Source organism: Oncorhynchus gorbuscha, linkage group LG11, assembly GCF_021184085.1.
Source record: "Oncorhynchus gorbuscha isolate QuinsamMale2020 ecotype Even-year linkage group LG11, OgorEven_v1.0, whole genome shotgun sequence".
Lineage (NCBI taxonomy): Eukaryota > Metazoa > Chordata > Actinopteri > Salmoniformes > Salmonidae > Oncorhynchus > Oncorhynchus gorbuscha.
In genome coordinates this window covers 5011753-5083841 of record NC_060183.1, presented here as the reverse complement: position 1 = coordinate 5083841, position 72089 = coordinate 5011753, and the positions used below count along the sequence as shown (strand labels likewise).

At 46.1% G+C, this 72089-nt stretch overlaps 1 protein-coding gene across 1 annotated transcript; it reads left to right on the top strand.

The window, feature by feature from the left end:
• Window positions 1–16953: 16953 nt before the first annotated feature.
• LOC124047518 (isthmin-1-like) lies at window positions 16954–51613 on the top strand. Its single transcript, XM_046367819.1, has 6 exons — window positions 16954–18204; window positions 34413–34637; window positions 38889–39264; window positions 46438–46581; window positions 48338–48427; window positions 50382–51613. Exons 1-6 carry the CDS (start codon window positions 18064–18066, stop codon window positions 50897–50899), a joined length of 1494 nt encoding a protein of 497 aa, XP_046223775.1. The 5' UTR covers window positions 16954–18063; the 3' UTR covers window positions 50900–51613.
• The last annotated feature ends 20476 nt before the right edge of the window (window positions 51614–72089 follow it).

The following is a 72089-nucleotide window of genomic DNA, read 5'->3' as shown; positions in this document are numbered from 1 at the left end:
GTCAGCTCAATAACACCAGCACAGTCCCTGTCAGCTCAATAACACCAGCACAGCCCCTGTCAGCTCAATAACACCAGCACAGTCCCTGTCAGCTCAATAACACCAGTACAGTCCCTGTCAGCTCAATAACACCAGCACAGTCCCTGTCAGCTCAATAACACCAGTACAGTCCCTGTCAGCTCAATAACACCAGCACAGTCCCTGTCAGCTCAATAACACCAGCACAGTCCCTGGCAGCTCAATAACACCAGCACAGTCCCTGTCAGCTCAATAACACCAGTACAGTCCCTGTCAGCTCAATAACACCAGTACAGTCCCTGTCAGCTCAATAACACCAGCACAGTCCCTGTCAGCTCAATAATACCGGCACATCCTGTCAGCTCAATAACACCAGTATAGCCCCAGTCAGCTCAATAACACCAGCACAGTCCCTGTCAGCTCAATAATACCGGCACATCCTGTCAGCTCAATAACACCAGTATAGCCCCAGTCAGCTCAATAACACCAGCACAGTCCCTGTCAGCTCAAAAGTACCAGCACATCCTGTAAGCTCAATAACACCAGTACAGCCCCTGTCAGCTCAATAATACCAGCACATCCTGTCAGCTCAATAACACCAGCACACCCTGTCAGCTCAATAACACCAGTACAGCCAGTCAGCTCAATAACACCAGTACAGTCCCTGTCAGCTCAATAACACCAGTACATCCTGTCAGCTCAATAATACCAGTATAGCCCCTGTCAGCTCAATAACACCAGCACATCCTGTCAGCTCAATAACACCAGCACAGCCCCTGTCAGCTCAATAACACCAGCACAGACCCTGTCAGCTCAATAACACCAGCACAGCCCCTGTCAGCTCAATAACACCAGTACAGTCCCTGTCAGCTCAATAACACCAGCACAGTCCCTGTCAGCTCAATAACACCAGCACCGTCCCTGTCAGCTCAATAACACCAGCACAGTCCCTGTCAGCTCAATAACACCAGCACAGTCCCTGTCAGCTCAATAACACCAGTACAGTCCCTGTCAGCTCAATAACACCAGTACAGTCCCTGTCAGCTCAATAACACCAGCACAACCCCTGTCAGCTCAATAACACTAGTACAGTCCCTGTCAGCTCAATAATACCAGCACATCCTGTCAGCTCAATAACACCAGCACATCCTGTCAGCTCAATAACACCAGCACAGTCCCTGTCAGCTCAATAACACCAGTATAGCCCCTGTCAGCTCAATAACACCAGTATAGCCCCTGTCAGCTCAATAACACCAGTATAGTCCCTGTCAGCTCAATAACACCAGTATAGCCCCTGTCAGCTCAATAACACCAGTATAGCCCCTGTCAGCTCAATAACACCAGTATAGCCCCTGTCAGCTCAATAACACCCTACAGCCAGTCAGCTCAATAACACCAGTATAGCCCCTGTCAGCTCAATAACACCAGTATAGTCCCTGTCAGCTCAATAACACCAGTATAGCCCCTGTCAGCTCAATAACACCAGTATAGCCCCTGTCAGCTCAATAACACCAGTATAGCCCCTGTCAGCTCAATAACACCCTACAGCCAGTCAGCTCAATAACACCAGTATAGCCCCTGTCAGCTCAGTAACACCCGTACAGCCAGTCAGCTCAATAACACCCGTACAGCCAGTCAGCTCAATAACACCAGTATAGCCCCTGTCAGCTCAATAATACCCGTACAGCCAGTCAGCTCAATAACACCAGTGCAGCCCCTGTCAGCTCAATAATACCCTTACAGCCTCTGTCAGCTCAATAAGCTTGAATCAAATGCTGGATACATTCATTCAGGATGAGCAGCTACAACACTGTACTGGCTGGTGTAGTACTGTAGAAATACTGCAATATCACTGCTTTGTAGGTGGCAGCGTAGCCTAGTGGTTAGAGCGTTGGACTAGTAACCGGAAGGTTGCAAGTTCATAACCCCCGAGCTGACAAGGTACAAATCTGTCGTTCTGCCCCTGAACAGGCAGTTAACCCCACTGTTCCTAGGCCGTCATTGAAAATAAGGATGTGTTCTTAACTGACTTGCCTGGTTAAATAAAGGTTAAAAAAATAAAATAATAATTCTAGTATTGTATTACATTTTAAGAGAAACAGGGAAATGTATTTATTTTTATTTATTTTCATTTATTTAACCAGGTAGGCAAGTTGAGAACAAGCTTTCATTTACAATTGTGACCTGGCCAAGATAAAGCAAAGCAGTTCGACAGATACAACGACACAGAGTTACACATGGAGTAAAACAAACATACAGTCAATAATACAGTAGAAACAAGTCTATATACGATGTGAGCAAATGAGGTGACATAAGGGAGGTAAAGGCAAAAAAAGGACATGGTGGCGAAGTAAATACAATATAGCAATTAAAATGCTGGAATGGTAGATATGCAGTGGAATAAAAAAATAATGGGGTGCAAAGGAGCAAAATAAATAAATAAATACAGTAGGGGAAGAGGTAGTTGTGTGGGCTAAATTATAGGTGGGCTATGTACAGGTGCAGTAAACTGTGAGCTGATCTGACAGCTGGTGCTTAAAGTAAGTGAGGTGTCACAATAATGAGTGAAGAGGTGTGGAGTCAGGCGCAGAGAGCAAAAGATGTGGGAAAAACAACACGCTTTAATGTCCCGGAAACATAACATGTACAAAAGTGAAAACACAAATGAACAGAAATATAACCGGACAGCGTGAAACCCAAAATGCAAACAAAATACACTCAACCAACAAAACAGACGAACAAGCCCGCACGAAACAGAAGCGGGCTAAACAGACTATATATAACCCTATCCTAACAACCAAACTAGAAACAGGTGCTACCAATTAGACAAAACTAAACGAACACAGAACAACGGATCGGCGATAGCTAGTAGACCGGCGACGACGACCGCCGAGCGCCACCCGAACAAGAAGGGGAGTCACCTTCGGTAATATTCGTGACAACCCTCCCTACTTTCAAACTTGGAGGAGGTTCGATTTGTAATGTTTTGAAATTGTAAACTTAAGTTTGAAAATCAAATAAAAATATTTGTTTTATTTCTCCAACTTATTTTAGAAGAAATAGGGAATTACATAAGTTCAAGTTCATTCGGAGAGGATGAGGAAGGGATGTGGTCAACAGTCAAGACACATACATATTCATATACATTTACATGAAAGTTATTGGTGTTTGTTGATATTGCATATTAAACCACTAACAATGATAAGCCATGCTTTTGAATGGACCAGAACAGTACAGTAGCCTATTCTTGTTCAAAGACTTGCTACTGTGTAAATCAATCAAGGGTTGACAAGCAGATCATTGGAAATTGGAGACGTGATAATAATTGTCACTGCAATAGCAATATTCTACCGCTAGAGGGGGCTATAACATTATTGTTATTGCTATTGTTAATATTAGTAGAACTACAGAGTTTGAACCTAATTCCTCTTGATCAGAAATGGCATTAAATACTTTGTTTATTTATCTTGGAACAAAACAGTATTCAAGCATCACCAGGCGAGCCAGCACAATAGAGTTCAAGAGAGAGCCAGCACAATAGAGTTGTAGAGAGAGCCAGCACAATAGAGTTCTAGAGAGAGCCAGCACAATAGAGTTCTAGAGAGAGCCAGCACAATAGAGCTCTAGAGAGAGCCAGCACAATAGAGCTCTAGAGAGAGCCAGCACAATAGAGTTCTAGAGAGAGCCAGCACAATAGAGTTCTAGAGAGAGCCAGCACAATCGAGTTCTAGAGAGAGCCAGCACAATAGAGCTCTAGAAAGCCAGCACAATAGAGTTCTAGAGAGAGCCAGCACAATAGAGCTCTAGAGAGAGCCAGCACAATAGAGTTCAAGAGAGAGCCAGCACAATAGAGTTCTAGAGAGAGCCAGCATAATAGAGTTCTAGAGAGAGCCAGCACAATAGAGTTCTAGAGAGAGCCAGCACAATAGAGTTCTAGAGAGAGCCAGCACAATAGAGTTCTAGAGAGAGCCAGCACAATAGAGCTCTAGAGAGAGCCAGCACAATAGAGTTCTAGAGAGAGCCAGCACAATAGAGTTCTAGAGAGAGCCAGCACAATCAAGTTCTAGAGAGAGCCAGCACAATAGAGCTCTAGAAAGCCAGCACAATAGAGTTCTAGAGAGAGCCAGCACAATAGAGCTCTGGTGCACTAGAGTTCAAGAGAGCCAGCACTAGAGTTCTAGAGAGAGCAGCATGTTCTAAAAAGCCAGCACAATAGAGTTCTAGAGAGAGCCAGCACAATAGAGCTCTAGAGAGAGCCAGCACAATGAGTTTATTGCCAGCACAATATAGTTCTAGAGAGAGCCAGCACTCAAGCTCTAGAGTGCCAGCACAATAGAGTTCTAGAGAGAGCCAGCACAATAGAGTTCTAGAGAGAGCCAACACAATAGAGCTCTAGAGAGAGCCAGCACAATAGAGCTCTAGAGAGAGCCAGCACAATAGAGTTCTAGAGAGCCAGCACAATAGAGCTCTAGAGCCAGCACAATAGATTCTCTAGAGAGAGTCAGCACAATAGAGCTCTAGAGAGAGCCAGCACAATAGAGCTCTTAAGCCAGCACAATAGAGTTCTTAAGAGAGCCAGCACAATAGAGTTCTAGAGAGAGCCAGCTTAATAGAGTTCTAGAGAGAGCCAGCACAATAGAGTTCTAGAGAGAGCCAGCACAATAGAGCTCTAGAGAAAGCCAGCACAATAGAGTTCTGAGAGCCAGCACAATATAGTTCTAGAGAGAGCCAGCACAATAGAGCTCTAGAGAGAGCCAGCACAATAGAGTTCTAGAGAGAGAGTTCTAGAGAAAGCCAACACAATAGAGCTCTGCCATCCACAATAGAGCTCTGAAGCCAGCACAATAGAGTTCTAGTTTTATTTCTCTTATTTTAGAAGAAATAGGGAATTACAACTTCAGAGAGCCAGCACAATAGAGCTCTAGAAGAGAAGCACAATAGAGCTCAGGCACAATAGAGCTCTAGAGAGCCACACAATAGAGCTCTGAGAGCCAGCACAATAGAGTTCTAGAGCCAGCACAATAGAGTTCTGAGCCAGCACAATAGAGCTCTGAGAACCAATAGAAACAATAGAGTTCTAGAGAGAGCCAGCACAATAGAGCTCTAGAGAGAGCCCACAATAGAGTTCTAGAGAGCCAGCACAATAGAAAGAGCCAGCACAATAGATTCTAGAGAGAGCCAGCACAATAGAGCTCTAGAGAGCCAGCACAATAGAGCTCTGAGCCAGCACAATAGAAACAGAGAGCCAGCACAATAGAGTTCTAGAGAGAGCCAGCACAATAGAGTTCTAGAGAGAGCCAGCACAATAGAGCTCTAGAGAGAGCCAGCACAATAGAGTTCTAGAGAGAGCCAGCACAATAGAGCTCTAGAGAGAGCCAGCACAATAGAGTTCTAGAGAGCCAGCACAATAGAGCTCTAGAGAGAGCCAGCACAATAGAGCTCTAGAGAGAGCCAGCACAATAGAGTTCTAGAGAGAGCCAGCACAATAGAGTTCTAGAGAGAGCCAGCACAATAGAGCTCGAGAGAGAGCCAGCACAATAGAGTTCTAGAGAGAGCCAGCACAATAGAGTTCTAGAGAGAGCCAGCACAATAGAGTTCTAGAGATAGGTGGTGCTGTGCAAGGGTTGCTGTTTTCTCTGGCAAATGTAAAAATTCTCAATTAACCTACAACATACTTTCCATATGGTTTATTGTCCCTTCTTTGACGAGATCTCAACTCTGTGTCGATAGTTTACCTATTCTTGCTGTGACACAGTGAGGAGGGCAAAGTTGAAGAACATTGACCTAGAGCGCATGATTGTTTTTACTGAAAAGCGCCACAAAGTGCAACAAAGTGCTGCAAAGTCCTACATGTCAATTAGAGCTCACCTGTAAAAGATGATTCTCAATGATGATTCTCGATACTTAGCTACTTACTGTCTTATACCTTAATTATGAAATGTGAAGCGTTATTCTTAACATTATCACTATTACTGGTATAAACATTTAAAAAATGTGTAGATATTGAATTTTATGTGCTGTGTAGAAACAGTATTTAACAGGATGTGTTGTTGATCCACAGGTTGAACCAATAGAAACAGTATTTTATAGGATGTGTTGCTGATCCACAGGTTGAACCAATAGAAACAGTATTTTACAGGGTGTGTTGCTGATCCACAGGTTGAACCAATAGAAACAGTATTTTATAGGATGTGTTGCTGATCCACAGGTTGAACCAATAGAAACAGTATTTAACAGGAGGTGTTGTTGATCCACAGGTTGAACCAATGGAAACAGTATTTTATAGGATGTGTTGCTGATCCACAGGTTGAACCAATAGAAACAGTATTTTATAGGATGTGTTGTTGATCCACAGGTTGAACCAATAGAAACAGTATTTTATAGGATGTGTTGCTGATCCACAGGTTGAACCAATAGAAACAGTATTTTACAGGGGGTGTTGCTGATCCACAGGTTGAACCAATAGAAACAGTATTTTATAGGATGTGTTGCTGATCCACAGGTTGAACCAATAGAAACAGTATTTAACAGGAGGTGTTGTTGATCCACAGGTTGAACCAATAGAAACAGTATTTTATAGGATGTGTTGCTGATCCACAGGTTGAACCAATAGAAACAGTATTTTATAGGATGTGTTGTTGATCCACAGGTTGAACCAATAGAAACAGTATTTTATAGGATGTGTTGTTGATCCACAGGTTGAACCAATAGAAACAGTATTTTATAGGATGTGTTGCTACAGTTGTTTTGTGGTCCATGAGTGAGGGTGTTGATGTACTGATCTCTCTGGTCACCATAGCAACACCCACCTGTAGTACGCGCTCCAGCAGGTGTATCTCTCTGGTCACCCCCAAAACCAATTCTTTCTTTGGCCGCCTCTCCTTCCAGTTCTCTGCTGCCAATGACTGGACCGAACTACAAAAATCTCTGAAACTGGAAACACTTATCTCCCTCACTAGCTTTAAGCACCAACTGTCAGAGCAGCTCACAGATTACTGCACCTGCACATAGCCCATCTATAATTTAGCCTAAACAACTACCTCTCCCCCTACTGTATTTATTTATTTATTCTGCTCCTTTGCACCCCATTATTGTTATGTCTACTTTGCACATTCTTCCATTGCAAATCTACCATTCCAGTGTTTTACTTGCTATATTGTATTTACTTCGCCACCATGGCCTTTTTTTGCCTTTACCTCCCTTCTCACCTCACTTGCTCACATCGTATATAGACTTGTTTCTACTGTATAATTGACTGTATGTTTGTTTTACTCCATGTGTAACTCTGTGTCGTTGTATGTGTCGAAATGTTTTGCTTTATCTTGTCCAAGTCGCAATTGTAAATGAAAGCTTGTTCTCAACTTGCCTACCTGGTTAAATAAATGAAAATAAATACATGTCCCTGTTTCTCTTAAAATGTAATACAATACAACATTGTACTAGAATCTACAAAGCAGTGATATTGCAGTATTTCTACAGTACTACACCAGCCAGTACAGTGTTGTAGCTGCTCATCCTGAATGAATGTACCCAGCATTTGATTCAAGCTTATTGAGCTGACAAAGACTCTACGGGTATTATTGAGCTGACAGGGGCTATACTGGTATTATTGAGCTGACAGGATGTACTGGTGTTATTGAGCTGACTGGCTGTACGGGTATTATTGAGCTGACAGGGGCTATACTGGTATTATTGAGCTGACAGGATGTGCTGGTGTTATTGAGCTGACTGGCTGTACGGGTATTATTGAGCTGACAGGGTGTGCTGGTGTTATTGAGCTGACTGGCTGTACGGGTATTATTGAGCTGACAGGATGTGCTGGTGTTATTGAGCTGACAGGGGCTGTACGGGTATTATTGAGCTGACAGGGGCTATACTGGTATTATTGAGCTGACAGGATGTGCTGGTGTTATTGAGCTGACAGGATGTGCTGGTGTTATTGAGCTGACCGGGGCTGTACTGCTGTTATTGAGCTGACAGGGGCTGTACTGCTGTTATTGAGCTGACAGGGGCTGTACTGCTGTTATTGAGCTGACCGGGGCTGTACTGCTGTTATTGAGCTGACAGGGGCTGTACTGCTGTTATTGAGCTGACAGGATGTGCTGGTGTTATTGAGCTGACAGGGGCTGTACTGGTGTTATTGAGCTGACAGGGACTGTACTGGTGTTATTGAGCTGACAGGGGCTGTACTGGTGTTATTGAGCTGACAGGATGTGCTGGTGTTATTGAGCTGACAGGGGCTGTACTGGTGTTATTGAGCTGACTGGGACTGTACTGGTGTTATTGAGCTGACTGGGGCTGTACTGGTGTTATTGAGCTGACAGGATGTGCTGGTGTTATTGAGCTGACAGGGGCTGTGCTGGTGTTATTGAGCTGACTGGGGCTGTACTGGTGTTATTGAGCTGACAGGATGTGCTGGTGTTATTGAGCTGACAGGGACTGTGCTGGTGTTATTGAGCTGACAGGGGCTGTGCTGCTGTTATTGAGCTGACAGGGACTGTACTGGTGTTATTGAGCTGACAGGGGCTGTGCTGGTGTTATTGAGCCGACAGGGACTGTACTGGTGTTATTGAGCTGACAGGGGCTGTGCTGGTGTTATTGAGCTGACTGGGGCTGTACTGGTGTTATTGAGCTGACAGGATGTGCTGGTGTTATTGAGCTGACAGGGACTGTGCTGGTGTTATTGAGCTGACAGACTGTGCTGCTGTTATTGAGCTGACAGGGGCTGTGCTGGTGTTATTGAGCTGACTGGGGCTGTACTGGTGTTATTGAGCTGACAGGATGTGCTGGTGTTATTGAGCTGACAGGGACTGTACTGGTGTTATTGAGCAGAGACAGGGGCTGTACTGTTGTTATTGAGCAGAGACAGGGGCTGTACTAGTGTTATTGAGCAGAGACAGGGACTGTACTGGTGTTATTGAGCAGAGACAGGGGCTGTGCTAGTGTTATTGAGCAGAGACAGGGGCTGTACTAGTGTTATTGAGCAGAGACAGGGACTGTACTGGTGTTATTGAGCAGAGACAGGGGCTGTACTAGTGTTATTGAGCAGAGACAGGGACTGTACTGGTGTTATTGAGCAGAGACAGGGACTGTACTGGTGTTATTGAGCAGAGACAGGGTAGGGCACTGAGCGAACAGTGTTGTCTGCGAGTAGCAGGTCTCTCATCATTGTTTATGTTAAATACCTGTACAGTACGTCTTTGATAATGTCTCAGACAGCTCTCTCAACACTGCACTGTTTATCTTGAAACCTGTACAGTATGTCTGTGTTGCAGTGTTGAAAGGGTTCGTTTTAATCCCTGTTATCATGTCATAGAGCAACATAATTACGAAGAACTATTCATCTAAAGGGAAAAGAAAGACATGGATCATCATCTAATATCTGAGATAGAACCTGGGGTTCTAGTCAATGTTCCCTCTGAGCTGAGGATATCTGAGATAGAACCTGGGGTTCTAGTCAATGTTCCCTCTGAGCTGAGGATATCTGAGGTAGAACCTGGGGTTCCAGTCAATGTTCCCTCTGAGCTGAGGATATATGAGGTAGAACCTGGGGTTCTAGTCAATGTTCCCTCTGAGCTGAGGATATCTGAGGTAGAACCTGGGGTTCTAGTCAATGTTCCCTCTGAGCTGAGGATATCTGAGATAGAACCTGGGGTTCCAGTCAATGTTCCCTCTGAGCTGAGGATATCTGAGGTAGAACCTGGGGTTCCAGTCAATGTTCCCTCTGAGCTGAGGATATCTGAGGTAGAACCTGGGGTTCCAGTCAATGTTCCCTCTGAGCTGAGGATATTCCGGTCAAAATCTGCCTCTGCAGAGAAGCGCGAGATTGAACTTAACTCAACTTTCTACAGTTTTCCAAATTATTTTTCAATTTCTGCCTAAATTTACGTACCCAAATCTAACTGCCTGTAACTCAGGACCCAAATCTAACTGCCTGTAACTCAGGACCCAAATCTTCAAACTGTCTGTAGCTCAGGACCCAAATCTAACTGCCTGTAACTCAGGACCCAAATCTAACTGCCTGTAACTCAGGACCCAAATCTAACTGCCTGTAACTCAGGACCCAAATCTTCAAACTGCCTGTAGCTCAGGACCCAAATCTAACTGCCTGTAGCTCAGGACCCAAATCTAACTGCCTGTAGCTCAGGACCTGAAGCAAGGATATAAATATTGTTGATACCATTTGAAAGGAAACTTGGATTTGGATAATGTACCACGTTAGATTTGGTCAAATATAATACAAATGTCATCTTGGAAATGCAAGAGAAAGGCCATTCATTGAGATAGGATTCTATGTGTAATTTAGATGTTGTCCAAAAGATGGCAGCCTCCACCACCACCTCCTCATCCTCCACCACCACCTCCTCATCCTCCTCCTCCTCCACCACCACCTCCTCATCCTCCTCCTCCTCCTCCACCACCACCTCCTCATCCTCCTCCTCCTCCACCACCACCTCCTCATCCTCCTCCTCCTCCACCACCACCTCCTCTTCTCCTCCTCCACCACCTCCCCCTCCTCCACCACCACCACCTCCTCTTCTCCTCCTCCACCACCTCCCCCTCCTCCACCACCTCCCCCTCCTCCACCACCACCACCTCCTCATCCTCCTCCTCTTCCACCACCACTTCCTCATCCTCCTCCTCTTCCACCACCACTTCCTCCTCTTCCACCACCACCTCCTCTTCTCCTCCTCTTCCACCACCACCTCCTCCTCCTCCACCACCACCTCCTCATCCTCCTCCTCTTCCACCACCACCTCCTCATCCTCCTCCTCTTCCACCACCACCTCCTCATCCTCCTCCTCTTCCACCACCACCTCCTCATCCTCCTCCTCTTCCACCACCACCTCCTCCTCATCCTCCTACTCTTCTCCTCTTCCACCACCACCTCCTCATCCTCCTCCTCTTCCACCACCACCTCCTCATCCTCCTCCACCACCACCTCCTCATCCTCCTCCTCTTCCACCACCACCTCCTCATCCTCCTCCTCTTCCACCACCACCTCCTCATCCTCCTCCTCTTCCACCACCACCTCCTCATCCTCCTCCTCTTCTCCTCCTCCACCACCACCTCCTCATCCTCCTACTCTTCTCCTCTTCCACCACCACCTCCTCATCCTCCTCCTCTTCCACCACCACCTCCTCATCCTCCTCCTCCTCCACCACCACCTCCTCATCCTCCTCCTCTTCCACCACCACCTCCTCATCCTCCTCTTCTCCTCCTCCACCACCACTTCCTCATCCTCCTCCTCTTCCACCACCACTTCCTCATCCTCCTCTTCCACCACCACCTCCTCTCCTCCTCCTCTTCCACCACCACCTCCTCCTCCTCCACCACCACCTCCTCATCCTCCTCTTCCACCACCACCTCCTCATCCTCCTCCTCTTCCACCACCACCTCCTCATCCTCCTCCTCCTCCACCACCACTTCCTCCTCCTCCTCCTCCACCACCATCACTTACTCCTTCTCCTCCTCCACCACCACCTCCTCTTCTTCTCCTTCTCCTCCTCCACCACCACCTCCTCCTCCTCCACCACCACCTCCTCTTCTTCTCCTTCTCCTCCTCCTCCACCACCACTTCCTCCTGCTCCACCATCACCTCCTCCTTCTCCTCTACCACCTCCTCCTTCTCCACCAGTACCACCTTCTCCTGCTCCACCACCACCTCCTCTTTCTCCACCAATACCACCTCCTCCTACTCCACCACCACCTCCTCCTTCTCCACCAGCACCTACTCCTTCTCCACCAGCACCACCTCCTCCTTCTCCACCAGCACCTCTGCCTGCTCCACCACCACCTCCTCCTTCTCCACCAGTACCACCTCCTCCTGCTCCACCACCACCTCCTCTTTCTCCACCAGTACCACCTCCTCCACCACCACCTCCTCCTTCTCCACCAGCACCTCCTCCTGCTACACCACCACCTCCTCCTTCTCCACCAGTACCACCTCCTCCTGCTCCACCACCACCTCCTCCTTCTCCACCAGTACCACCTCCTCCTGCTCCACCACCACCTCCTCTTTCTCCACCAGTACCACCTCTTCCTACTCCACCACCACCTCCTCCTTCTCCAGCAGCACCACCTTCTCATGCTCCTCCACCACCACCTCCTCCTTCTCCACCAGCACCACCTCCTCCTGCTCCACCACCACCTCCTCCTTCTCCACCAGCACCACCTCCTCCTGCTCCACCAGCACCACCTCCTCCTTCTCCACCAGCCCCACCTCCTTCTCCACCAGCACCTCCTCCTTCTCCACCAGCACCACCTCTACACAGCAAGTGGAACCGATACTCAAGTCTGGAACCAACAAGACCCTGAACAGCTTCTACCTCCAAGCCATTTGACTCATCACATACACTGCTCCTACTGTTTATTATCTATCCTGTTGCCTAGTTACTTTAGCCCTACCTATAGGTATAGTTACTGATCTCATTTACCTCATACCCCTGCACATCGACTCAGTACTGGTACCCTGTGTACAGTGGCAAGGAAAAGTATGTGAACTCTTTGGAATTTCCTGGATTTCTGGATAAATTAGTCCTTAAATTAGATCTGATCTTCCCCTTAGTCACAACAATAGACACACAGTGTGCTTAAACTAGTATTTTTTTTTGTCTATATTGAATACATCATTGTACAATTCACAGTGTAGGTTGGAAAAGGTATGTGAACCCCCTAGGCCAATGAATTTTCCAAAAGCTAATTGGAGTCAGGAGTCAACTAACCTGGAATCCAACAATGAGACGCGATTGGAGATGGTTGGTTAGAGCTGCCCTGCCCTATAAAAAACACTCACAAAATCTGAGTTTGCTATTCATAAGAAGCATTGCCTGATGTGAACCATGCCTCGAACAAAAGAGATCTCAGAAGACCTCCGATTAAGAATAGTTGACTTGCATAAAGCTGGAAAGGGGTTACAGAAGTATCTCTAAAAGCCTTGCTGTTTGATCCGCAACTACAGAAAACGTTTGGTTGAGTTTATTGTTGCCATATAATTGTTTGTGTCTTATGAGTTCAAGCGGACTGTGTTTGTCTGTTGCTGCGATTGGTAGAGCTGTAGCTCAGTTGGTAGAGCATGGCGCTTGTAACGCCAGGGTAGTGGGTTCGATCCCCGGGACCACCCATACGTAGAATGTATGCACACATGCCTGTAAGTCGCTTTGGATAAAAGCGTCTGCTAAATGGCATATATTATTATTATTATTATTATTAAAATGAAGATCAGATCAAATGTTATCACCATTTTATGCAGAAACCCAGGTCGTTCCAAAGGGTTCACATACAGTACTGTATGCAGAAACCCAGGTCGTTCCAAAGGGTTCACATACAGTACTGTATGCAGAAACCCAGGTAATTCCAAAGGGTTCACATACAGTACTGTATGCAGAAACCCAGGTCATTCCAAAGGGTTCACATACAGTACTGTATGCAGAAACCCAGGTCATTCCAAAGGGTTCACATACAGTACTGTATGCAGAAACCCAGGTCATTCCAAAGGGTTCACATACAGTACTGTATGCAGAAACCCAGGTCATTCCAAAGGGTTCACATACATTTCCTTGCCACTGTATGTAGTCAAGTTGTCGTTACTCTTATTCCCGGTGTTATTATTTTTCTACTATTTCTCTTTGTTTCTCTCTGGATTGTTGGGAGGCCCGTAAGTAAGCATTTCACTGTTAAACTACACCTGTTGTTTACAAAGCATTTGACAAATAACATTTTATTTGACACACACACACACACACGCGCACACGCACACACGCACGCACGCACGCACGCACGCACGCACGCACGCACGCACGCACGCACGCACGCACACACACACACACACACACACACACACACACACACACACACACACACACACACACACACACACACACAGTTACCGTCCCTGATCTAACACTCTGGTCTGTCTTTTGAGTCAAACACCTTCTCATCTGTTCCACAGCTGCAAACTGCTCCTCTATTCTGACTGAAAGGTCACAACAAACTCCTTAAACCCTTCTTCAAAACAGAACAGAAACTAACTTTAACCCTCCTTGAAAAATAGATAATAATATAGACAGTAATAGCTACTGTAAATTGGACTGTGCAGTTAGAACAACAGTAATTTAAGCTTTCTGCCCATATCAGACATGTCTACATCCCTCTAACAATGATTTTGTTACTTAGAGATTCATGCTAATCACACTAGCGCACGTTAGCTCAAACCTCCCGAGGGGGGAACACCGGTCCCGTAGAGGTTAGTTGAGGAGGGTTAAGGAGTTAGTTTGTGTTCTATTGTCGGTTAAGGAGGTATTTTGTTTTCTATTGTGGGTTAAGGAGTTAGTTTGTGTTCTATTGTGGGTTAAGGAGTTAGTTTGTGTTCTATTGTGGGTTAAGGAGGTATTTTGTTTTCTATTGTGGGTTAAGGAGTTAGTTTGTGTTCTATTGTGGGTTAAGGAGTTAGTTTGTGTTCTATTGTGGGTTAAGGAGTTAGTTTGTGTTCTATTGTGGGTTAAGGAGTTAGTTTGTGTTCTATTGTGGGTTAAGGAGTTAGTTTGTGTTCTATTGTGGGTTAAGGAGTTAGTTTGTGTTCTATTGTGGGTTAAGGAGTTAGTTTGTGTTCTATTGTGCGTTAATTTAGTTTGTTTTCTATTGTGGGTTAAGGAGTTAGTTTGTTTTCTATTAGCTACTATAGGTGGAGCAGCAGAGGAGACAGGAAGCTGCATGGAGGTACTATAGGTGGAGCAGCAGAGGAGGAAGCTGCATGGAGGTACTATAGGTGGAGCAGCAGAGGAGACAGGAAGCTGCATGGAGGTACTATAGGTGGAGCAGCAGAGGAGGAGGCTGCATGGAGGTACTATAGGTGGAGCAGCAGAGGAGACAGGAGGCTGCATGGAGGTACTATAGGTGGAGCAGCAGAGGAGACAGGAGGCTGCATGGAGGTATCATAGGCTACATGTTTGAGAAAGCTGGGCCTATAGCAGAAAGAGAGATTACAACAGATAACAAAGGCAATGATTTATAAAGGGTGGCTAGAGAGGGCCAGAATCTAGTGGGACATATTTGATGAGGTGGAAACTGGCCTTTTAAACAAGTGTATAATCTGGAGCCCAACTTTCCATCAGAGAGGGACAAAAAATGGCTCGATCATAGATATACAAGATGTGTATATGGACTAGACTGTGCCAAGGAAGCATGAGAATAGAATAGAAGACAATATGTTTATATAGACTAGACTGTATCAAGGAAGCATGAGAATAGAATAGAATATAAGATGTGTATGTGGACTAGACTGTACCAAGGAAGCATGAGAATAGAATAGAAGACAATATGTTTATATAGACTAGACTGTATCAAGGAAGCATGAGAATAGAATAAAATACAAGATGTTTATATAGACTAGACTGTATCAAGTAAGCATGAGAATAGAATACAATACAAGATGTTTATATAGACTAGACTGTATCAAGGAAGCATGAGAAAGAATACAATATAAGATGTGAGAATAGAGCATGAGAATACAATAGAAGACAATATGTTTATATAGACTAGACTGTATCAAGGAAGCATGAGAATAGAATACAATACAAGATGTTTATATAGACTAGACTGTATCAAGGAAGCATGAGAATAGAATACAATACAAGATGTTTATATAGACTAGACTGTATCAAGGAAGCATGAGAATAGAATACAATACAAGATGTTTATATAGACTAGACTGTATCAAGGAAGCATGAGAATAGAATACAATACAAGATGTTTATATAGACTAGACTGTATCAAGGAAGCATGAGAATAGAATACAATACAAGATGCCTGAGTAGCCTGCATAAAGTGAGCCTTCCGCACGGTCTGTTAAAGTGACCATTTGTTTTAGGGAAGTGTGCTATCGGGAACTGAAAGGAGATCCTACTGGCTATACAACCTGACACCACAGTGGCCCGGTCCTTTGAAGAAGGCAATAAACAAACAAAGTGATCAGCCTCTCACACACCATTTGTCTTTCGCTGAGGTGCAAAGCAGCCACACCATTCACGACGGCGTGCAGAAGAGCAGGATATAGACACACATGCAAATAACAGAGTCAGTCAGTCACCCACTGTAGCCTGGCAGTAACAGAGTCAGTCAGTCACCCACTGTAGCCTGGCAGTAACAGAGTCAGTCAGTCACCCACTGTAGCCTGGCAGTAACAGAGTCAGTCAGTCACCCACTGTAGCCTGGCAGTAACAGAGTCAGTCAGTCACCCACTGTAGCCTGGCAGTAACAGAGTCAGTCAGTCACCCACTGTAGCCTAACAGAGCAGTAACCCAGAGCCTGGCAGTCACCCAGTCCCACTGTAGCCTGGCAGTAACAGAGTCAGTCAGTCACCCACTGTAGCCTGGCAGTAACAGAGTCAGTAACAGAGTCAGTCACCCACTGTAGCCTGGCAGTAACAGAGTCAGTCAGTCACCCACTGTAGCCTGGCAGTAACAGAGTCAGTCAGTCACCCACTGTAGCCTGGCAGTAACAGAGTCAGTCAGTCACCCACTGTAGCCTGGCAGTAACAGAGTCAGTCAGTCACCCACTGTAGCCTGGCAGTAACAGAGTCAGTCACCCACCCACTGTAGCCTAGAAGGCTGGCGACACAATTCATTTAGTCTAATGTAGCATAATAGCTTCAATGTATCATGTATCATTTGTATTATATTCACTTTTAAAGTCAATATGATCAGTTAATGCAATAACATCGAGCACATATGCAGATGCCGGGCTACAGAGTGTCCAGTGGGTTGACTGTGGCTTGCATGTTATCCGCGCCATGCTGAGTTGCATTGCCACCGTGCCTCCCGTGTCACCGGCGCTGAAAGGATAGAAAGGGTTAAATTAAGAAACGGGGGGAGGGGGGGGGGGAGCTTGACAGCAAACCAGAAGAGGGGCGTATACAAACACTTTCGCCTACAGGAGAGTCCTTGCGAGAGAAAAACAGCGTGTATACAGTGTGGACAGGCTCTCGTTTGGTTTACACTTTTTGGACACGGTGGGAGCTGAGGGACGCACTTGACGCTTGGATCGGAAGGCTACTGGTTTTACACTGCGGAGAATAGCCAGCAGCATGTCTGGATTCGCGACTGGATGGATAACGGTTGTGCTTGAAAGGGAGAACTCCTCCAACTAGTAGTTTTTTCTTCTTCCGGGAGATCCACTTTTTGGGTGGTGTGATGGTGTGCCAAAGGTGTACCACACCAACGCGTTAATCTCCATCTGCAAATTCAACATGACGCTTTTGGATAGGTGATAGCCCAGATAATGGGCGGGAGGGAGAATGTGTTCAAAATAGCAAAACCAAGGAGTCCTGCGGACCACAGATGAGAGAGAAGAGAGCAAGACGGTTTGATTGTAAGGCGAGGAAAAGGTTTAATTCTGGTTTTAAAAAAAGGTGGAGAACGTGGCGCCGGAAACACCGGGCTGCAACTCTCTTGATAGAAGACTCTACCTGGGGTGCAACACGCGATAAGACTACATGTTTTTTTTGTAACACATAGAATACACGTTGGGCGCAGCAAACAAACACATAATTCCGTAGTTATTTCATTACTTTATTCATGGGCAGTTTTACACAGTCGCCCTGACAGCATTTTGGAGAAATAACTTTGGAGATCCACTCCGACATAGAAGAAGCATATCATCCCCGGGGATACCAAAGGAAACCTGAACCTCGCTGAATGGACCTTTTTTTTAACTTTGATCGTTTTTACACATTGAATCTGAACCCACTTTTTGTTCCACTTGAAGACCGCTCTCCACCGACGCTGATCTGATGTTAATGAACATGAACATAACCACGTGGTCACAAACTTGACATTTTGACCGATTTGTTTTTCTTGATTCCTCTATTCTCCTTCCCCCCACCCCTTTCCCCTTAAAATTGTAATTCTGAATCCAGAAGTGGCTCCGAAGTGGTGTTGCGGCTCCTCGCCCGCAGCGGATCCGGAGCTGGGAGTGTCTGCAGCGGGAGGAGCTGGCGGAGGACCCCCTGCATCACCGCAGGGACCAAAGACCGGTCAGGTGAAAAGGATGGTTCGATTGGCGGCAGAACTCTTGTTGCTTTTAGGACTTCTACTTCTTACCTTACATATCACCGTGTTACGGAGCAGCCCGTTGCACCAAGGGAATTTGACTTTGAGCCAGGATCAGCTGGATACGCTGCTCGCAGAGGTGAGTGCTATTTATTCATCTGTGTCATTCTATCAGAACCTGTAGTATATATTGATGGGGCTCTTTCGGCTATTGAGTTTGGGGTTAGAGCTTAAAATGGGGAATAAACCTCTAATGACTACCCTGTAAAGGGGTCATGACTACACTGTAAAGGGGTAATGACTACATTGTAAAGGGGTAATCACTATGCTGTAAAGGGGTAATGACTATGCTGTAAAGGGGTAATGACTTCACTGTAAAGGGGTAATGACTATGTTGTAAAGGGGTAATGACTACACTGTAAAGGGGTAATGACTACACTGTAAAGGGGTAATGACTACGTTGTAAAGGGGTAGTGACTACGTTGTAAAGGGGTAGTGACTTCACTGTAAAGGGGTAATGACTTCACTGTAAAGGGGTAATGACTACGTTGTAAAGGGGTAATGACTTCGTTGTAAAGGGGTAATGACTACACTGTAGAGGGTTAATGACTACCCTGTAAAGGGGTCATGACTACCCTGTAAATGGGTAATGACTACGTTGTAAAGGGGTAATGACTACCCTGTAAAGGGGTAATGACTACCCTGTAAAGGGGTAATGACTACACTGTACAGGGGTAATGACTACACTGTAAAGGGGCAATGGCCGCGTCGTCCGGGTTTGGCCTGGGTAGGCCGTCGTCCGGGTTTGGCCTGGGTAGGCCGTCGTCCGGGTTTGGCCTGGGTAGGCCGTCGTCCGGGTTTGGCCTGGGTAGGCCGTCGTCCGGGTTTGGCCTGGGTAGGCCGTCGTCCGGGTTTGGCCTGGGTAGGCCGTCGTCCGGGTTTGGCCGGGGTAGGCCGTCGTCCGGGTTTGGCCGGGGTAGGCCGTCGTCCGGGTTTGGCCGGGGTAGGCCGTCGTCCGGGTTTGGCCGGGGTAGGCCGTCGTCCGGGTTTGGCCTGGGTAGGCCGTCGTCCGGGTTTGGCCGGGGTAGGCCGTCATTGTAAATAAGAATTTATTCTTAATTAACTGACTTTCCTAGTTAAATAAAGATTATTTAAATAAATAAATCAAAATATTATAATTCAGTTAAAACTGTGAAAGATAACCCTCAATGTAGATATAAATTGCACAAAAATGACACATTTGTGGTTTTTTTATGGTATTGTTTTGTCTTTATTCAACCCAATGGGGGTTATGAGTCAACTCGCGCATCACTATTAATAAAAAAATCAAATAAAAACTGCATAGAACCGTTTAAAGGGATACTTTGGGATTTTGGCAGTGCCTTCAGAAACGATTGACTTATTACACATTTTGTTGTGTTATACCCTGAAATCTAAAAGGATGACATATGTTTTGTTGTTGCTGTACCCATTTACACACAATACCCCATTATGACAAAGTTAAAACATGTGTTTAGATATTTTTAGCAAATGTATTTAAAATGAAATACAGAAATATCTAATTTACATAAGTATTCTCACCCCTGAGTCAATACTTTGTAGAATCACCTTTGGCAGTGATTACAGCTGTGAGTCTTTCTGGGTAATTTTGAAATTCTTAAAGTTCTGCCAAGTTGGTTGTTGATAATTTCTAGACAGCCATTTGCAGCTCTTACCAAGTAGATTTATGTCAAAACTGTACCTCTGCCTCTCAGAAACATTCACTGTCTTCTTGGTAAGCCCTTCTGTTAGCCCTTCAGTTAGAGCCGTTCAGTTAGAGCCCTTCAAATCAAAACAAATCAAATCAAGTTAGAGCCCTTCAGTTAGAGCCCTTCTGTTGGAGCCCTTCAGTTAGAGCCCTTCAGTTGGAGCCCTTCAGTTGGTGCCCTTCAGTTGGAGCCCTTCGGTTGGAGCCCTTCGGTTAGAGCCCTTCAGTTGGAGCCCTTCGGTTTGAGCCCTTCAGTTGGAGCCCTTCAGTTGGAGCCCTTCGGTTAGAGCCCTTCAGTTAGAGCCCTTCAGTTAGAGCCCTTCAGTTAGAGCCCTTCAGTTGGAGCCCTTCAGTTGGAGCCCTTCAGTTAGAGCCCTTCAGTTAGAGCCCTTCAGTTGGAGCCCTTCAGTTGGAGCCCTTCAGTTGGAGCCCTTCAGTTGGAGCCCTTCAGTTAGAGCCCTTCAGTTGGAGCCCTTCGGTTAGAGCTGTTCAGTTAGAGTGCTCTCTCTCCCACACTTCCACCACACTGCTGTTGCTTTAATTTTAATCCACCACCATGCAGTTTTACAGCCAAAAGAAACCATATTTTTTGTCTCCCCCATTTTACTCATATTTTCTCCCCTCTTGATGCCTGAAAATGTGTCTGTTTGTTCAGGCATCCACCTGTTGCATTGGTGAGGTTTTAACCAGGGCAGTACCTTAGTATTTATTGGTACCTTTTATTTAACTAGGCAAGTGAGTTAAGAACAAATTCTTATTTACAATGACAGTGTATTAACTGCCTTGTTCAGGGGCAGAACAACAGATTAACCACTAACTGCCTTGTTCAGGGGCAGAACAGGCTACAGATTAACCACTAGACTACCTCTAACCACTAGGCTTTCCCTACACTCTAACCACTAGGCTACCTACCGTCCCTACACTCTAACCACTAGGCTACCTGCCGTCCCTACACTCTAACCACTAGGCTACCTGCCGTCCCTACACTCTAACCACTAGGCTTCCTGCCGTCCCTACACTCTAACCACTAGGCTACCTGCCCCCCCTACACTCTAACCACTAGGCTACCCTGCCGTCCCTACACTCTAACCACTAGTCTAACCACTAGGCTTCCTGCCGTCCCTACACTCTAACCACTAGGCTTCCTGCCGACCCTACACTCTAACCACTAGTCTACCTGCCGTCCCTACACTCTAACCACTAGGTTACCTGCCGTCCCTACACTCTAACCACTAGGCTTCCTGGCTACCTAACCACTAGGTCCCTACACTCTAACCACTAGGCTACCTGCCGTCCCTACACCTAACCACAGGCTTCCTGCCGTCCCTACACTCTAACCACTAGGCTACCTGCCGTCCCTACACTCTAACCACTAGTCTACTGCCGTCCCTACACTCTAACCACTAGGGCCGACCCTACACTCTAACCACTAGTCTACCTGCCGTCCCTACACTCTAACCACTAGGTTACCTCTAACTCTAACCACTAGGCTACCTGTCCCTACACTCTAACCACTAGGCTACCCCGTCCCTACACTCTAACCACTAGGCTACCTGCCGTCCCTACACTCTAACCACTAGGCTACCTGCCGTACACTCTAACCACTAGGCTACTCTAACTCTAACCACTAGGCTACCTGCCGTCCCTACACTCTAACCACTAGGCTACCTGCCGTCCCTACACTCTAACCACTAGGCTACCAACCGTCCCTATTCTCTAACCACTAGGCTACCTGCCGTCCCTACACTCTAACCACTAGGCTACCTGCCGTCCCTACACTCTAACCACTAGGCTACCAACCGTCCCTATTCTCTAACCACTAGGCTACCTACCGTCCCTACACTCTAACCACTAGGCTACCTGCCGTCCCTACACTCTAACCACTAGACTACTTGCTGCCAGTAGGACTCACCACCACCAGAATCACTTGAACTGACATCAATTCTAATTTTAAAATCAGTCAAAATCAGTTGGAATTATGTGGTTTTAGCAGAACATCTAAAAGATCCACAGTAGAGGACAGGACATAGGGTTAGACATTTGTATTAGCCAGTAGTGCACTATACATGGAATAGGATGCTATTTGGGACACAGCCCAGAATCCAACCTCGGGGTTAAGAGGGGTCTAGAATCAACAGGGCGGTTCTGAGGGATGCTGTTACATTAAGCAGTCCCCCCCCCCTCCTCTCTCTCTCCCTCCCTCAGCTCTGTTTGATGTATTTATAGCGTACCACTGAAATACCCTTGTCACTCTGCCCTGCTGCACAACAACCATGATAAATGAGGATTCGTGCCAGACGTGGGTTCAATACTACTTGAAATCATTTCAAATACTTCAGCTGTGCTTAATTGACCTGACCTGTTGCAATGGATTCAATAGTCCCCCCCAAAAACCCCACCCACCGGGGCGGCACTTCAAAAGATTTCAAATAATGTTTCAATCCAGGACTGATTTATGCGTTGGTGGGTTAGGGCTAAGAAAGGCGTTCTTCCTAAAGGGACACATTTCTGTGTGAAAGTAAGTGAGAAGAATTAACGGTGTGCGATATGGAGATGAACAGAACATCACACGTGGGTCATCAGGGAATGCTGTTTTTTACATTTTTAATCCTGAGACGTGGCTTACAGACAATAAAGTCGACCCTGCTATTCAACCAGATGGCTTCTCCAGATCGAACGGTTAGATCGAACGGTGGCTTCTGGCAAGCGTCGTTTCTCCATAGATCAGTCCTGGTGGATTGAATTTGAAAACATTACGAGTTCCTGTTCACCCGACCTGGACTTTCTGATGCTAAAACTCCACTATATGCCGAGGGAATTTAACGTGTGTTATTATCACAGCTGTGTACATACCGCCACAAGCAAACACCAAGGCAGCACTCAGCGAACTGTAAAAGCTCATTATCCAGCAAGAATCCTCTCACCCAGAAGCAGTCTTTATTGTCACGGGTGACTTTAACCAAGCCTGTCTAAAACCAATATTTCCCAAAATATCACCAACCATGTATCCTCCCCCACAGGAGGATCCAGTGTGCTTTACCATGTACACACAAACATCCATGATGCAAAGCCATACCCCACCCCCAATTCGGCCAATTAGATCACGTCTCTCTGTTCCTACACCTCGCCTACAAGCAGAAACTCTAGAGGGAGCCACCAACACAGAGAATAGTGAGGCGCTGGACAGAGGAGGCAGACTCCATGCTGCAGGACTGTTTAGAGAATAGTGATTAAAATATGTTCAAAGATGAATCCACCCAGGACTCATCCATCAACATTGAGGAATATACATCGTCAGTCAGGCTTCATTAGGAAATGTGTTGATGCTGTTGTACCCACAATAACAATCCGGACCCAACCAAAAACCCTGGATGAACGGAGATATCCAGACAATGCTGAGAGCCCGTACTGCAGCATTCAATGTCAACAGAACAAACCCTGATGACTTGGTGGCGCGCAAAGCATACAAGGCAAGCAGGTACGAGCTCTGCGAATCCATTAAGGATGCAAAAAGACAATACAGACTCAAACTTCAATTGAAGTTCGACAACTCCGGCTCGCAGCACGTGGCAAGGACTACCGACTATCACAGACTACAGATGCAAATCCAGGATGCAAATCCAGCTGTGCGTTGCACACAGAAGCCTCCCTCCCAGATGAAATTAACACATTCTATGCTCGCTTCAAGGCCGACAATACCAAGTCATCCAGGAGGACTCTTGTTGTTCCGGACGACCAGGTGCTGTCACTCTCCGAGGCTGATCCAATTTTCCTACTGCTGCAACAGATCCACGGAAGATGCCATTTCCATCGCTATTCACACGGCCGTAACACATCAGGACAAGAGGAACACCTATGTGAGAATGCAGTTCATTATTCAACACTATCTTTCCCTTCCAAAGTTGACACCAAGTTCAGATCCACATCGACGGGACTACAGTAAAGAGAGTCAGTAGTTTTAAGTTCCTCGTTGTCCGCATCACAGAGGATTTGACACGGACCAACAACACCACCACTCTGGTCAAGAGGGTGCAACGGCGCCTGTACTTCCTAAGGCGGTGAAGAAATGCTGGTTCCTCCAAATATTGGACTATAATTGTGCCTTCCTGTATTACACCGATGCTAAAATGTTTCTTCTCTAATGCTATTTACTTTATGTTCATATTCTTATCTTTTATTGTTTGTTATTGTTGTTGCACTGTCGAGAAGGAATCTGGAGGTAAGCATTTGGTTGGACGATGTGTACCATGTGCACCGTACATACGCCGAATACAACTGGAAACTTGGAGGAGCTTTGATGTCCATGAATGTTCTGCTGCTCATCTAGTTATTAAAAACATCCTGTGGTAAATAAATCACCAACACAATTAGATTCAGGTATAGCAGTCCGGTCTTTGTGATTTGATTGGCTAGCTGCACCATATTCTGCAGAGCCGCAGGAATAGGAAATATCCCAGGAATTTACAGAGTGTTTACAGTGTGTCACACTGCAGAATGTTGGAACAGCCTTGGAATAGTTTATGGCACAAGAGAAGCCAAGGGAAGCCATTCCAAGAGAGAAGAGGGCCACTTGGGCCAGTTAAAGTACAAATATCAACCCCAAATATCACTCCCAAATATCACCCCTAAATATCACCCCCCAAATATCACCCCTAAATATCACCCCTAAATATCACCCCTAAATATCACTCCCAAATATCACCCCTAAATATCACCCCTAAATATCACCCCTAAATATCACTCCCAAATATCACCCCTAAATATCACTCCCAAATATCACCACCAAATATCACCCCTAAATATCACTCCCAAATATCACCCCTAAATATCACTCCCAAATATCACCCCTAAATATCACTCCCAAATATCACCCCTAAATATCACCCCTAAATATCACCCCTAAATATCACCCCTAAATATCACCCCTAAATATCACTCCCAAATATCACCACCAAATATCACCCCTAAATATCACTCCCAAATATCACCCCTAAATATCACCTCCCAAATATCACCCCTAAATATCACTCCCAAATATCACCCCTAAATATCACTCCCAAATATCACTCCCAAATATCACCCCCAAATATCACCCCTAAATATAACTCCCAAATATCACTCCCAAATATCACTCCCAAATATCACTCCCAAATATCACCCCTAAATATCACTCCCAAATATCACTCCCAAATATCACTCCCAAATATCACCCTAAATATCACTCCTAAATATCACCCCTAAATATCACCTCTAACCTGTCAGGAGAGGATATAGAGTTGTGTCTGTTGTATGTTAAAGGACTGGTGTGGTACCAGGATATAGAGTTGTGTCTGGTGTGGTACCAGGATATATAGTTGTGTCTGTTGTGTGTTAAATGACTGTTGTGGTTTGGAACAGAAAAACCCTGACGTGAGACCAGATCTATTTGTGCTGTCCAGCTCCTGGGGTCATTTTCATAACAATTAAGATAGAAGTTGGGCCATGAACAGACCTGGGACACGGCTAGTGTCAAACTGGGTCAGCTGGTTTGGACTGGGTCAGCTGGTTTGGACTTGGTCAGCTGGTTTGGACTGGGTCAGCTGGTTTAGACTGGGGCAGCTGGTTTGGACTGGGTCAGCTGGTTTGGACTGGAGCAGCTGGGTTGGACTGGTTGAACCCCCAAATATCAGCCCTAACCTGGCTAGAGATGACACCTAACACTGTGCAACATTGATGTATGAACTCTACTGAACATAAAGGGCCAGTTTCCCGGACTCAGATTAAGCCGAGTCCTGGAACAAGAGGTACTTTTAATGTAGAATCTCCAATTAACATGCTTTTTTTTTTAGTTCAGGAGTAGGCTTAATCTGAGTCTGGAAAACCTGAACCACTATTTAAAATACTGTAGAAGATAGAAATTCGTGAAAACATTTTTTCACTCTGCCACACAGTGAGTTTAACATTGCACCAGTCCGCATACAACTTCGCTGCACAGCGAACCTGAGTTCTATTGTTAGAACAGAATGGGTTTTGTGTTCTGTGAAAGACTTTGCTCTGCTCTGGCAGTGATTCTCCTCCCTCCTGAATCCCCCCTTGCCTTGTCACGCACCAGGGGGTTATTTTCATGGGAAGGTGTCATATTTAAAGAGCCCATTCACTGAGACACAAATGGGACAGGATGTGCACCTGTAGAACGGCTGTAGAACGGAGAATAGACCTTTTTTAGACCCAGCGTTGGTGGACAGGAAGTGTGGTGGCAGGAGAACAATATCCTCGCCACCGACTCACAGGAAGTGTGGTGGCTGGAGAACAATATCCTCGCCACCGACTCACAGGAAGTGTGGTGGCTGGAGAACAATATCCTCGCCACCGACTCACAGGAAGTGTGGTGGCTGGAGAACAATATCCTCGCCACCGACTCACAGGAAGTGTGGTGGCTGGAGAACAATATCCTCGCCACCGACTCACAGGAAGTGTGGTGGCTGGAGAACAATATCCTCGCCACCGACTCACAGGAAGTGTGGTGGCAGGAGAACAATGAGACTTCCACCGAGGAACAATAACACATTAAAATCTTATTTAGGCAAATACAACCTATTCACGTTGTTTGAGTTGACCTTGGAATCGGGGTATGCATTTCTTCCCCGGTTGATCTCCACAACACCGTAATAGTCAAGTGGTTTACAATCTGCAAATGCGATGTCCTCCTTCTCCTTGTGTTAAAGATGCACTATGCAGAAAGCGCTCCTCCATTTCCTGGTTGCTAAAATTTTTATCGAATAGTTTGCCTAATTTCAGTTTATGTGACAAAACAAGTAACTATAGTGTAGAGAATCATTGTACCATCTAAACCGCTGTAAAATACATTGTCCATTACCGAAAATATTGAAGCTGGTGTACACAACCAAAAGTACAAGATTCAAAAACAAAATTTATGAACGGGAAGCACAGAAATAGCACACACAGAACAGATCTACCGCCTCTCAGACTTGCTTTCAATGAGGATGACAGATCTATAACTCACATTTCTATGTGAATTTGGGGGTCAGGTCGTCCATAAAGTTACATATTGTAGCTTTAATTGATTTAAAGTCAAATATTTTAAAACAAAATATACAGTTTACCAAGTTTGAGAGATGAGACGATAAGAAAACACACGGGGGGAGCAGCTGGTTGAGCAGCAGCATCTGGGCCCAGTGTACCCTGCCTTCATTTCCTGTCCCTTTCCCCAGGGGGGGGGACTGCCCCCTGAGTGGTTACCCATTGGAAAACATCCTCCTCTTCAACCTTCCCCTCTCCTCCTCTCCCTCCTCATCCCCTTTTCTGCTCCTCGTCTTCTCCTCTTTCTCCTCCTCCTTCCCCTCTCCTCCTCCTCTCCCTCCTCACCCCCTTTTCTGCTCCTCGTCTTCTCCTCTTCTCTTCCTCCTCATCTACTCGTCTTCTCTGCCTCCTCTTCCTCCTCCTAATCTCCTGGTCTTCTCTGCCTCCTCTTCCTCCTCCTAATCTCCTGGCAAAGTGAAAAAGGAGGAAGCAGGAAAAGGGGGGTAAAAATAGGACCTCTGTGTGCGGAGTTTCATTCATGGGTTTTCAGGGTGTGAGGAGAGGGGAGGGGAACAGAATCCCGGGAGGCCCCGGATTACCTGAGAAATTGTTTTGATCTTCAAATGAAAACACTTCCTTGGTGGCGAGGAAAGGGGGAAGATCTAGCATGAATAACGGGTCTTAAAGGCTCTATAACACTGGACTTAGGTCCACACTGGGATAACTGGATTGGCCCAAAGGTAGGCTGCATGATATCTGTAGGAGACTGTGTCCTGTTTCTCCAGATATCTGTAGGAGACTGTGTCCTGTTTCTCCAGATATCTGTAGGAGACTGTTCCCTGTTTCTCCAGATATCTGTAGGAGACTGTGTCCTGTTTCTCCAGATATCTGTAGGAGACTGTTCCCTGTTTCTCCAGATATCTGTAGGAGACTGTGTCCTGTTTCTCCAGATATCTGTAGGAGACTGTGTCCTGTTTCTCCAGATATCTGTAGGAGACTGTGTCCTGTTTCTCCAGATATCTGTAGGAGACTGTTCCCTGTTTCTCCAGATATCTGTAGGAGACTGTGTCCTGTTTCTCCAGATATCTGTAGGAGACTGTTCCCTGTTTCTCCAGATATCTGTAGGAGACTGTGTCCTGTTTCTCCAGATATCTGTAGGAGACTGTGTCCTGTTTCTCCAGATATCTGTAGGAGACTGTTCCCTGTTTCTCCAGATATCTGTAGGAGACTGTTCCCTGTTTCTCCAGATATCTGTAGGAGACTGTGTCCTGTTTCTCCAGATATCTGTAGGAGACTGTGTCCTGTTTCTCCAGATATCTGTAGGAGACTGTTCCCTGTTTCTCCAGATATCTGTAGGAGACTGTGTCCTGTTTCTCCAGATATCTGTAGGAGACTGTTCCCTGTTTCTCCAGATATCTGTAGGAGACTGTGTCCTGTTTCTCCAGATATCTGTAGGAGACTGTGTCCTGTTTCTCCAGATATCTGTAGGAGACTGTTCCCTGTTTCTCCAGATATCTGTAGGAGACTGTTCCCTGTTTCTCCAGATATCTGTAGGAGACTGTGTCCTGTTTCTCCAGATATCTGTAGGAGACTGTGTCCTGTTTCTCCAGATATCTGTAGGAGACTGTGTCCTGTTTCTCCAGATATCTGTAGGAGACTGTTCCCTGTTTCTCCAGATATCTGTAGGAGACTGTGTCCTGTTTCTCCAGATATCTGTAGGAGACTGTTCCCTGTTTCTCCAGATATCTGTAGGAGACTGTGTCCTGTTTCTCCAGATATCTGTAGGAGACTGTTCCCTGTTTCTCCAGATATCTGTAGGAGACTGTTTCCTGTTTCTCCAGATATCTGTAGGATGAAATGAGTGTGCCTGTCCAGAAGAGCCCTTCTTTACTCTCCCAGGAGTTCAATTACAAACAGGGACTTCTGAGGGCCAAGAAGAGAAGGTTATCACATCTGATCTTAGACCACCCTGAAACAACCACAGAGGTTCCTGTGATGTTCATATGGAGGGCTGGACAGTGGCTGGGGGCCAGGGCTGTGTGTGTGTGTATCCTGCCGTGCTGAAATGAGCCCTTACCATGTCCTGTTTAGCTCCCAGCCAATCGTGGTCTTAAAGGCTCTTTGTGGTGGCAGTTGTGCGTCGTTCTTCTCATATTCTAAATGTTTCAATAGCCACACTTCCATCTTTTGCATTTTTAACGACTTTGTTTGTACGTTCTGGTGATCAAAATGATGACATTCTGTGTTTTGATTGAGATAGAGGAGCTTTGGTTAGAGTTCATGTCCTTCCTTTGATTATAGGGAAGGTCTGGGGTCTGGCCCCCCACTTGTCTTGTCTGAAAGCTCTTTATTAAACTACAAGGAGAAGTATCACCTGTGTAATCACGTGTAGCGCAACAAGAAATACACAGAGATCCTCCTGTAGGGGTAAGGTTGTCCAGTATGTCTAGTGTCACTGTGAGGACCAGAGTGTGATGCCCTTCTCTCGCTCTATGCCTGGTGGTGTACCCGCATGTAGTTTACATTTGTAATGCATCCAGAGTCTGAGCAACTTCCTTTAGGGCCCCTACAGAGCCCATTTTGTCCCAGAGTTCTGAGCAGCTTCCTTTAGGGCCCCTACAGAGCCCATTTTGTCCCAGAGTTCACAGCAGCTTCCTTTAGAGCCCCTACAGAGCCCATTTTGTCCCAGAGTCAGCTGGTTTGGACTGGGTCAGTTGGTTTGGACTGGGTCAGCTGGTTTGGACTGGGTCAGCTGGTTTGGACTGGGGCAGCTGGTTTAGACTGGGGCAGCTGGTTTACATTACATTACATTTAAGTCATTTAGCAGACGCTCTTATCCAGAGAGACTTAGAAATTGGTGCATTCACCTTATGACATCCAGTGGAACAGTCACTTTACAATAGTGCATCTAAATCTTAAAGGGGGGTGAGAGGGAATACTTATCCTATCCTAGGTATTCCTTAAAGAGGTGGGGTTTCAGGTGTCTCCGGAAGGTGGTGATTGACTCCGCTGTCCTGGCGTCGTGAGGGAGTTTGTTCCACCATTGGGGGGCCAGAGCAGCGAACAGTTTTGACTGGGCTGAGCGGGAGCTGTACTTCCTCAGTGGTAGGGAGGCGAGCAGGCCAGAGGTGGATGAACGCAGTGCCCTTGTTTGGGTGTAGGGCCTGATCAGAGCCTGGAGGTACTGAGGTGCCGTTCCCCTCACAGCTCCATAGGCAAGCACCATGGTCTTGTAGCGGATGCGAGCTTCAACTGGAAGCCAGTGGAGAGAACGGAGGAGCGGGGTGACGTGAGAGAACTTGGGAAGGTTGAACACCAGACGGGCTGCGGCGTTCTGGATGAGTTGAAGGGGTTTAATGGCACAGGCAGGGAGCCCAGCCAACAGCGAGTTGCAGTAATCCAGACGGGAGATGACAAGTGCCTGGATTAGGACCTGCGCCGCTTCCTGTGTGAGGCAGGGTCGTACTCTGCGGATGTTGTAGAGCATGAACCTACAGGAACGGGCCACCGCCTTGATGTTGGTTGAGAACGACAGGGTGTTGTCCAGGATCACACCAAGGTTCTTAGCGCTCTGGGAGGAGGACACAATGGAGTTGTCAACCGTGATGGCGAGATCATGGAACGGGCAGTCCTTCCCCGGGAGGAAGAGCAGCTCCGTCTTGCCGAGGTTCAGCTTGAGGTGGTGATCCGTCATCCACACTGATATGTCTGCCAGACATGCAGAGATGCGATTCGCCACCTGGTCATCAGAAGGGGGAAAGGAGAAGATTAGTTGTGTGTCGTCTGCATAGCAATGATAGGAGAGACCATGTGAGGTTATGACAGAGCTAAGTGACTTGGTGTATAGCGAGAATAGGAGAGGGCCTAGAACAGAGCCCTGGGGGACACCAGTGGTGAGAGCGCGTGGTGAGGAGACAGATTCTCGCCACGCCACCTGGTAGGAGCGACCTGTCAGGTAGGACGCAATCCAAGCGTGGGCCGCGCCGGAGATGCCCAACTCGGAGAGGGTGGAGAGGAGGATCTGATGGTTCACAGTATCGAAGGCAGCCGATAGATCTAGAAGGATGAGAGCAGAGGAGAGAGAGTTAGCTTTAGCAGTGCGGAGCGCCTCCGTGATACAGAGGAGAGCAGTCTCAGTTGAATGACTAGTCTTGAAACCTGACTGATTTGGATCAAGAAGGTCATTCAGAGAGAGATAGCGGGAGAGCTGGCCAAGGACGGCACGTTCAAGAGTTTTGGAGAGAAAAGAAAGAAGGGATACTGGTCTGTAATTGTTGACATCGGAGGGATCGAGTGTAGGTTTTTTCAGAAGGGGTGCAACTCTCGCTCTCTTGAAGACGGAAGGGACGTAGCCAGCGGTCAGGGATGAGTTGATGAGCGAGGTGAGGTAAGGGAGAAGGTCTCCGGAAATGGTCTGGAGAAGAGGGGAGGGGATAGGGTCAAGCGGGCAGGCTGTTGGGCGGCCGGCCGTCACAAGACGCAAGATTTCATCTGGAGAGAGAGGGGAGAAAGAGGTCAGAGCACAGGGTAGGGCAGTGTGAGCAGAACCAGCGGTGTCGTTTGACTTAGCAAACGAGGATCGGATGTCGTCGACCTTCTTTTCAAAATGGTTGACGAAGTCGTCTGCAGAGAGGGAGGAGGGGGGAGGGGGAGGAGGATTCAGGAGGGAGGAGAAGGTGGCAAAGAGCTTCCTAGGGTTAGAGGCAGATGCTTGGAATTTAGCATGGTAGAAAGTGGCTTTAGCAGCAGAGACAGAGGAGGAAAATGTAGAGAGGAGGGAGTGAAAGGATGCCAGGTCCGCAGGGAGGCGAGTTTTCCTCCATTTCCGCTCGGCTGCCCGGAGCCCTGTTCTGTGAGCTCGCAATGAGTCATCGAACCACGGAGCGGGAGGGGAGGACCGAGCCGGCCTGGAGGATAGGGGACATAGAGAGTCAAAGGATGCAGAGAGGGAGGAGAGGAGGGTTGAGGAGGCAGAATCAGGAGATAGGTTGGAGAAGGTTTGAGCGGAGGGAAGAGATGATAGGATGGAAGAGGAGAGAGTAGCGGGGAGAGAGAGCGAAGGTTGGGACGGCGCGATACCATCCGAGTAGGGGCAGTGTGGGAGGTGTTGGATGAGAGCGAGAGGGAAAAGGATACAAGGTAGTGGTCGGAGACTTGGAGGGGAGTTGCAATGAGGTTAGTGGAAGAACAGCATCTAGTAAAGATGAGGTCGAGCGTATTGCCTGCCTTGTGAGTAGGGGGGGAAGGTGAGAGGGTGAGGTCAAAAGAGGAGAGGAGTGGAAAGAAGGAGGCAGAGAGGAATGAGTCAAAGGTAGACGTGGGGAGGTTAAAGTCGCCCAGAACTGTGAGAGGTGAGCCGTCCTCAGGAAAGGAGCTTATCAAGGCATCAAGCTCATTGATGAACTCTCCGAGGGAACCTGGAGGGCGATAAATGATAAGGATGTTAAGCTTGAAAGGGCTGGTAACTGTGACAGCATGGAATTCATAGGAGGCGATAAACAGATGGGTAAGGGGAGAAAGAGAGAATGACCACTTGGGAGAGATGAGGATCCCGGTGCCACCACCCCGCTGACCAGAAGCTCTCGGGGTGAGCGAGAACACGTGGGCGGACGAAGAGAGAGCAGTAGGAGTAGCAGTGTTGTCTGTGGTGATCCATGTTTCCGTTAGTGCCAAGAAGTCGAGGGACTGGAGGGAGGCATAGGCTGAGATGAACTCTGCCTTGTTGAGACTGGGGCAGCTGGTTTGGACTGGGGCAGCTGGTTTGGACTGGGGCAGCTGGTTTGGACTGGGGCAGCTGGTTTGGACTGGGTCAGCTGGTTTAGACTGGGTCAGCTGGTTTAGACTGGTTGGACCCTCTGCCCTCTAGTGTGAGACTGGGTCAGCTGGTTTGGACTGGGGCAGCTGGTTTGGACTGGGGCAGCTGGTTTGGACTGGGGCAGCTGGTTTGGACTGGGGCAGCTGGTTTGGACTGGGGCAGCTGGTTTGGGCAGCTGGTTTGGACTGGGGCAGACTGGGGCAGCTGGTTTGGACTGGGGCAGCTGGTTTGGACTGGTTGAACCCTCTGCCCTCTGTCATACACATGTAAACCATGTGTCCCCGTCATCCTGAAATATCAATCTAATGTAGATGCGTGTTTCTTTATGGGGGTCAGGTCAGCTAGGTCTCTATGGAGGGGCAGCTGTACAGGAAGAGACTGACCTTCCCCATCCCTCAAACTGGCACAGATCTAACAGGAGACCTGAGCCATAAGAAATGGTTCTCTTTCTGTTGGTTTAAGGAAGGTCATATTGATCATACACTGTTGTGTTTTTGACCGTACGCTTGTTTATTCCATATGTGTCGCGCTGCTTTGCTTTATCTTGGCCAGGTCGCAGTTGTACTTGTACTCAACTTTCCTACCTGGTTAAATACAGGTGTTCTCAACTAGCCTACCTGGTTCTCAACTAGCCTTGGTTAAATAAAGGTGTTCTCAACTGGCCTACCTGGTTAAATACAGGTGTTCTCAACTAGCCTACCTGGTTAAATACAGGTGTTCTCAACTAGCCTACCTGGTTAAATACAGGTGTTCTCAACTAGCCTACCTGGTTAAATAAAGGTGTTCTCAACTAGCCTACCTGGTTAAATACAGGTGTTCTCAACTAGCCTACCTGGTTAAATACAGGTGTTCTCAACTAGCCTACCTGGTTAAATACAGGTGTTCTCAACTAGCCTACCTGGTTAAATACAGGTGTTCTCAACTAGCCTACCTGGTTAAATAAAGGTGTTCTCAACTTTCCTACCTGGTTAAATACAGGTGTTCTCAACTAGCCTACCTGGTTAAATAAAGGTGTTCTCAACTAGCCTACCTGGTTAAATACAGGTGTTCTCAACTAGCCAACCTGGTTAAATAAAGGTGTTCTCAACTAGCCTACCTGGTTAAATACAGGTGTACAATAACAAAAAATAGTTAACTTACTTGCTCTCTACCTGGTTAACTAGGTGTTCTCAACTAGCCTACCTGGTTAAATAAAGGTGTTCTCAACTAGCCTACCTGGTTAAATACAGGTGTCTGACTTCAGGTAATTGTTCTCAACTAGCCTACCTGGTTTAATAAAGGTGTTCTCAACTTTCCTAGTTGAGTGAACTGAATTTTGTCCAGATGACTTGCAGGTGACTGTGACTTGTGTGTTCTTTTCTTCGTAGCATGATAATCATTTTCAGATAGTTTATGGTTAGATTGGATCCTCTGTTTGGGGGTCATGAAGGAAATTTACATCCTTATGATCAAGTAATCGAAAGGAATTTCTCTCTCTCGCTTCCCCCCTCTCTCCCTCTCTCTCTCTCTCTCTCTCTCTCCCTCTCGTTCTCTCTCACTTCCCCCCTCGCCCTCTCTCTCTCTCTCTCTCTCTCTCCCTCGTTCTCTCTCTCTCTCTCTCTCTCTCTCTCTCTCTCTCTCTCTCTCTCTCTCTCTCTCTCTCTCTCTCTCTCTCTCTCACTTCCCCCCCTCGCCCTCTCTCTCTCTCTCTCTCCCTCGTTCTCTCTCACTTCCCCCCTCTCTCTCTCTCTCTCTCTCTCTCTCTCTCTCTCTTTCCGTCTTCTAGAATAATGTCAGAGAAGAGAGCAGTTCATCAGCCCACCAGGGCCCAGGGGAGCGGAGAGGACCAGAGCACCGGTCAGCCCAGAGGCCTGCTGCCCTCCCTTGGGCCCAGAGTCAGGCTACCGGAGGCAGCCTGCAGAAAGACGGGCCGGGGGCCTTCCTCCTGGACCTCAGCAACTTCCCTGACCTCTCCAAGGCTGATATAAACAGACAGAACCCCAACATACAGGTAACACTGAGACACAGACAGACAAATATAGGGAGTTGGTTGGTTCTTCTAACTGTATGGGACCTAAAAAGCCACAAAAGTAGGACAGTAAAACAAGGAATATTCTCCCTCGTCGGGACATTTCCCAGGTTCCCCGTGAAGGAAAAAAATCTAATTTAATTTTAGGGATTAGAATTAGGTTACAGTTGCAATTATGGATAGGGTATAGGGTTAGGGTATAGGGTTAGGGTATATGGTATGGGTATAGGGTTAGGGTATAGGGTTAGGGTATCGGGTTAGTGTATGGGGTTAGCGTATAGGGTATAGGGTTAGGGTATAGGATTATGGTTAGGTTTAGGGTTACCGGTCAGGGTTAGTGTTATGGTAAGGGTTAGGTTTAGTGTTATGGTAAGGGTTAGGGTTACTTGTCAGGGTTAGTGTTATGGTAAGGTTTAGGGTTAGGGTTACCGGTCAGGGTTAGTGTTATGGTAAGGGTTAGGTTTAGAGAAAATAGGATTTTGAATGGAAATACATTTTAGGTCCCCACGAAGAACATTGTGTGTGTGTGACCACATGGCTGCCCAAGCACACAGAGCAGGAAGAGCAAACAGGAAGAGGCAGGATACACTGGTGCACATCACTACCCCCTTTCTCTGTCCCCCCCCCCTCTCTCTGTCTCTCTGTCTCTGCCTGTCTCTCTCTCTGTCCCTCTCTCTCTCTCTCTCTCTCTGTCCCTGTCTCTCTCTCTCTGTCCCTGTCTCTCTCTCTCTCTCTCTCTCTCTCTCTCTCTCTCTCTCTCTCTCTCTCTCTCTCTCTCTTCCATCTCCATCTCCCCACTTCTCTCCCTCTCTCTGTCTCTCTGTCTCTGCCGGTCTCTCTGTCTCTCTCTCTCTGTCTGTCTGTCTCTGTCTTTCCATCTCCCCACTTCTCTCCCTCTCTCTCTGTCTCTGCCTGTCTTTCTCTCTCCCTCTCTCTCTCTCTCTCTGTCCCTGTCTCTCTCTCTCTGTCCCTCTCTCTCTCTCTCTCTCTCTCTCTCTCTCTCTCTCTCTCTCTCTCTCTCTCTCTCTCTGTCTTTCCATCTCCCCACTTCTCTCCCTCTCTCTCTCTGTCTCTGCCGGTCTCTCTGTCTCTCTCTCTCTGTCTGTCTGTCTCTGTCTTTCCATCTCCCCACTCTCTCTCTCTCTCTCTCTCTCTCTCTCTCTCTCTCTCTGTCTTTGTCTAGGAGGAGAAGAGACAACATTAAGACAGGGTTCAGGGTATAGGAGGAGACGAGGAGAAGAGACAACATTAAGACAGGGTTCAGGGTATAGGAGGAGACGAGGAGAAGAGACAACATTAAGACAGGGTTCAGGGTATAGGAGGAGACGAGGAGAAGAGACAACATTAAGACAGACAGGGTTCAGGGTATAGGAGGAGACGAGGAGAAGAGACAACATTAAGACAGGGTTCAGGGTATAGGAGGAGACGAGAAGAAGAGACAACATTAAGACAGGGTTCAGGGTATAGGAGGAGACGAGGAGAAGAGTCAACAATGAGACAGGGTTCAGGGTATAGGAGGAGACGAGGAGAAGAGACAACATTAAGACAGGGTTCAGGGTATAGGAGGAGACGAGGAGAAGAGACAACATTAAGACAGGGTTCAGGGTATAGGAGGAGACGAGGAGAAGAGACAACATTAAGACAGAGGGGGTTCAGGGTATAGGAGGAGACGAGGAGAAGAGACAACATTAAGACAGGGTTCAGGGTATAGGAGGAGAAGAGACAACATTAAGACAGGGTTCAGGGTATAGGAGGAGACGAGGAGAAGAGACAACATTAAGACAGACAGGGTTCAGGGTATAGGAGGAGACGAGGAGAAGAGCCAACATTAAGACAGGGTTCAGGGTATAGGAGGAGACGAGGAGAAGAGACAACATTAAGACAAAGGGGGTTCAGGGTAAAGGAGGAGACGAGGAGAAGAGTCAACATTAAGACAGGGTTCAGGGTATAGGAGGAAACGAGAAGAGTCAACATTAAGACAGGGTTCAGGGTATAGGAGGAGACGAGGAGAAGAGACAACATTAAGACAGAGGGGGTTCAGGGTATAGGAGGAGACGAGGAGAAGAGACAACATTAAGACAGAGGGGGTTCAGGGTATAGGAGGAGACGAGGAGAAGAGTCAACATTAAGACAGAGGGGGTTCAGGGTATAGGAGGAGACGAGGAGAAGAGTCAACAATGAGACAGGGTTCAGGGTATAGGAGGAGACGAGGAGAAGAGACAATATTAAGACAGACAGGGTTCAGGGTATAGGAGGAGACGAGGAGAAGAGACAACATTAAGACAGACAGGGTTCAGGGTATAGGAGGAGACGAGGAGAAGAGACAACATTAAGACAGACAGGGTTCAGGGTATAGGAGGAGACGAGGAGAAGAGACAACATTAAGAAGACAGGGTTCAGGGTATAGGAGAGACAACATTAAGAGGGGGTTCAGGGTATAGGAGGAGACGAGGAGGAGAGTCAACATTAAGACAGACAGGGTTCAGGGTATAGGAGGAGACGAGAAGAAGAGTCAACATTAAGACAGGGTTCAGGGTATAGGAGGAGACGAGGAGAAGAGACAACAATAAGACAGGGTTCAGGGTATAGGAGGAGACGAGGAGAAGAGTCAACAATAAGACAGACAGGGTTCAGGGTATAGGAGGAGACGAGAAGGGTATAGGAGGAGACGAGGAGAAGAGACAACATTAAGACAGACAGGGTTCAGGGTATAGGAGGAGACGAGGAGAAGAGACAACATTAAGACAGACAGGGTTCAGGGTATAGGAGGAGAAGAGGAGAAGAGACAACATTAAGACAGGGTTCAGGGTATAGGAGGAGACGAGAAGAGTCAACATTAAGACAGGGTTCAGGGTATAGGAGGAGACGAGGAGAAGAGACAACATTAAGACAGACAGGGTTCAGGGTATAGGAGGAGACGAGGAGAAGAGACAACATTAAGACAGACAGGGTTCAGGGTATAGGAGGAGAAGAGGAGAAGAGACAACATTAAGACAGGGTTCAGGGTATAGGAGGAGACGAGAAGAGTCAACATTAAGACAGGGTTCAGGGTATAGGAGGAGACGAGGAGAAGAGACAACATTAAGACAGACAGGGTTCAGGGTATAGGAGGAGAAGAGGAGAAGAGACAACATTAAGACAGGGTTCAGGGTATAGGAGGAGACGAGAAGAGTCAACATTAAGACAGGGTTCAGGGTATAGGAGGAGACGAGGAGAAGAGACAACATTAAGACAGGGTTCAGGGTATAGGAGGAGACGAGGAGAAGAGACAACATTAAGACAGGGTTCAGGGTATAGGAGGAGACGAGGAGAAGAGACAACATTAAGACAGGGTTCAGGGTATAGGAGGAGACGAGGAGAAGAGACAACATTAAGACAGGGTTCAGGGTATAGGAGGAGACGAGGAGAAGAGACAACATTAAGACAGAGGGGGTTCAGGGTATAGGAGGAGACGAGGAGAAGAGACAACATTAAGACAGGGTTCAGGGTATAGGAGGAGACGAGGAGAAGAGACAACATTAAGACAGGGTTCAGGGTATAGGAGGAGACGAGAAGGGTATAGGCATCTCAAGATGCAGGAAGAGAGGGAGCAGGTCTGGGGAGAAGGAGCGATTGAACCAATGAGTGAGGGGTCTGTGAGAGGAGGAGGAGAGTATGGGTGGGACCTCTTTGATCCTAAGATTCATGTCCTGGAGAAGGTTGAGCATATCCTTCATGTCCTGGAGAAGGTTGAGCAGACCCTTCATGTCCTGGAGAAGGTTGAGCAGACCCTTCAGGTTCTGGAGAAGGTTGAGCAGATCCTTCATGTCCTGGAGAAGGTTGAGCAGATCCTTCAGGTTCTGGAGAAGGTTGAGCAGACCCTTTGAACTCACTGTTTAGGTGGAGAGGATTGAGGTGGGTGAGGGGGTAGTTGGGGCATTGTATTGGGGTGGAAGTTCGCCCCTCTCTTCTGGGAGGCACAGGAGTTAGGAAGGACAGAAGGGAAGGAGGGGGAGGGAGTCAGGACCACATTAAATTTGACTGCTGCTACCCAGACGGGCTCAGTGGGACTGCTCAGGTGTGATCGTTAGATCAGAGCAACTGGTATTTTGTGTCAGAAACATCTAGAATGTAGTATTAGAAGGAAACAATGCAGACACTGATGAAGTACAACTCCAGTACATAATGGGCAGTTGTTTCTCCAGACAGACTCTGACCTTTGACCCTGAGCCTCTCTCTCTCTCTCTCCTCCAGGTGACCATAGAGGTGGTGGACGGTCTAGAGGCAGCAGAGCCTGAGAAAGGCCTGAAGAAAGAGAACAAACCAGGATGGGCTGCTCCCAACTGGAGAAACTGGTGGAAATCCTCCTCCACCTCCTCCTCGGTCTCGACCCCCCGCAGGCCCGAGGAGCAGGCGCCCTACAGGGGAGAAGGTGAAGGACGAGGGGGAGGTAAAGGAGGTGTTGGTGACACAGAGGATAGTAACTTCCTAAAGCCACTTGGGGACTGGGAGAGGAGAGGAGGAGGAGGAGCAGGAGGAGGAGGAGGAGGAGCAGGAGGAGGAGGAGGAGGCACAGGAGGAGGAGCAGGAGGAGGAGGAGGAGGCACCAGCAAGGCTCAGACTGAATATGGTGAGTGTTGTGTGTGTGTGAGGGGACCAAGCTAAATAGACAGTCTAGAGGTCTGGTTCTGATGTGACCTAACTACATAGACAGTCTAGAGGTCTGGTTCTGATGGTACCTAGCTACATAGACAGTCTAGAGGTCTGGTTCTGATGTGACCTAGCTACATAGACAGTTTATAGGTCTGGTTCTGATGGGACCTAGCTACATAGACAGTCTAGAGGTCTGGTGCTGATGTGACCTAGCTACATAGACAGTCTAGAGGTCTGGTTCTGATGTGACCAAGCTACATAGACAGTCTAGAGGTCTGGTTCTGATGGGACCTAGCTACATAGACAGTCTAGAGGTCTGGTTCTGATGGTACCTAGCTACATAGACAGTCTAGAGGTCTGGTTCTGATGGTACCTAGCTACATAGACAGTCTAAAGGTATGGTTCTGATGTGACCTAGCTACATAGACAGTCTAGAGGTCTGGTTCTGATGGTACCTAGCTACATAGACAGTCTAGAGGTCTGGTTCTGATGGTACCTAGCTACATAGACAGTCTAAAGGTATGGTTCTGATGGGAGCTAGCTACATAGACAGTCTAGAGGTCTGGTTCTGATGTGACCTAGCTACATAGACAGTTTATAGGTCTGGTTCTGATGGGACCTAGCTGACACCATAATAACTACAGTGTAGTTAGCAGTTATCTGACACCATAATAACTACAGTGTAGTTAGCAGGTAGCTGACACCATAATAACTACAGTGTAGTTAGCAGGTATCTGACACCATAATAACTACAGTGTAGTTAGCAGATAGCCGACACCATAATAACTACAGTGTAGTTAGCTGACACCATAATAACTACAGTGTAGTTAGCAGGTATCTGACACCATAATAACTACAGTGTAGTTAGCAGGTAGCTGACACCATAATAACTACAGTGTAGTTAGCAGGTAGCTGACACCATAATAACTACAGTGTAGTTAGCAGATAGCTGACACCATAATAACTACAGTGTAGTTAGCAGATAGCTGACACCATAATAACTACAGTGTAGTTAGCAGATAGCTGACACCATAATAACTACAGTGTAGTTAGCAGATAGCTGACACCATAATAACTACAGTGTAGTTAGCAGATAGCTGACACCATAATAACTACAGTGTAGTTAGCAGGTAGCTGACACCATAATAACTACAGTGTAGTTAGCAGATAGCTGACACCATAATAACTACAGTGTATTTAGCAGGTAGCTGACACCATAATAACTACAGTGTAGTTAGCAGGTAGCTGACACCATAATAACTACAGTGTAGTTAGCAGATAGCTGACACCATAATAACTACAGTGTAGTTAGCAGTTAGCTGACACCATAATAACTACAGTGTAGTTAGCAGGTAGCTGACACCATAATAACTACAGTGTAGTTAGCAGATAGCTGACACCATAATAACTACAGTGTAGTTAGCAGAAAGCTGACACCATAATAACTACAGTGTAGTTAGCAGAGAGCTGACACCATAATAACTACAGTGTAGTTAGCAGATAGCTGACACCATAATAACTACAGTGTAGTTAGCAGGTAGCTGACACCATAATAACTACAGTGTACTGGTTCCAGTCCTTTCAGGCCAGACTGGGCTGTGATTGAAGCTTTTAACATTATTTAGTTCCATGAGCTGGATTTGTGTGTGTGTGTGTGTGTGTGTGTGTGTGTGTGTGTGTGTGTGTGTGTGTGTGTGTGTGTGTGTGTGTGTGTGTGTGTGTGTGTGTGTGTGTGTGTGTGTGTGTGTGTGTGTGTGTGTGTGTGTGTGTGTGTGTGTGTGTGACCACTTCCGTTAGCGCTGCCACACAACAAACAAACCCTCATATCATTCTCAACTGGCCCGCTAGGTAGATAAATCTGCTGTGGAAGAATTTGCCCTCCTCGCGAAGCCGTAACATCCTCAACCGTGCCTCAGCCTGTCCACCGACTCCAACATAACAACAGTTACAGAGGAATGTGGGTGTTATGGAGAGACAAATATCATTTATCCATATGTTACGTTCTCGTTCAAACTGAAATCCAATGTTTAATCACAGAGGATGGACAACTATCTAGTTGTCTACTATTGGACTGTCCTGGTACATCAAGCCGTCTCACTACAGAAACAGGAGATAGACTAGTGTCCTGTCCAGGGGGTGTCCTGGTACATCAAGCTGTCTCACTACAGAAACAGGAGATAGACTAGTGTCCTGTCCAGGGGGTGTCCTGGTACATCAAGCTGTCTCTCTACAGAAGCAGGAGATAGACTAGTGTCCTGTCCAGGGGGTGTCCTGGTACATCAAGCTGTCTCACTACAGAAACAGGAGATAGACTAGTGTCCTGTCCAGGGGGTGTCCTGGTACATCAAGCTGTCTCACTACAGAAACAGGAGATAGACTAGTGTCCTGTCCAGGGGGTGTCCTGGTACATCAAGCTGTCTCACTACAGAAACAGGAGATAGACTAGTGTCCTGTCCAGGGGGTGTCCTGGTACATCAAGCTGTCTCACTACAGAAACAGGAGATAGACTAGTGTCCTGTCCAGGGGGTGTCCTGGTACATCAAGCTGTCTCACTACAGAAACAGGAGATAGACTAGTGTCCTGTCCAGGGGGTGTCCTGGTACATCAAGCTGTCTCACACTACAGAAACAGGAGATAGACTAGTGTCCTGTCCAGGGGGTGTACTGTACATCAAGCTGTCTCACTACAGAAACAGGAGATAGACTAGTGTCCTGTCCAGGGGGTGTACTGTACATCAAGCTGTCTCACTACAGAAACAGGAGATAGACTAGTGTCCTGTCCAGGGGGTGTACTGTACATCAAGCCGTCTCACTACAGAAACAGGAGACAGACTAGTGTCCTGTCCAGGGGGTGTACTGTACATCAAGCTGTCTCACTACAGAAACAGGAGATAGACTAGTGTCCTGTCCAGGGGGTGTACTGTACATCAAGCTGTCTCACTACAGAAACAGGAGATAGACTAGTGTCCTGTCCAGGGGGTGTCCTGGTACATCAAGCTGTCTCACTACAGAAACAGGAGATAGACTAGTGCCCTGTCCTGTCCTATCCAGGGTGTGTACTGTACATCAAGCTGTCTCACTACAGAAACAGGAGATAGACTAGTGTCCTGTCCAGGGGGTGTCCTGTACATCAAGCTGTCTCACTACAGAAACAGGAGATAGACTAGTGTCCTGTCCAGGGGGTGTCCTGACTGTGATCTCACAGCTGCTCTTACAACAACAAAAACACATGAAATAACTGTTTTCACATGTAATGTATTTACATTTGGAGTCCACATGTTAACAACACCGTTTCACATGTGTGGAAAAAATAACATGTTTTCACCTCACATGTGAATTGAAATGTCCTGTCCAGGGGGTTTCAACGTTAAAACTTTCAACGAAACAGGAGAATCGTGTCCTATCCAGGGGTGTGCACGCTGTCTCACTACAAAACATTCACATGTGGATAATCATATTTGCATCTCACATGTAAAGAACAAAAACACATGAAAAACTGTTTTCACATGTAATGTATTTACATTTGGAGTCATGTTAAGAGAACGTTTCACATGTGAAAAAAAACATGTTTTCAGTTCACATGTAATTGAACTCTACATGTGAAAAACATTAAAACTTTCCTGAGTTCACATGTAATTGAACTCTACATGTGAAAAACATTCACATGTGGATAATCATATTTGCAGTTCACATGTAAGAGAACTCTACATGTGAAAAACATTCTCCTGAGTTCTCATGTAAGAGAACTCTACATGTGAAAAACGTTCTCCTGAGTTCACATGTAATTGAACTCTACATGTGAAAAACATTCTCCTGAGTTCACATGTAAGAGAACTCTACATGTGAAAAACATTCTACATGTGAAAAACATTTTCCTGAGTTCACATGTAAGAGAACTCTACATGTGAAAAACATTCTCCTGAGTTCACAGTTCATGTGAAAAACATGAGTTAAGAGAACTCTACATGTGAAAAACATTCTCTGAGTTCCTGAGTTCACATGTGAAAAACGTTCTCCTGAGTTCACATATAAGAGAACTCTACATGTGAAAAACATTCTCCTGAGTTCACATGTAAGAGAACTCTACATGTGAAAAACATTCTCCTGAGTTCACATGTAAGAGAACTCTACATGTGAAAAACATTCTCCTGAGTTCACATGTAAGAGAACTCTACATGTGAAAAACATTCTCCTGAGTTCACATGTAATTGAACTCTACATATGAAAAACGTTCTCCTGAGTTCACATGTAATTGAACTCTACATGTGAAAAACGTTCTCCTGAGTTCACATGTAATTGAACTCTACATGTGAAAAACATTCTCCTGAGTTCACATGTAAGAGAACTCTACATGTGAAAAACATTCTCCTGAGTTCACATGTAAGAGAACTCTACATGTGAAAAACATTCTCCTGAGCCCGGGCAGAGGAAAGGTTTCCAGGTATGATTATCAAAGTGATCCCATTAATGTTAATTGGAAGTAAAAAAGGAATTCTTGGCATTTCAGCCCCCACTTCCAGAAAAACACTAGACTGAACCAACCCCAGCCCAGACTCATTTGAATGTGTCTTATGCTAAAACAAAACTATTTGATTTGATTTTTTTTTACACCTCATTTGTCATTATTACAGTGTGTTAACCTCCCTGGTTTCCTGGATTATATTGTTTGTTTTGTTGCCAAATGCTTCCTGGTGTGTTTTTGTAAACACTGAAAACACTCACTCTGCCCTGTGTGAGTGAGTGTGTAAGCTTGTCTGAGAGTCAAAGTCAAAGGGAACTATTATCCCCCCCTCCAAGACTCCACCCCCCCAATCCATGACCCCCACCCCCCACCATGACGCCCCACACTCCATCCATGACCCCCACACCCCCACCATGACCCCCACACCCTATCCATGACACCCACACCCAATCCATGACCCCCACACCCCATCCATGACGACCCACACCCCCTCCATGACCCCCACACCCCCATCCTTGACCCCATCCTTGACCCCCACACCCCCACCATGACCCCACACCCAATCCATGACCCACCCACACCCCAATCCATGACCCACCCACACCCCAATCCATGACCCAACCACACCCCAATCCATGACCCAACCACACCCCAATCCATGACCCACCCACACCCCATCCACGACCCTCACACCCACTCCATGACCCCTCACACTCCCTCCATGACCCCCACACCCAATCCATGACCACTCACACCCTCCTCCATGACCCCCACACGAACTCCATGACCCCCACACCCCAGCCCTGACCCCACAACCCCCTTCCTTGACCCCACACCCCCATCCATAACGCCCACACCCCCTCCATGACCCCCACACCCCATCCATGACCCCCACACCCCATCCATGACCTCCCACACCCCTCCATGACCTCCCACACCCCATATATGACCTCCCACACCCCATCCATGACCTCCCACACCCCCTCCATGACCTCCCACACCCCATATATGACCTCCCACACCCCATCCATGACCTCCCACACCCCATCCATGACCTCCCACACCCCCCATGACCTCCCACACCCCATCCATGACCTCCCACACCCCCTCCATGACCCCTCATACTCCCTCCATGACCCCCACCCCCTCTCCATGGCCCCTCACAATCCCTCCATGACCCCCACCCCCTCCAGTACACTGACTCATTACTACATCGTACCCCAGTACACTGACTCATTACTACCTCGTACCCCAGTACACTGACTCATTACTACCTCGTACCCCAGGACGCTGACTCATTACTACCTCGTACCCCAGTACGCTGACTCATTACTACCTCGTACCCCAGTACGCTCACTCATTACTACCTCGTACCCCAGTACACTGACTCATTACTACCTCATACCCCAGGACACCGACTCACTACTACCTCGTACCCCAGTACACTGACTCATTACTACCTCATACCCCAGGACACTGACTCATTACTACCTCGTACCCCAGGACACTGACTCATTACTACCTCGTACCCCAGGACACTGACTCATTACTACCTCGTACCCCAGGACAGCGACTCATTACTACCTCGTACCCCAGTACACTGACTCATTACTACCTCGTACTCCAGGACAGCGACTCATTACTACCTCGTACCCCAGGACACTGACTCACTACTACCTCGTACCCCAGGACACTGACTCACTACTACCTCGTACCCCAGGACAGCGACTCACTACTACCTCGTACCCCAGGACACTGACTCATTACTACCTCGTACCCCAGGACACTGACTCACTACTACCTCGTACCCCAGGACACTGACTCACTACTACCTCACCCCAGGACACTGACTCACTACTACCTCGTACCCCAGGACACTGACTCACTACTACCTCATACCCCAGGACACTGACTCACTACTACCTCATACCCCAGGACACTGACCTCGTACCCCAGGACAGCGACTCACTACTACCTCGTACCCCAGGACACTGACTCATTACTACCTCGTACCCCAGGACACTGACTCACTACTACCTCGTACCCCAGGACACTGACTCACTACTACCTCGTACCCCAGGACACTGACTCACTACTACCTCATACCCCAGGACACTGACTCACTACTACCTCGTACCCCAGGACACTGACTCATTACTACCTCGTACCCCAGGACAGCGACTCACTACTACCTCGTACCCCAGGACACTGACTCACTACTACCTCGTACCCCAGGACACTGACTCACTACTACCTCGTACCCCAGGACACTGACTCATTACTACCTCATACCCCAGGACACTGACTCACTACTACCTTGTACCCCAGGACACTGACTCACTACTACCTCATACCCCAGGACACTGACTCATTACTACCTCGTACCCCAGGACACTGACTCACTACTACCTCGTATCCCAGTACACTGACTCACTACTACCTCGTACCCCAGGACAGCGACTCATTACTACCTCGTACCCCAGGACACTGACTACCTGTACTACTTCTATATAGCCTTTTTTTTGTTATGTATTGTGGTACTATTTTCTTTTCATTTATTTGTTTATTTTTTTATTTTTTTTAAAACGACTAGTAAGTAATTCATAATTAAGCATTTCACTGTAAAGTCACACTCTTTGTTGATGTTGATCTCTCTCTCCCCCCCCCCCCCTCTCTCGCTCCTCTCCAGACTATATAGATGGAGAGGGTGACTGGAGTAACTGGTCTCCATGCAGTGTAACCTGTAAGAACGGGAACCAGAAGAGGACCAGGTCATGTGGTTATGCCTGCACTGCCACTGAGTCACGCACCTGTGACATGCCATCCTGCCCAGGTGAGGACAGTGTGACAGGCTTGTGTGTTCTGAACCCCCTGATTGAGGCAGCTTGCTGACCTGCCCAGGTGAGGACAGTGTGACAGGCTGTGTGTTCTGAACCCCCTGATTGAGGCAGCTTGCTGACCTGCCCAGGTGAGGACAGTGTGACAGGCTGTGTTCTGAACCCCCTGATTGAGGCAGCTTGCTGACCTGCCCAGTGGTGAGGACAGTGTGACAGGCTGTGTGTTCTGAACCCCCTGATTGAGGCAGCTTGCTGACCTGCCCAGGTGAGGACAGTGTGACAGGCTGTGTTCTGAACCCCCTGATTGAGGCAGCTTGCTGACCTGCCCAGGTGAGGACAGTGTGACAGGCTGTGTTCTGAACCCCCTGATTGAGGCAGCTTGCTGACCTGCCCAGGTGAGGACAGTGTGACAGGCTGTGTGTTCTGAACCCCCTGATTGAGGCAGCTTGCTGACCTGCCCAGGTGAGGACAGTGTGACAGGCTGTGTTCTGAACCCCCTGATTGAGGCAGCTTGCTGACCTGCCCAGGTGAGGACAGTGTGACAGGCTGTGTGTTCTGAACCCCCTGATTGAGGCAGCTTGCTGACCTGCCCAGGTGAGGACAGTGTGACAGGCTGTGTTCTGAACCCCTTGATTGAGGCAGCTTGCTGACCTGCCCAGGTGAGGACAGTGTGACAGGCTGTGTGTTCTGAACCCCTTGATTGAGGCAGCTTGCTGACCTGCCCAGGTGAGGACAGTGTGACAGGCTGTGTGTTCTGAACCCCCTGATTGAGGCAGCTTGCTGACCTGCCCAGGTGAGGACAGTGTGACAGGCTGTGTGTTCTGAACCCCCTGATTGAGGCAGCTTGCTGACCTGCCCAGGTGAGGACAGTGTGACAGGCTGTGTTCTGAACCTATTTTACTTTATTTGTGTCATTGGATCCAGGTCACATGTTTAAATGGTCACTGTCATATTTACATTTATTTTTACATGTCATAAATACCTGTAGATTTTTAAAGGGATGATAAATACCTGTAGATATTTAAAGGGATGATAAATACCTGTAGATATTTAAAGGGACCTGATTTTAAAGGGATGATAAATATTAGATATTTAAAGGGATGATAAATACCTGTAGACATTTAAAGGGATGTAGATGATAAATACCTGTAGATATTTAAAGGGATGATAAATATATTTGTATATATTTAAAGGGATGATAAATACCTGTAGATATTTAAAGGGATGATAAATACCTGTAGATATTTAAAGGGATGATAAATACCTGTAGATATTTAAAGGGATGATAAATACCTGTAGATATTTAAAGGGATGATAAATACCTGTAGATATTTAAAGGGATGATAAATACCTGTAGATATTTAAAGGGATGATAAATACCTGTAGATATTTAAAGGGATGATAAATACCTGTAGATTTTTAAAGGGATGATAAATACCTGTAGATTTTTTTAAATTAACATCACTTCAGTATTATAGGAGGTCAAAGTGACACAGGAAATACACGGGGTGTGAAACAGGAAACAGGAAGTACACAGCGTGTGAAACAGGAAGCGGGAAGTACACGGGGTGTGAAACAGGAAACAGGAAGTACACAGCGTGTGAAACAGGAAGCGGGAAGTACACGGGGTGTGAAACAGGAAACAGGAAGTACACAGCGTGTGAAACAGGAAGCGGGAAGTACACGGTGTGTTTACTGTGCTTACATCTTTCTTCCTGTTGCGTCATTAACTGACCGTGTGTCTGTCTAAAGGTATCGAAGATGCTTTCAAGACAGCCGCCACTGAGGTCAGTCTGCTGGCTGGAACCGATGAGTTCAACGCTACAGAGCTCTTTGGTGTCGGTAAGACTCTTCTTTCAGTAGTCTTTTTTGTCATTTTCCCCTCATGTATCTAAACATCAGGTTTCCTCCACTGTCAAACGCAACAGCGATTCTATTCAGCATGAATGTCCAGGTCAGGGTTACTTTCTGAATGGACCTAAAACAGCGGCCCAGTCCTCCCAGTCAGCCCATTGATTTGTGAGGATATGTCTGTTCTAGTCAATACATTTCTATGGCCCAGTCCTCCCAGACAGCCCATTGATTTGTGAGGATATGTCTGTTCTAGTCAATACATTTCTATGGCCCAGTCCTCCCAGACAGCCCATTGATTTGTGAGGATATGTCTGTTCTAGTCAATATATTTCTATGGCCCAGTCCTCCCAGTCAGCCCATTGATCTGTGAGGATATGTCTGTTGTAGTCAATATATTTCTATGGCCCAGTCCTCCCAGTCAGCCCATTGATCTGTGAGGATATGTCTGTTCTAGTCAATATATTTCTATGGCCCAGTCCTCCCAGTCAGCCCATTGATTTGTGAGGATATGTCTGTTCTAGTCAATATATTTCTATGGCCCAGTCCTCCCAGACAGCCCATTGATTTGTGAGGATATGTCTGTTCTAGTCAATATATTTCTATGGCCCAGTCCTCCCAGACAGCCCATTGATTTGTGAGGATATGTCTGTTCTAGTCAATATATTTCTATGGCCCAGTCCTCCCAGACAGCCCATTGATCTGTGAGGATATGTCTGTTCTAGTCAATATATTTCTATGGCCCAGTCCTCCCTGGGCCCTCATCATTCTTTCTCATTCTGCATCAGGACAGGAAGAGAGCCAAGCATTCTGTAATGTTCTGCTCTCTGTGTCTGTTCCAATATCCTCAGCTAGCAAGGAGAAAAGAACCCATCAAATAAATAGCTAGCCTAGCACACATATGCATCCTCCTATTCCCATCTTGTATGAGACAGAGACAGAGACAGAGACAGAGACAGAGACAGAGAGAGAGAGAGAGAGAGAGAGAGAGAGAGAAAATGGGGGTGGGAGAGAAAGAGAGAGACAGGGTGCATAGGTGACTAACTAACCCTGTCTCTTCTAGACACAGACAGCTGTAGGGAGAGATCCAGACTAATTAACCCTGTCTCTTCTAGACACAGACAGCTGTAGGGAGAGATCCAGACTAATTAACCCTGTCTCTTTTAGACCCAGACAGCTGTAGGGAGAGATCCAGATTAACTCTGCCTCTTCTAGACACAGACAGCTGTAGGGAGAGATCCAGACTAACTCTGTCTCTGTCTCTCATGTCTTCTAGACACGGACAGCTGTAGGGAGAGATCCAGACTAATTAGCTCTGTCTCTTTTAGACCCAGACAGCTGTAGGGAGAGATCCAGGCTAACTATGTCTCTGTCTCTAATGTCTTCTAGACACGGACGGCTGTAGGGAGAGATCCAGACTAACTCTGTCTCTGTCTCTGTCTCTGTCTTCTAGACACAGGCAGCTGTAGGGAGAGATCCAGACTAACTCTGTCTCTGTCTCTAATGTCTTCTAGACACAGGCAGCTGTAGGGAGAGATCCAGACTAACTCTGTCTCTGTCTCTAATGTCTTCTAGACACAGACAGCTGTAGGGAGAGATCCAGACTAACTCTGTCTCTGTCTCTAATGTCTTCTAGACACAGACAGCTGTAGGGAGGGATCCAGACTAACTCTGTCTCTGTCTCTAATGTCTTCTAGACACGGACAGCTGTAGGGAGAGATCCAGACTAACTCTGTCTCTGTCTCTAATGTCTTCTAGACACAGACAGCCGTAGGGAGAGATCCAGACTAACTCTGTCTCTGTCTCTAATGTCTTCTAGACACAGACAGCTGTAGGGAGAGATCCAGGCTAACTAACTCTGTCTCTGTCTCTGTCTCTAATGTCTTCTAGACACAGACAGCTGTAGGGAGAGATCCAGACTAACTCTGTCTCTAATGTCTTCTAGACACAGACAGCTGTGAACGCTGGATGAACTGTAAGTCTGAGTTCCTGAGGAAATACATGACCAAAGTGTCCAACGACCTCCCCAGCTGCCCCTGCTCCTACCCCACCGAGGTGGCCTACAGCACGGCCGACGTCCCCGACCCCGCCACACGCCGGGCCTTCCGCTGGAAAGACGCCAGCGGCCCCAAGGAGAAACTAGAGATCTACAAACCCACGGCCCGGTGCTGCATCCGCTCCATGTTAACTCTAGAGTCCACTACCCTGGCCGCACAGCACTGCTGCTACAATGACAACATGAAGCTCATCACCCGGGGTAAAGGAGCAGGAACACCCAACCTCATCAGCAACGAGTTCTCTGCTGACCTCCACTACAAGGTCGACGTCCTGCCCTGGATCATCTGTAAGGGGGACTGGAGTCGCTATAACCAGGTCAGGCCTCCTAACAACGGGCAGAAGTGTCCAGACAACCCCCTGGATGAGGATTATCACAAACAGGTGGAGGACGCTCAAGAGTTTTAGAACTGGAGAGATGAACATGAGAAAGAGAGAGAGAAAAAAAAACGAAAACGATCTGAGAAATGTTTATGAATCTGGTACTTCAATTGGTGCTTCAAACCATCCATGAGTGTTTTTAGACATTGGAACTCGGTGCCATGTGAACAGGACTGTTGACTGTTGTGACAACGATGAGACCGAGGTAAACAGGACTGTCTGTTGATCAGCCAACGTGATGAAGAGACAGCTAGGTGCCATATGAACAGGACTGTCTGTTGATCAGCCAACGTGATGAAGACGATGAACTGTTCTTGTCTTCATCATAATCACAGTCTATAAGTCATGTCAGGTCTTTGTTTCTATGACATCAAATCAAATTATATTCAAAGTCAAACTGTATGATGGATTTTTGACAAATATTTTTTCTGATAATAATTCTATAAATGTTTGGTTTAAAAGGGATAGCTTGGTGTAGCTTCATAAAAAGGGAAAATTACTTTTCATGTTTTAGATTAGTTTTGTAAGTTTTTAGTTTGTTTCTGATTGGCCAGAAGGAGAGCACAGGGATTCTTAATGGGCTGAATGATCAGATCCAAATCTCCATGTTTTGAGTCACACCCTCCTGACCTATCAGAATAGAGAGAGAGAGATCCCTGACCTATCAGAATAGAGAGCGAGAGATCCCTGACCTATCAGAAGAGAGAGAGAGAGATCCCTGACCTATCAGAATAGAGAGCGAGAGATCCCTGACCTATCAGAATAGAGAGAGAGAGATCCCTGACCTATCAGAATAGAGAGAGAGATCCCTGACCTATCAGAATAGAGAGAGAGAGATCCTTGACCTATCAGAATAGAGAGCGAGAGATCCCTGACCTATCAGAATAGAGAGAGAGATCCCTGACCTATCAGAATAGAGAGAGAGAGATCCCTGACCTATCAGAATAGAGAGAGAGAGATCCTTGACCTATCAGAATAGAGAGCGAGAGATCCCTGACCTATCAGAATAGAGAGAGAGAGAGATCCCTGACCTATCAGAATAGAGAGCGAGAGATCCCTGACCTATCAGAATAGAGAGAGAGAGATCCCTGACCTATCAGAATAGAGAGAGAGAGATCCCTGACCTATCAGAATAGAGAGTGAGAGATCCCTGACCTATCAGAATAGAGAGAGAGAGATCCCTGACCTCAGAATCAGAATCAGAATAGAGAGAGAGAATAGAGAGCGAGAGATCCCTGACCTATCAGAATAGAGAGAGAGAGATCCCTGACCTATCAGAATAGAGAGAGAGAGATCCCTGACCTATCAGAATAGAGAGAGAGAGATCCCTGACCTATCAGAATAGAGAGCGAGAGATCCCTGACCTATCAGAATAGAGAGAGAGATCCCTGACCTATCAGAATAGAGAGAGAGAGATCCCTGACCTATCAGAATAGAGAGCGAGAGATCCCTGACCTATCAGAATAGAGAGCGAGAGATCCCTGACCTATCAGAATAGAGAGAGAGAGATCCCTGACCTATCAGAATAGAGAGCGAGAGATCCCTGACCTATCAGAATAGAGAGTGAGAGATCCCTGACCTATCAGAATAGAGAGAGAGAGATCCCTGACCTATCAGAATAGAGAGAGCGAGATCCCTGACCTATCAGAATAGAGAGAGAGAGAGATCCCTGACCTATCAGAATAGAGAGAGAGAGATCCCTGACCTATCAGAATAGAGAGCGAGAGATCCCTGACCTATCAGAATAGAGAGAGAGAGATCCCTGACCTATCAGAATAGAGAGCGAGAGATCCCTGACCTATCAGAATAGAGAGAGAGAGATCCCTGACCTATCAGAATAGAGAGAGAGAGAGATCCCTGACCTATCAGAATACATTTACATTTTACATTTAAGTCATTTAGCAGACGCTCTTATCCAGAGCGACTTACAAATTGGTGCATTCACCTTAGAGAGCGAGAGATCCCTGACCTATCAGAATAGAGAGAGAGAGATCCCTGACTTATCAGAATAGAGAGCGAGAGATCCCTGACCTATCAGAATAGAGAGCGAGAGATCCCTGACCTATCAGAATAGAGAGCGAGAGATCCCTGACCTATCAGAAGAGAGAGAGAGCGAGAGATCCCTGACCTATCAGAAGAGAGAGAGAGCGAGAGATCCCTGACCTATCAGAAGAGAGAGAGAGCGAGAGATCCCTGACCTATCAGAAGAGAGAGAGAGAGACATCCCTGACCTATCAGAAGAGAGGGAGAGAGAGAGACATCCCTGACCTATCAGAAGAGAGAGAGAGAGACATCCCTGACCTATCAGAAGAGACAGAGAGACATCCCTGACCTATCAGAAGAGACAGAGAGACATCCCTGACCTATCAGAAGAGACAGAGAGACATCCCTGACCTATCAGAAGAGAGAGAGAGACATCCCTGACCTATCAGAAGAGAGAGACAGAGAGACATCCCTGACCTATCAGAAGAGACAGAGAGACATCCCTGACCTATCAGAACACTTTGACTTTTGACTTTTGGTCTTTCTTTATTGAAACATTCTCAATTCATTTAAAACTCACCACCCCCCCACTCCTAAAATAAAAAAATAAAAATATATCCTGTACTGCATACATGTACCATACTCACCTTTCCATCTACCACATGACACAAATCACCATACACAAAAACCCTCTCCTACAACCGTATATCCAAAACATCTTCCCCAGCAATACAGACAGCCCCCCCAACACACCACATCTCCTCAAACATCTCCACACATTTGATCATTTTATAGAACTCAAACTCAACCCTAAGGCGCGCAGAGACCATCCCATGAAACAGTAGTAAAGGGTCTGTTATCCCCCCCCACCCTAAGGCACTCAGAGACCATCCCATTAAACAGTAGTAAAGGGTCTGTTATCCCCCCACCTTTGACCCTGTTCCTCCTTGTTAGCCAAATAGCTAACTTTGCCTGAGCAAACAGAAAATTCAACAAAACATTTTTCTTTCTCCTTACTCGAATACCTGTATCCCATTATAAACATCCCAACAGCAAAAACCACCCCCAACCTGTCACACAGACATTCCAACAGAGACATTAATGGCATTAACCTGGTGCACACAGAAAACACATGAATTACAGTTTCTTTCATTTGACAGAAAGGACAACCCTGCCCAATTCCCGGATCAACCCGTGCCAACCAGCTGTTAGTGGCCAGGGCTCCATGAAGAACCCTCCACTGGAGGTCCCCTGACCTCTTTGGTACTGGGTGTTTGTAGAGCGCCCTCCATCTAAAACCCACCATACTCTTCTCCCCAAAACCCCCATGCCACTGATGTGCCTTCACTCCTGTTAGGCTTCTAATGCTCCTCACCTTAACGCAGAGGTTGTAGAGGGCTTTACCTCCCACCCCCTCAAACTCCCCCAGGCTCGGAGTGTTAAAATCTAACAAGTCCTCCAGACCCCCTTGCCAGTCTCCAGTCTCTGCCGTCACCTGCAGTGGCGGGAAAATTGGTGGCCCCTCTCCCTTTGGCCTCTCAAACACCCCCCTTACTGGCTCAGACAGTGCCTCCTGGACCTCCTCCAGGAATCTCTCCAGCAGCCTAAGAGACGTTATTCCTGTTTGTTGCGCCAAGACCTCCGGGGTTTTCCTCCTCTCCCAGCAGTCTCAGGTCACCCAGCCTTTGTAAACCCCCTGCCTTCAGTTGCCTCTGCAGGGTGGCCGACTGAACCGATCTCAAAGGGATGGCTGGGTTGTGGAAGATAGGCTCCTCCCACACCCACTGCCCAGGCTCCACACCCCCTTCTCGTGTGGGCCTTAGCAGCTGCCAGGCCCTCAGCACCGCAGAGTAAAACTCTGAGAGACCTGCTGTACTCAGCCTCTCCAGCTTCATGAGGAACAGCTGCCGGTCCAACCCGAATCCGCCAGCTCTCCTCAGCAGCGCGCATGCTGGTTCCCTCCAGCCAACATCAGTGTGGTACAGCAGTCTCTACACCGCCTTTAGTCGGAAAGCAGCCATCCTGCTCTCCAGTTCCACCAGGCCCTGTCCTCTTTCGTGGACGGTCATGTACAGAACTGCTGCCTTCAGCCAGTGATGTCCCGACCAAAAGAAGTCCACCGGCTTGCGTTGCAGGTCTGCAAGCAGACCGGCGGGGGGGTTGAGGACAGCCAGTTTATGCCACAAGGAAGATGCCACCAGGTTGTTGATTATCAGCACCCTCCCTCTATATGACACATGGGACAGGAGCCACCTCCACCTGGTCAGTCTTGACACCACTGCCTGTGACAGCCCCTCCCAGTTCTTGCTGACCCACCTCTCCGAGCCCAGGTACACCCCCAACACTTTAAGCCCTTCACAACCCCACTGCAAACCCCCTGGAAGCAGAGGAGGAGCCCTATCCCCCCCATGCCCCACATAACAGAGCTTTGCTCTTTCCCCAGTTTTACCTTAGCTGATGAAGCTCCCTCGTACACCTTCAGACTGGTCTCTAGTTCCGGCATATCTTCCCCATCCCTGACCATCACAGAAACATCATCTGCATATGCTGAGACTGCTATTCCTGTCACCACATCCATGCCTGGACGCACACTCCCCGCAGTCTCCTGCGTAGCAGTCCTAAAAAAGGCTCAATGGCTAGTGTGTACAGCTGCCCAGATAGAGGGCATCCTTGTCTAATGCCCCGTCTCACCCAGAATGGCCTACTGAACCCCCCTCCCACCTTAACCATACATGACGCCCCAGCATACAACAGCTTCACACAGGTCACAAAACTCTTCCCAAACCCAAACACGGACATCACATTAAACAGATACTCATGATCCACTCTATCAAAAGCCTTCTCTTGATCTAAAGAGACCAGTCCAAAGTTCACATTAGAACCTCTCGACAAGTCCAACATGTCCCTAATCAAGAACAAGTTGTCCGTGATTGAGCGTCCCGGTACACAATATGTCTGGTCCTTGTGTATTATAGAGTCCAGATGGGACTTCAGTCTGTTAGAGAGGACCTTGGCAAAAATCTTGTAGTCCGCACAGAGTAATGCCACAGGCCTCCAGTTCTTAAGTTCACACAAGTCCCCTTTTTTGGGCAGGAGAGTCAGAGCCGCCCGACGGCAGCTCATCGGCAACTCTCCTACCCCGACGCATTCTCGCAACACGCTAAAGAAATCCTGTCCAATTGTTCCCCAGAATTTTTTGTAAAATTCCACTGGAAGTCCATCGACCCCGGGTGCACGACCGGGGGACATCTGGGTTACTGCCTCTGCCAGTTCATGTGACAACAGAGGAATGTCCATTTCATCCCTCTGTGCCCGAGAGAGCTTAGGGAGTCCTGCGAACAAGACCTGAGCACACATAGGATCACACATTTCTGCCCTATACAATTCAGTATAAAACTCCACAGTCCGCTCCCGCATCTCCCCACCACAGAGGTCACCCGCCCATCAGACAGCCGTAGACAATGCATACCCTTGGCTTCACTGCTCTGTCTTTCCAAACCAAAGAAGAAGGAGCTGGGAGCATCCATCTCCTTGAGCATGGAGAACCTATAGCTCTTACAAGTGCTCCCTTTGCTTTAACCTGGAAAAAACTGCCCAGGTCCCTACGTAATTCGGCTAAGTTAGCCTGGAAGCCTACATTGCCTTGCCCCACCATCTCTACCTCCATCTCACTAATACACCGCTCTAGTTCCCCCAATACTCTCCTAGCCTCTGAGGATGAGAGAGCTGTGTACTGTTGACAGAAAAGCCGAATTTGGACTTTCCCCACATCCCACCATTGACTCAGAGACTCATACTCCTCTCTTCGCTGCCCCCATCTTTCCCAAAAAGTCTGGAAACCTGAGCAAAAAGTGGCATCTTGTAAGAGCTTTACATTGAACTTCCAATAAGATGCCTGCCGGGGCCCTGGTGAAATAGACAGCCGAGCCATGGTTATGTGGTGATCCGAAAACCCCACTGGGAGAATGGTAGCACCCAGCAGCCTATTGCTCTGATTCCTGGACATGTAAAAACGATCAAGTCGAGCCGCACTCACCCCAGTCCCAAAAACCTTCACCCACGTATACTGTCTTGTGTTTGGATGTTTAGTTCTCCACAGACAGAGAGACATCCCTGACCTATCAGAAGAGAGAGAGAGAGAGACATCTCTGACCTATCAGAAGAGAGAGAGAGAGAGACATCTCTGACCTATCAGAAGAGAGAGAGAGAGAGACATCCCTGACCTATCAGAAGAGAGAGAGAGAGAGACATCTCTGACCTATCAGAAGAGACAGAGAGAGAAATCCCTGACCTATCAGAAGAGAGAGAGAGAGACATCCCTGACCTATCAGAAGAGAGAGAGAGACATCCCTGACCTATCAGAAGAGAGAGAGAGAGAGACAGAAAAGATCCCTGACTTATCAGAATCAGAAAGTGTCTTTGTGCTGTGGATATCACAGTTGTAACTAAGTGTGAAGGAGTCTTGTAACATCCAGAATCTACAGAGCGATGTGGTCCTTCAGTTGGTAGAGCATGGCGCTTGTAACGCCAGGGTAGTGGGTTCGATCCCCGGGACCACCCATACGTAGAATGTATGCACACATGACTGTAAGTCGCTTTGGATAAAAGCGTCTGCTAAATGGCATATATTAGCGATGGGTTAGCATTCTGCTCATTGGTAGCTGTAATATTCAGGTTAGCATTCTGCTCATTGGTAGCTGTAATATTCAGGTTAGCATTCTGCTCATTGGTAGCTGTAATATTCAGGTTAGCATTCTGCTCATTGGTAGCTGTAATATTCAGGTTAGCATTCTGCTCATTGGTAGCTGTAATATTCAGGTTAGCATTCTGCTCATTGGTAGCTGTAATATTCAGGTTAGCATTCTGCTCATTGGTAGCTGTAATATTCAGGTTAGCATTCTGCTCATTGGTAGCTGTAATATTCAGGTTAGCATTCTGCTCATTGGTAGCTGTAATATTCAGGTTAGCATTCTGCTCATTGGTAGCTGTAATATTCAGGTTAGCATTCTGCTCATTGGTAGCTGTAATATTCAGGTTCCCATATTTGTTCCCGTGTATGCTTATACGCTTGTTTATTTAGCATGCCGTTTTTCTTCTTCTTCCCAATCGCCCCTCTTCCGTATCGATTCCTCCCTCCAGATCATTCTCTCCGGTATAAAAAAAAAGCGTTATTTTTGTAGAGTATTTATTAAGTTGTAGATGTATGTCCCAAAATGTTGGGTGTCCATGATCGTTGTCGTTGATTGGTTTCTGACTAGATGCTAACTTGAGATGGGACCCGCACTCAAAACGAAATCATCACGGATTGGCTTAAATCGTTCATTGATTGATATTGATCAGAGATTTTTCAGCCAAAAACTTGGTTTGAGACGCTCGTCTCAAGTTAGGATTCGGCCCAAAAAGAAAACAAGAATAGGAAATGTGTGAATACAGCTGTACGGGGAAAAAGATTGTGATATAAATGTTTAAATAAAAAATGTTTCAATAAAAAACATGAAGTAAAATGTAAGAGATAATGTACTTCCTATATTTAATTTGTTCTATTAGTTTTATCTGTCAATTTATAATGACGATCTGTATTTAATGTGGAGTAGCCAGATTATACAGTCAGTAAAAAGAGGAATAAGCAGAACACAACCTCTTTATTATAGAACAGGACTATTATCAAGTTTGTTTTAGGAATTAGGATGATTTGTTATTGGGATGACTTGTTATTGGGATGACTTGTTATTAAGATGACTTGTTATTGGGATGACTTGTTATTGGGATGACTTGTAATTAGGATGACTTGTTATTAGCTTTCCTTCACTGCTGTCAGCGAAATCTATCAAGGGAAAACGTATACGAACAGCTTAAGGCAGCAACATGGATCACATTCTTTGTCTTCGGCATGTATCCTGAAATTCCTCGGAGTCATTCCTCAGAGTATGAACACTGCACACATTCACACACACACACACGACACTTACACGCGTGTAAATGCACCCATGGAGTAGAACGGGCCCTCTGATCATTGCCTGAGGGGGGGGGGGTGTGTGTGTGTGTGTGTGTGTGTGTGTGTGTGTGTGTGTGTGTGTGTGTGTGTGTGTGTGTGTGTGTGTGTGTGTGTGTGTGTGTGTGTGTGTGTGTGTGTGTGTGTGTGTGTGTGTGTGTGTGTGTGTGTGTGTGTGTGTGTACATACCCTAAGTGTTACAATCATTGTGACACAGAGAAATCCATTCATGCTGGCCTCATTCCTCAGAGCCTATAGTGGTGTGTGTCTGAGCCTCAGCTGGGCTGTTGTATCAGGGTCCTGTCTGTCTGTCTGTCTGTCTGTCTGTCTGTCTGTCTGTCTGTCTGTCCGTCCGTCCGTCCGTCCGTCCGTCCGTCTGTGTCTCTCTCTCTCTCTCTCTGTCTCTCACTCTGTCTCTCTGGCTCTCTCTCACTCTGTCTCTCTGTCTGTCTCTCTCTCTGTCTGTCTCTCACTGTCTCTCTGTCTGTCTCTCTCTCACTCTATCTCTCTGTCTGTCTCTCTCTCTGTCTGTCTCTCTCTCTCTCTGTCTCTCTCTCTCTGGCTCTCTCTCTGTCTCTCTCTCTCTCTCTGTCTGTCTCTCGCTCTCTCTGTCTGTCTGTCTGTCTCTCTCTCTGGCTCTCTGTCTCTCTCTCTCTCTCTGTCTGTCTGTCTCTCTCTCTGTCTCTCTCTCTCTGTGTCTCTCTCTCTCTGTGTCTCTCTCTCTGTCTGTCTCTCTCTCTGTCTCTCTCTCTGTTTCTCTGTCTGTCTGTCTCTCTCTCTGTCTCTGTCTCTGTCTCTCTCTCTCTCTCTCTCTCTCTCTCTCTCTCTGTCTCTCTGTCTGGCTCTCAATTCAATGGGCTTTATTAGCATGGGAAACATATGTTAACATTGCCAAAGCAAGTGAAGTAGATAATATACAGAAGTTAAATAAACAATAAAAATGAACAGTAAACATTACACTCACAGAAGTTCCAAAAGACATTACAAATGTCATATTATGTGTATATATAATGATGTAACGACGTGCAAATGGGAAAATAAATCAACATAAATCTCTCACCCCCCTCTCTCAGCAGGTCACAGCACGTTCCAGCTCCACACCCCTCAGGCACACCTTCGTTCATTCTCCACAACCACTCATACTGAATGTATTCCTTACACACACACACACACACACAATGTCTTCCTTACAATCTCTCACACACACACACACACACTGAATGTCTTCCTTACAATCACTCACACACACTCTGAATGTCTTCCTTACAATCACTCACACACACACTGAATGTCTTCCTTACAATCACTCACACTCACACTCACACACACACACTGAATATCTTCCTTACAATCACTCACACACACACTGAATGTCTTCCTTACAATCACTCACACTCACACACACACACTGAATGTCTTCCTTACAATCACTCACACACACACTGAATGTCTTCCTTACAATCTCTCACACACACACACACTGAATGTCTTCCTTACAATCACTCACACACACACTGAATGTCTTCCTTACAATCACTCACACACACACTGAATGTCTTCCTTACAATCACTCACACACACACTGAATGTCTTCCTTACAATCACTCACACACACACTGAATGTCTTCCTTACAATCACTCACACACACTCACACACTGAATGTCTTCCTTACAATCACTCACACACACTCACACACTGAATGTCTTCCTTACAATCACTCACACACACTCACACACTGAATGTCTTCCTTACAATCACTCACACACACACACTGAATGTCTTCCTTACAATCACTCACACACTCACACTCACACACTGAATGTCTTCCTTACAATCACTCACACACACACACTGAATGTCTTCCTTACAATCACTCACACTCACACACTGAATGTCTTCCTTACAATCACTCACACACACACACTGAATGTCTTCCTTACAATCACTCACACACTCACACACACTGAATGTCTTCCTTACAATCACTCACACACTCACACACACTGAATGTCTTCCTTACAATCACTCACACACACACACTGAATGTCTTCCTTACAACCACTTAGCCTGACGTTCTGAACAACGATGTTCCTATACTATTGGATTTCATACTATCAGGATCATATCTCACTCAAACATCATTGAAAAGAGAAGTGGTTACTCACATCTATAAGATGCACGATCAAGTGTTAAAACATTTTAATTTAAAATAATTAAAAAGAGTTGTTGCAGATCTTTAGAATGTCCCAAAGTGATAGCATGATGTTTGGTCTACAGCAGAGTGATAGCATGATGTTTGTTTGGTCTACAGCAGAGCGATAGCATGATGTTTGTTTGGCCTATAGCAAAGCGATAGCATGATGTTTGGCCTACAGCAGAGCGATAGCATGATGTTTGTTTGGCCTACAGCAGAGCAATAGCATGATGTTTGGTCTACAGCAAAGCGATAGCATGATGTTTGGCCTACAGCAAAGCGATAGATAGCATGATGTTTGGTCTACAGCAAAGCGATAGCATGATGTTTGGCCTACAGCAAAGCGATAGCATGATGTTTGGCCTACAGCAGAGCGATAGCATGATGTTTGGTCTACAGCAAAGCGATAGCATGATGTCTGGTCTACAGCAGAGTGATAGCATGATGTTTGGCCTACAGGAGAGCGATAGCATGATCTTTGTTTGGCCTACAGCAGAGCAATAGCATGATGTTTGGTCTACAGCAAAGCGATAGCATGATGTTTGGTCTACAGCAGAGCGATAGCATGATGCTTGTTCTACAGCAGAGCGATAGCATGATGTTTGGTCTACAGCAGGGCGATAGCATGATGTTTGGTCTACAGCAGAGCGATAGCATGATGCTTGTTCTACAGCAGAGCGATAGCATGATGTTTGGTCTACAGCAGAGCGATAGCATGATGTTTGTTTGGCCTACAGCAGAGCGATAGCATGATGTTTGTTCTACAGCAGAGCGATAGCATGATGTTTGGTCTACAGCAGAGCGATAGCATGATGTTTGGCCTACAGCAGAGCGATAGCATGATGTTTGGCCTACAGCAGAGCGATATTATGATGTTTGTTTAGCCTATAGCAGAGCGATAGCATGATGTTTGGTCTACAGCAGGGCGATAGCATGATGTTTGGTCTACAGCAGAGCGATAGCATGATGCTTGTTCTACAGCAGAGCGATAGCATGATGTTTGGTCTACAGCAGAGCGATAGCATGATGTTTGTTTGGCCTACAGCAGAGCGATAGCATGATGTTTGTTCTACAGCAGAGCGATAGCATGATGTTTGGTCTACAGCAGAGCGATAGCATGATGTTTGGCCTACAGCAGAGCGATAGCATGATGTTTGGCCTACAGCAGAGCGATATTATGATGTTTGTTTAGCCTATAGCAGAGCGATAGCATGATGTTTGTTTAGCCTACAGCAGAGCGATAGCATGATGTTTGGTCTACAGCAGAGCGATAGCATGATGTTTGGTCTACAGCAGAGCGATAGCATGATGTTTGGCCTACAGCAGAGCGATAGCATGATGTTTGGCCTACAGCAGAGCGATAGCATGATGTTTGTTTAGCCTATAGCAGAGCGATAGCATGATGTTTGTTTAGCCTACAGCAGAGCGATAGCATGATGTTTGGTCTACAGCAGAGCGATAGCATGATGTTTGTTTGGTCTACAGCAGAGCGATAGCATGATGTTTGCCTACAGCAGAGCGATAGCATGATGTTTGTTTAGCCTATAGCAGAGCGATAGCATGATGTTTGTTTAGCCTACAGCAGAGCGATAGCATGATGTTTGGCCTACAGCAGAGCGATAGCATGATGTTTGTTTAGCCTATAGCAGAGCGATAGCATGATGTTTGTTTAGCCTACAGCAGAGCGATAGCATGATGTTTGTTTGGACTACAGCAGAGCGATAGCATGATGTTTGTTTAGCCTACAGCAGAGCGATAGCATGATGTTTGTTTAGCCTACAGCAGAGCGATAGCATGATGTTTGTTTAGCCTATAGCAGAGCGATAGCATGATGTTTGTTTAGCCTATAGCAGAGCGATAGCATGATGTTTGTTTAGCCTACAGCAGAGCGATAGCATGATGTTTGTTTAGCCTACAGCAGAGCGATAGCATGATGTTTGTTTAGCCTACAGCAGAGCGATAGCATGATGTTTGTTTAGCCTACAGCAGAGCGATAGCATGATGTTTGTTTAGCCTACAGCAGAGCGATAGCATGATGTTTGTTTAGCCTACAGCAGAGCGATAGCATGATGTTTGTTTAGCCTATAGCAGAGCGATAGCATGATGTTTGTTTAGCCTATAGCAGAGCGATAGCATGATGTTTGTTTAGCCTACAGCAGAGCGATAGCATGATGTTTGTTTAGCCTACAGCAGAGCGATAGCATGATGTTTGTTTAGCCTACAGCAGAGCGATAGCATGATGTTTGTTTAGCCTACAGCAGAGCGATAGCATGATGTTTGTTTAGCCTACAGCAGAGCATTCAGACATTTTTAAGATTGTTGTTGTCTTGTATCTGTTCAAGCAGCTACAGTTACTGTTGCGGTTGGTCGGGCAGCGGGGGGGACACCAGCGATCATTATCTGATCACACTCTCTGTCTGAATGTCTGCTATACAGACATCAAGGTACTCCTTTTTACTTCAAACCGTCAAGCGCTAAGTGGCGACATGCACACACACACAAACACACACTTCGCCCCAGCTCCTTCCTAGGTAGGCTCCATGTGTCTCTAAAGCAGTAAACAACACAAACCTCCTCAGATTCCACCCAGCAGCACGTTAAACATTTTTTGTCAATCCCTTTAGCACATTTTTCAGTATGTTTTCAAAACTCGAAGTACAAAACGAAGTACAAAACTCGAAACCGCTTGAAGGGCTTCATTCCAAAACACGATATTTTCATTTTCAGATTTTTTTTAAACAACATTTTGTAAAAGAGCTAGAGTTAAACTCTTTTTTTTTAAAGAAATGTCCTCTCACTGTCAACTGCGTTTATTTTCAGCAAACTTAACTTTTTATGGCTGCAGGGGCAGTATTGAGTAGCTTGGATGAAAAGGTGCCCATTGTAAACGGCCAGCTCCTCAGTCTCATTCGCTAATATATGCATATTATTATTAGTATTGGATAGAAAACACTCTAAAGTTTCCAAAAACTGTCAAAATATTGTCTGTGAGTATAACAGAACTGATATTGCAGGCGAAACCCTGAGGAAAATCAAAGCAGGAAGTGGCTTCGATTTTGAAAACTCCATGTTCCATAGCCTCCCTTTGCTCCATCCTTTTCCTATCGCTTCCTCAAGGTGTCAACAGTTTTCAGACATCGTTTCAGGCTTTTATTTTGAACAATGAGCCAGAACGATAACTTCGCATCAAGTGGTCACCAGTTTTGCTCGCGCATCAGAGTTTGGATAGGTATTGCTTTTCCCTCTCCTACTGTGAAAGACATTTGCGGTTGATATACTATATTATCGATTATATATTTTAACTTCTTGCATCGAGCCATCCCGGATCTGGGATCGTGAATACAGCCTCAAGCTCATTACCATAACGCAATGTTACCTATTCATGAAAATCGCAAATGAAATGAAATAAATATGCTATCTCTCAAGCTTAGCCTTTTGTTAACAACACTGATTTTCATCTCAGATTTTCAAAAATATGCTTCTCAACCATAGCAAAACAAGCATTTGTGTAACAGCATTTAGCGTTAGCATAGCATTTAGCGTTAGCATTCAGCAGGCAACATTTTCACAAAAATCAGAAAACCATTCAAATAAAATAATTTACCTTTGAAGAACTTCTGATGTTTTCAATGAGGAGACTCAGTTAGATAGCAAATTTTCAGTTTTTCCTGAAAGATTATTTGTGCAGGAGAAATTGGTCCGTTTTCTGCTTCATGTTTGGCTACCAAAAAAAAATGAAAATTCATTCATCAAAACGCCAAACTTTTTTCCAAATTAACTCCATAATATCGACTGAAACATGGTAAACGTTGTTTAGAATCAATCCTCAACATGTTTTTCACATATCTCTTCGATGATATATCGTTCGTGGAAGTGTGCGTTCTCCTCTGAATCTCAATGGAAAATGCTTCCAGTTGAAGATTACCCACCAATTTAGACAAAGGACACCGGACGGACCCCTGGCAAATGTAGTCTCTTATGGCCTATCTTCCAATGATATGCCTACAAATACGTCACAATGCTGCAGACACATTGGGCACACGGCAGAAAGCTTAGGCTCGTTCATGGCACATTCACAGCCATATAAGAAGACAATGGGAAACAGCCTCAAAAATTCTGCTCATTTCCTGTTTGAGGTTACATCTTGGTTTCGCCTGTAGCATGAGTTCTGTGGCACTCACAGATAATATCTTTGCAGTTTTGGAAACGTCAGAGTGTTTTCTTTCCAAAGCTGCCAATTAAAAGCATAGTCGAGCATATTTTCATGACAAAATATTGAGCTTAAAACGGGCACGTTTTTTTATCCAATAATGAAATACTGTCCCTAGAGTCACAAGAGGTTAAAAACAACCTGAATATTGATTATAAAAAACGTTTGACATGTTTCTGTGGACATTATGGAAACTATTTGGAATTTGTCTGCGTTGTCGTGACCGCTCTTTCCTGTGGATTTCTGAGCATAACGCGACAAACAAACGGAGGTATTTTGGATCTAAAAATAATCTTTATGGAACAAAAGGAACATTTGTTGTGTAACTGGGAGTCTTGTGAGTGAAAACATCTGAAGATCATCAAAGGTAAACGATTAATTTGATTGCTTTTCTAATTTTCGTGACCGAGCTACCTGAGGCTAAGTGTACTTAATGTTTTATCGTGCGATCGATAAACTCACACAAACGCTTGGATTGCTTTCGATGTAATGTTTGTGAAACTCACGAGACAATACAGCCATATTACCATAACCATAACCATACAAGAGTCTCAGTTGTGAAGCTTGCATCTAATTGTTGTATAAAATGAATGAGTAAAGATGAAACTATTTGTGAAATTATCTAATGAGATTATAAACTGTTAAATGAAGGAAACGCCAATTCCCTTTGGAGTTTAACTAAGTCATAGGCACAGACATTGCGTCATGGGACAGCCTTTTCTGCTGTTACGAATATAACTCCCACCTGAAGGATTTCCCTTTAGACCAGTTTGCCTCGATAACCGAGAGGGCTAAGGTTTGAGTAGAGACCATAAAACTGACTATAAGCTAAGATTGTAATGGTTGTTGAAACTCTGAGACTATCGATACCGACAGAATAAGAGTAAATCTTTGATACTAATTACTAGTCTGCAGCTATGGAATGAGACTAACGTGAGGTAAAGAATAATTAATTAATTAGAAGACTAATTGATCAGATATTAAAATATCTGAATATTTTTACCTTGGTGCCTAGTGAATTACATTTACATGATTAGAATAATCATGTAATAATAATTACAGAGAATTGATTTGATAAAATAATGATGTCAATGACACTGTCCATGTCAGAGACGCAAACTCGGTCTCAACCTTTAAGTCTTTATTGAAGACTTATCTCTTCAAGTAGGTCCTATGATTGAGTGTAGTCTGGCCCAGGAGTGTGAAAGTGAACGGGAAGGCACTGGAGCAATGAACCGCCCTTGCTGCCTCTAACCCTATTACAGGGGCTGAGTCACTGGCTTACCGGTGCTCTTTCATGCCATCCCTAGGAAGGGTGCGTCACTTGAGTGGGTTAAGTCACTGACATTATCTTCCTGTCTGGGTTGGCTCCCCCCTTGGGCTGTGCTGTGGCGGAGATCTTTGTGGGCTATACTCGGCCTTGGCCCCTGTCCGGGGTTATTGTCTCCCGACCCCTCCTGTCTCAGCCTCCAGTATTTATGCTGCAGTAGTTTATGTGTTGGGGGGCTAGGGTCAGTCTGTTATATTTGGAGTATTTCTCCTGTCTTATGCGGTGTCCTGTGTGAATTTAAGTTTGCTCTCTCTAATTCATTCTTTCTCTCTTCCTTCCTTTCTTTTTCTCGGAGGACCTGAGCTCTAGGACCATGCCTCAGGACTACCTGGCCTGATGTCTCCTTGCTGTCCCCAGTCCACCTGGTCGTGCTGCTGCTCCAGTTTCAACTGTTCTGCCTGCGGCTTTGGAACCCTGACCTGTTTCACCGGATGTGCTTCCTGTCCCTGACCTGCTGCTTCAACTCTCTAGAGACAGCAGGAGCGGTAGAGATACTCTGAATGATTTCTGGGATCACAAATTCTTATTTATAATGATGGCCTACCAAAAGGCAAAAGGCCTCCTGCGGGGATTAAAAATGTTAAAAAATATAGGAAAAATACACATAGAGAGACCACATCACAACAAGAGAGACAACACAACATAAAGACAGACCTAAGACAACAACATAGCAAGGCAGCAACACATGACAACACAGCATGGTAGCAACATGACAACAACATGGTAGCAACACAACATGGCAGCAGAACAACATGGTAGCAGCACAAAATGTGGTACAAACATTATTGGGCACAGACAACAACACAAAAGGCAAGAAGGCAGAGACATCAATACACGAAGCAGCCACAACTGGCCAACGCCTCGCAAAGACACCTATTGGTAGATGGCTACAAAATTAAATTAAAAGCAGACATTGAATATCCCTTTGAGAATGATTAAGTTATTAATTACACTTTGGATAGTGTATCAATACACCCAGTTACTACAAAGATAACAGGCGTCCTTCCTAACTCAGTTGTCGGAGAGAAAAGAAACCGCTCAGGGATTTTCACCATGAGGCCAATGGTGACTTTAAAACAGTGACCGAGGTTAATAGCTGTGACAGGAGAAAACTGAGAATGGATCAACAACATTGTAGTTACTCCACAATACTAAACTACATGACAGAGTGAAAAAAAAGAAAGCGTGTACATAATACAAATATTCCAAAACATGATTCCTGCAATAAGGCACTAAAGTAAAACTTCAGAAATGAACTTAATGTCCTGAATACAAAGTGTAATGTTTGGGGAGAATCCAACACAACACATCACTGAGTACCACTACCAATGTTTTCAAGCATGGTGGTGGCTGCATCGTGTTATGGGTATGCTTGCCATCGACAACTACTAGGGAGATTTTTGGGATAAAAAAAGGAATGGAAAGAGCACTGGCAAAATCCTAGAAAACCTGGTTCAGTCTGTTTCCTCCAGACACTGGGAGATTAATGCATCTTTCACCAGGACAATAACCTACAACACAAGGCCAAATATATGCTGGAGTTGCTTACCAAGATGACATTGAATGTTCCTGAGTGGCCTAGTAACAGTTTGGACTCAAATCGTCTTAAAAGTTTGACTACTTTGAAGAATCTAATTTGTGAAACACATTTTTGGTTACTATAAGATTCCATGTGTGTTATTTCACAGTTTAGATATATTCTACAATGTATAAAATAGTGAAAATAAAGAAAAACCCTTGAATGAGTAGATGTGTCCAAACTTTTGACTGGTAATGTATAGTTGATGTTTCCCTTCACTGGAACTAATGGGCCCAAACCATTAAAAACAGCCCTCAACCATTATTCGTCCTCCACCAAACTTTACAGTTGTCACTATTCATTCGGGCAGGTAGCGTTCTCATGGCATCCGCCAAACCCAGATTAATCCGTTGGACTGCTAGATGGTGAAGGGTTAAATCATCACACCAGAGAACCCGTATCCACTGCTCCGGAGTCCAACGAGCTTTACACCACTCCAGACAATTCTTGGCATTGCGCATGGTGATCTTAGGCTTGTGTGCGGCTGCTTGCTAGCTAGCTAATTTGTTCAGGGTAAATAAACATTGGGTTGTTATTTTACCTGAAATGCACAAGATCCTCTACTCCTACGATTAATCCACAGATAAAAGGGTAAACCTAGTTAGTTTAAACCTAGTTAGTTTCTAGTAATCTCTTCTCCTTCAGGTTTCTTCTTCTTCTTCTTTGGACTACATGGAGGTTGGCAACCAACTTTAAGGTGTATTACCACCACCAACTGGACTGGAGGACCTCAGTTCATTTTTCTGTCACCCACGTGGGCACAGTGGTCAAGAGGAGATCTGCATGGAGGAATGGGCCAAAATACCAGCAACAGTGTGTGAAAACCTTGTGAAGACTTACAGAAAACGTTTGACCTCTGTCATTGCCAACAAAGGGCATATAACAAAGTATTGAGATAAACTTTTGTTATTGACCAATAATAATAATATAATAATATATGCCATTTAGCAGACGATTTATTCAAAGCGACTTACAGTCATGTGTGCATACATTCTACGTATGGGTGGTCCCGGGGATCGAACCCACTACCCTGGCGTTACAAGCGCCATGCTCTACCAACTGAGCTACAGAAGGACCAAATACTTATTTTCCACCATAATTTGCAAATAAATTCATTAAAAAATCCTACAATGTGATTTTCTGGAGAAAAAAAATATTTTTTGTCTGTCATAGTTGAAGTGTACCTATGATGAAAATTACAGGCCTCATCTTTTTAAGTGGGAGAACTTGCACAATTGGTGGCTGACTAAATACTTTTTTGCCCCACCGTAAACACCCCATAGCAACATAACCCCCCCCCCCCAAATAGCTACATAAACACCCCATAGCAACTGTATATGCTCCTAAAAACCAATGAGGAGATGGGGGAGGCGGGACTTGCAAATAGAACCAAGTTCTATTTTTAGCGCCTGACTACGCAGATGCTCATTGGCTACGCAGATGCTCATTGGCTGCGCAGATGCTCATTGGCTACGCAGATGCTCATTGACGCACGCAGTTTGGATTTAACAATTGATCAACCACATACACGTGTACATTTATTTTGCAATGCTTGCGCATGTAGCGCAATGTGGTCAGCATGTTAGAGCAGACGTATTTTTTCCCAGACAATTCGTCCCCTCAGAGGCATCAGTATGGACATTAGACCGGTGGTTATTTGACTTCTGGTCTGATGAGTCCAAATGTGAGATTTTTTTTGGATTCCAACCGACATGTCGTTGTGAGACGTAGAGTAGGATAATCTCTGCATGTGTGGTTCAGAGGCATCAGTATGGTCCTAAAACAAAAGACATGTACAAGGATAATCTCTGCATGTGTGGTTCAGAGGCATCAGTATGGTCCTAAAACAGATGACATGTAAAAGGTGGAGCGGTGTGGAAAGGTGTGCAGACACTAACAGTTTGAAGCCGACACATGACGCAATACTTGGCTGTAACGCTCGTCGATGGGAGAGAGAGAGAGAGAGAGAGAGGGAGAGAGAGAGAGGGAGAGAGGGAGGGAGAGAGAGAGAGAGACAGAGAGAGACAGAGAGAGAGGGAGAGAGACAGAGAGACAGAGAGAGAGAGACAGAGAGACAGAGAGACAGAGAGAGAGAGAGAGAGAGAGAGAGAGAGAGAGAGAGAGAGGAAGACCATGGTGCAGCGTGGTAAGTATTCATATTCTCTTTTAATGAAAACGAATACTCGCACAAAAAACAACAAAACACGAGAACGAAACGAAAACAGTCCTGAACGGTGAAATACAAACACAGAACAGAAAATAAACACCCCACGAAACACAGGTGGGAAAAGGCCTAAGTATGATTCTCAATCAGAGACAACTAACGACACCTGCCTCTGATTGAGAACCATACCAGGCCGAACACAGAAAACACAACATAGACAACCCACCCCAACTCACGCCCTGACCATACTAAAAAACAAAGACATAACAAAAGAACTAAGGTCAGAACGTGACATTGGCTGTGCCATCACACAGTTCCACGGTCAGGGCGGGCAGTAAACCAGGATATAGCCTACTATTGTACACGATTCTCCCTGTTATAATTAAATGTACACTAATCTTCCAACGTTACCATTGGTTGATGAACTTGAATATGACAACTTTCAGGATGAATCAAACCAACTTTTTAAATGTTTTTTTATCCATCAATATAAATGTAATTTAAATGTAATATAAATGTAATTTAAATGTAATATAAATGTAATTTAAATGTAATATAAATGTAATTGAAAAGCTTTCTAGCTTTCTGTTATTGGTTCATAAATACTTGACTAAATAATCTACAAGATCAGAGTATTTTTAAATCTACCAATCGGTGCTGGAACAGAGACGAATATGCGTATATTTAGATATTTATCTTCTAATTAAAAGGTACACCGCACTTAAAGGGATGGCTTAAGATAAAACTACTGAAAACACTAAATATGTCCACATTTTTGGCCCCCTCAGGTTCTCTGGCAGGCTGTTTGGGTGCTGGGGGTATAGTAACTAAAGGCCGTCTCTCCATGCCTCTTGGTCCTCCTCAGGATCTCTGGCAGGTTATTCCAGAGGCTGGGGGCATAATAACTAAAGGCCGTCTCTCCATGCCTCTTGGTCCTCCTCAGGATCTCTGGCAGGTTATTCCAGAGGCTGGGGGCATAATAACTAAAGGCTGCCTCTCCATGCCTCTTGGTCCCCCTCAGGATCTCTGGCAGGTTATTCCAGAGGCTGGGGGCATAATAACTAAAGGCCGTCTCTCCATGCCTCTTGGTCCCCCTCAGGATCTCTGGCAGGTTATTCCAGAGGCTGGGGGCATAATAACTAAAGGCTGCCTCTCCATGCCTCTTGGTCCCCCTCAGGATCTCTGGCAGGTTATTCCAGAGGCTGGTGTTACGGAGTCTAGTTGATAGGTAATCGACTAGCCGGACTGTTCCCCGGACTCCAGTTGTAGGGATTCGTACAATGCACAAACAAGGCTATTGAACCTGACATTGGTGTCTGTCGTTATTCCTTTATCTAACATATCATACTGAAACAGCTGGAGGCATAATAACTAAAGGTGGCCTCTCCATGCCTCTTGGTCCTAGACTTTGTGATAGAGCCAGAGGAGTGCATAACTTAAAAGTATGTCTGACATGTATCGGGATGCACAATCGTTGATTTAAAAACCAATAGAAGAATCTTAGTGTATTCTAGAACTCACAGGCAGCCAGTGCAGAGACCTTAATACTGGTGTAATGTCTGCCCTCCATCCGGTCTTGGTCAGTACCCGTGCTGCCACATTCTATATGTTTTACAGTTGATCAATGGCTTTCTTGGGTAGGGTAGACCGGACGGGAGAGCATTATAGTAGTCTGTATGTAATAAAAGCATGAATTAGTCTCTCTGCCGGAGACAGAAGCATCCGCACCATGGAAATGTTTCCCAGGTAGTAAAAAAGCTATTT

What these genes read in the sequence shown, in the direction of transcription:
- LOC124047518 (XM_046367819.1), top strand. Translation starts at nt 18,064, where the DNA reads ATGGTTCGATTGGCGGCAGAACTCTTGTTGCTTTTAGGACTTCTACTT. An exon ending in TGACATGCCATCCTGCCCAG is followed by an intron (nt 46,582 to 48,337) that starts GTGAGGACAGTG and finishes GTCTGTCTAAAG; the next exon opens with GTATCGAAGATGCTTTCAAG. An exon ending in TACAGAGCTCTTTGGTGTCG is followed by an intron (nt 48,428 to 50,381) that starts GTAAGACTCTTC and finishes AATGTCTTCTAG; the next exon opens with ACACAGACAGCTGTGAACGC.